Here is a 72,089-nt window from a genome sequence, read left to right as displayed (position 1 = left end):
TACCTCTTACACTCACATCCAAATCATTTATATAAATTACAAAAAGTAGTGGACACAGCGCCGATCCTTGCGGCACTCCACTGGTCACAGGACACAATCTGAAAATCAACCCTCCACCACCACCCTCTGTCTTCAAACTTTGAGCCAGTTATATGTCCTATTGGCTAGTTCTCAGTGTATTTCATCAGATCTAATCTAGCTAACTAGTCTCCCATGGGGAACCTTGTCGAACGCCTTACTGAAGTCCATATACAATTAGTAAGTTTGGAGAAGACACGAAAATTGGAGGTGTAGTAGAATGCGAAGAGCGTAACCTCAGATTACAACAGGATCTTGACCAGATGGGCCCATGGGCTGAGAAGTGGCAGATGGAGTTTAATTCAGATAAATGCGAGGTGCTGAATTTTGCGAAAGCAAATCTTAGCAGGACTTCACACTTAATAGTAATATTCTCGGGAGTGTTGCTGAAAATAGAGACCTTGGAATGCAGATTCATATCTGCTTGAAAGTGGAGGCGCAGGTAGATAGGATAGTGAAAAAGGCATTTGGTATGTTTTTTTATTGGTCAACGTATTGAGTACAGGAGTTGCGATGTCATGTTGCGGCTGTACAGGTCATTGTTGGAATATTGCGTGCAATTATGGTCTTCTTCCTATCAGAAAGAAGTTGTGAAACTTGAAAGAATTCAGGAAAGATTTACAACGATGTTGCCAGAGTTGGAGGAATTGAGCTACAGAAAGAGTCTGAACAGGCTGGGGCTGTTTTCCCTGGAGCGTTGGAGGCTGAGGGGTGATCTTACAGAGGTGTACAAAATTATGACGGGCATGGATAGGGTAAAGAGGCAAAGTCTTTTTCCTGGGTTCGGTGAGTCCAGAACTAGAGGGCATAGGTTTCGGGTGAGAGGGGAAAGGTACAAAAGTCTAGGGTACACTTGATCAGGTCCTGGGGGGATTTATTCACTTTTATATGTTTCAAGACATCCAGCACTTCCTCCTCTGTAATATGGACATTTTTCAAGATGTCATCATCTATTTCCCTACAGTCTATCTTTTCCATATCCTTTTCTACAGTAAATACTGGTGCAAAGTACTCGTTTAGTAACTCCCCCATTTTCTGCAGTTCCACACAAAGGCCACCTTGATGATCTTTGAGGGGCCCTATTCTCTCCTGAGTTATCCTTTTGTCTTTAATGTATTTGTAAAAATCCTTTGGATTCTCCTTAATTCTATTTGCAAAAGCTGTCTCATGTCCCCTTTTTGCCCTCCCGAGTTCCCTCTGAAGTATACTCCTACTGTCTTTATACTCTTCTAAGGATTGACTCTATCGGTTCTGTCTATACCTGACATATGCTTCCTTCTTTTTCTTAACCAAACCCTCAAATGTCCTCAGTCATCCAGCATTCCCTACACCTACCAGCCTTTCCTTTCACCCTAACAGGAATATTCTGGAAGAATTCAAATCCAGAAAAAGTTTGGGGCGTATGGACAAGGTGTAGAGCAACTAAAAAGCAAGGGAACGGAAGAAAGAGACAACGAGAAGAAAATGACTTGCAGACCAACAAGAAATAGGAATAATAGCGAAGGCGGCAGAAGGAGCCAAAGGGAAACTGAGAGGTGAGTGAGATGATTCAGTAAACAGTAAAATATTGCCTGTGTTTGGGATTTGGGCATTTTCTCCAAACCTCACTCCGATTTATTTCACTCTGTCCTTTATTTCGGGGTCAGTTGATGCAATCGATTTCACTCTCAGTGATGTGATCCCGGGAAATCTGGTGATAGTTTCCACACATTGTAATAAAGATCATGGGTATTTGATTGAGACTTATTTCCCACAGCTGCAGAGCACACCCTACACCTGCTGTGTTCTCTCCATTTATTACCAGGCTGTTCCAAGCAAACAGGCTCCGATTTGACCGCAGATTGAGCACAGCCCCCAGCTTACGAAGCTGGTCAGCAAAGGTCTGTTTCACTGACACTCACCGGTGAATAATGCCAATCAAGGCATGGTTATCCAGTACAGCCGCATCTGACATGGGGATTGTGAGCAGCACCAACAGGAACAGGCAGAGCGGCTGCATTTTGAGATTTGTCAGCACCCTTTAACTGTACTATAGCGAAAACACAGAAAAAACTGAGAAGTATGAAAAAAAAGCAACTTGATTAATTCATACGACATTGGCAAAAGAGTGACAGACATCTAGGGACACACACGTCGGCAAACAGAAAATGTCTCTCTACCGTCCTGGGTGGTACTTGCCCATTAATTAAGCAGAAGTTCTGGTTATCTCCGAGGGGCACGATTTACAGGTGAAGATTGGAGTTTCAGCCAGTAGTTATAGGACCGAGCCAAACTTTCAAAATAGTTGCAGTTGGTCCACGGCTCTCTTGGGGGGTAGGTGGAGGAGATGTTTAGGAGAAAGTAAGGATTGCAGATGCTGGATATCAGAGCTGAAAAATGTGTTGCTGGAATAGCGCAGCAGAGGAGGAGTCCAACTTCAGACTCCAAGTACAACAGGACCTTGAAAATGTCCACAATGATGTGTGCTTTAATAGTACCAATAAAGGATTTATATGTCCCACAGGATATTGCACAGGTTCCCAGTATTACGCACTGATCACAAACTGACCCTGGTGTAGGTCCAGTTATTCACAACACAGTTCAACAATTTGGATGGATGTATCAAGCATAAAATATCCAGGTTTGATGACTAGAAGGCACAGTCTTTAGGTGAGAGGAGAGAGATTTAAAAGGGGTCTGAGGGCAACATTATCGCACGGAGGCTGGTTCATGTGTGGATTGAACTTCCAGAGGAAGAGGCAGATGCAGGTACATTTAGACATTTAAAAGACATTTGGATTGAAACATGACTCGGAAATTTTCAGAGGGATACTGGCCAAATGCAGTGAATTAGAACCAGTTTAGTTTGGGAAACCTGCTGGGTATGGACGAGTTTCACAGATGGGTCTGTTTCCGTGCTGTATGAAGCTATGACTCTGTGGATGTCCTTGTCCAGAGGTCACTGAAATCCAAAATGAAGGCGCTGCAGGATAGTAGCATGTTAAAAAGACAAACGACATGTTGGCCTTCATTGTCCGAGGTTGGTGAGCCCACAACTGGAGGATTACGTACATTCTCGAGTGAGCATAAGAGGTATGGAGAGTAAGTTTGCAGATGACACAAAAATTGGAGGTCGAGTGCACAGCGAAGAATGTTACCTCAGATTGCAACAGGATCTTGATCAGATGGGCCAATGGGCTGAGAAGTGGTAGATGGAGTTTAATGTAGATAACTGTGAGGTGCTGCATTTTGGGACAGCAAGTCTTAGCAGGACTCATATACTTAATGGTAAGGTCCAAGGGAGTGTCGCTGAACAAAGAGACCTTGGAATGCAGGTTCGCAGCTCTTTGAAAATGGAGTCGTGGGTAGATAGGACAGTGAAGAAGGCATTTGTTATGCTTTCCTTTATTGGTCAGAGTGTTGAGTACATGAGTTGGGAGGTCATGTTGCAGCTTACATGACATCGGTTAGGCCTCTGTTGGAATATTGCGTGCAGTTCTGGTCTCCTTCCTATCGGGAAGATGTTGTGAAACTTGAAAGGGTTCAGAAAAGGTTTACAATATGTTGCCAGGGTTGAAGGATTTAAGCTATATGGAGAGGTTGAATAGGCTAGGGCTGTTTTCCCTGGAGAGTTGGAGGCTGAAGGGTGACCTTACAGAGATTTACAAAATCATAAGGGGCATGGATAAGGTAAATAGACAAAGTCTAAAAGTGGGCAAGTCCAGAACTAGAGGGCATATGTTTCAGGTGAGCGGGTAAAATAGACTAAAGCGGCAACTTTATCACGCAGAGGGTGGTACATGTATACAATGAGCTGTCAGAGGAAGTGGTGGAGGCTAGTACAATTGCAACATTGAAAAGGCATTTGGATGGGTATATGAATAGGAAGCGTTTGGACGTTTCTGGGCAGGATGCCTGGCAGGTAGGACGAGATTGGGTTGGGATATCTGGTCGGTATGGACGAGTTTCCGAGCTGTACATCTTAACGACTCTGTGACATTTCTTGAAGAGATACAGAACCTCTTAAAGATGCATGTTATCACACATTGATCTATCTGGGTTCCATCTCCACCTATTCACTCAGATCCCCCCTTTCCCCCAAACACATCCAACCCAGTCTTCAATATAAATACCACTTATTCCCTGATGAAGGGTCAACAGACTCGAAGTATTAACTCTGGTTTCTTCCCACAGATACTGCCAGTGATTCGCGGTTCACCGTATTCATTTCACAGACAGTTAGGGATGGATAATGGTGGTTAATTACCCAGTAAATACATCAAAGTGCAAAAGTTGTGGTTTTCCCACTGCTTCCTCGGAGGCTCGAAAACTGCACTCCCCTCCAGAGAGAAAGAGAGAGACAGGCTGAAGGACAGTGAGTGTTAGAGAAAAACAGACAGACACATACAAAAACAGTGAGCGAAAGAGACACAGTGATAATGAGAGAGACAGTTTGTGAGAGCGACAGAAAGAGAGATGGTGAGAGACAGTTAGAGAGAGGGAGAGACAATCAGACATGCAGAGTGGGAAAGAGTGCGAAAGAAGGACAGAGAAAGAGAAGCAGTGAGACAGAGACAGTTAAAGAGAGAAAGTGACACAGAGAGTGTGAGAAGCAGAGAGGGAAAGAGTGAGAAAGAGATGGCGAGACTGAGGCAGACAGGGAGTGAGAGACAGACAGAGACAGAGAATGTGTGTGGGAGAGAGAGGGAGTTAGTGAGCGACTAAGGGGCAGTGAGAGAGAGACAGTGAGAGAGTGCTAGAAGAAGAGAGGCAGAAAAAAGAAGAAGCAAGAGACATAGATGGGGAAAGAACAAGAAAGAAGGACAGAGAGCGCGACAGCAAGAGATCAAAAGTGTCTGGGTGCGGGAGAGAGAGAAGCAGTGTGAGAGAGAGGTAACGTGAAGGACAGAGAGCCTGAGAGATAGAGCGAGTCAGAGACAGAGTAGAAACAGAGAGATACAGAAGGAAGGAAAGATAGAGAGACATGAGAGAGGGGGGTGAAGCAAGAAAGAGAAACAGAAAGAGAGACATGAGAGGGAGAAAGCAAGAAAGAGGAACAGAAATAGACACTGAGAGAGCATGTATGTCAAAAGGAGATACTGTGAGGGAGAAAGCGAAGATAATGTGAGAGAGGGGAAGTGACAGGGACAGTGAGAGACACAGAAAGAGAGAGTGGGAGACAGTAACAGAGAAAGACTCACAGTGTGTGTGAGAGAGGCGGAGTGGGAGAGATTCAGTGAGGGAGAGAGAGACACAGAGAAAATGAAGGAGTGAGAGCCAGTTAGACAGAGAGATGGCGAGTTACTACGACAGAAAGAGCGAGAGGGAGAGACAGTGACGGAGATAAAGAGACAGAAAGCATGAAAGAGAGAGAGAATGAGAGTGACACAGGAAAAGAAGGAGAAAGAGGGACAGAGTGAGATGGATAGTGAGAAAGAGAGACAGGTTAAGAGAGAAACTGTTTAAAAGAGAAAGAGAGAGAGACAAGAGACAGAGATACTGTGAAGGACAGAGAGAGAGGAATTCAGAAACGGAGAGAGGCACAGAGAGAGACACAACGAAAGAGAGACATAGAACATAGAACATAGAACATAGAACAATACAGCACAGAACAGGCCCTTCGGCCCACGATGTTGTGCCGAACTTCTAACCTAGATTAAGTACCCATCCATGTACCTATCCAAATGCCGCTTAAAGGTCGCCAATGATTCCGACTCTACTACTCCCACGGGCAGCGCATTCCATGCCCCCACCACTCTCTGGGTAAAGAACCCACCCCTGACATCTCCCCTATACCTTCCACCCTTCACCTTAAATTTATGTCCCCTTGTAACACTCTGTTGTTCCCGGGGAAAAAGTTTCTGACTGTCTACTCTATCTATTTCTCTGATCATCTTATAAACCTCTATCAAGTCACCCCTCATCCTTCGCCGTTCCAACGAGAAAAGGCCGAGAACTCTCAACCTATCCTCGTACGACTTCCTCTCCATTCCAGGCATGAGAGATAGAGCGGGGGTAAAAACAATGACTGCAGATGATGGACACCAGATTCTGGATTAGTGGTGCTGGAAGAGCACAGCAGTTCAGGCAGCAGCCAAGGAGCTTCGAAATCGACGTTTCGGGCAAAAGCCCTTCATCTGGCCTTCATCCTGGGCTTTTGCCCGAAATGTCGATTTCGAAGCTCCTTGGATGCTGCCTGAACTGCTGTGCTCTTCCAACACCACTAATCCAGATAGAGCAGGGGAACGAGCCAGAAAAAGGAACAGAGAGAGTCAGAGAGATTCATTGAGGGAGACAACAAAACAGTGAGAGTGAAAAGAAGATTGACAAGAAACAGTGAGAAAGAGAGAGACATTGAGAGAGAGAGAGAGAGACAGACAGAGAGAGAGAGTGGGAGAGAGAGAGACATTGGGAGAGGAAGAGAGAGAGACAGTGTCAGAGACAGAGAGACAGACAGAGTGCGAGAGAGAGAGAGAATCAGTGACAGAGAAAGAGACAGACGGAGAGAGACACTGAGACAGAAAGAGTGAGCGAGAGAGAGGGACAATGATAGCGAGAGGGAGGAAGAGTGGGAGACAGTCAGAGAGAGAGAAAGAGAGAGAGAGAGAAGGAGCAATCTTACCAAATGAAGAGAAACAGACAGAGAGAAGCATAAAAAAGAGTCACCAACCTGAACCATCTCTACTCTGAACCAGTTAATGACTCTGCCCTTGAGTCCTCAACTTACGTCACTGTCCCTGTTGGGCCTCTCCTTTTGATACAGTCAGGTAATTACATCTTACAAAACAATCATTGTGGCAAAACGAACCGCAACATGTCCATCCATCTCTTAGGTCAACAGGGATAGAATGCAAAGTGTTAAAACAATTTGATTCCATTTGCATGTTCCTTTGCTTGAAATTAATTTAATGCCAATGCACCAGTGTCTTGTTCCAAACTCTGCTCACGGTGAGACATTTATACAGCAACCATCAACTCAATGTGTGTGTTTAATGAAATAACTTCCACTTGTTTTTTTAACGAGGTAAATAGTTTTGCATGCAATACTTACTGTCACAAGCAGCACTTCATCTGAGGAAATACTTTTATGTTGATCTCTCCACTGACAGCATACCCTTCCATCATAAGCTCCGCGATAATTAGCACTTTACTCAAAGACACAACTCAGCTGACATCTGGCAATTGGACAATCTGGCAGTGAAGCATTGCTTCCCCACTGCTGCTGAAAAAGTGACAGTCTGCATACTCTGTATTCTTTAGATCAGACTGGTGCTGGAAAAGCACAGCAGGTCAGGCAGCATCCAAGGAGCATGAAAATCGACGTTTCGGGCAAAAGCCCTTCATCAGGAATAGAGGCAGGAAGCCTCCAAGGTGGAGCGATAAAGGGGGGGGGGGGGAGGAGGCTGGGGAGAAGGTAAAAAAGAGTACAATAGGTGAATGGGAGTGGGGATGAAGGCGATAGGTCAGAGAGGAAGGTGGGGTAAGGTAGCAAAGAGTGCAATAGGTGAATGGGGTGGGAATGGAGGCGATAGGTCAGAGGGGAGTGTGGAGCAGATAGGTGGGAAGGGAGATTGACAGGTAGGACAGGTCATGAGGACATTGCTGAGCTGGAACTGGGGTAAGGTGGGGGAATCTGTAGTCTGCTTTGTTAGCAACTAATTCAAAGATTGTAACTATTTTATCATTTGAAACAAATTTAAGTTCCAATCATGAGCAAAAGCTCAACAAAATTTAATCATGGAATCCAGGGGAAGATAAAGATTGTTGTTAATTAATGAAAGTAGTGTATAAAGCTGATGTTGGGTGGGATGGGTGTATTGTGGTGCAGTGGGAATGAACAGTTTGGTTTATAAATGCTGCTGTTAAACCCCAGGCCTGGGGATTCAGAACACATTTTTAAATTCAGTACAGTAGGACGAAAAAAATACATTAAGAGAAAAAACAACATGAAATTAAACCAGTGATAGAGATGTAATTGTTTGAAAAAGCGTTCTACAGAAAAAGCAAAAGCTGATCAGAAAAGACAAATATGTACCAGATTGGCAGCGAAAGATCATGATCACTGCAACCAATATTCTGAGGATTCCGAATGTTGATCTTCAGATTCTAGGATTATATTAATTTCCCAGTACTACTTCTGTTCACTAATGACCAATTCATCGATCTGCTCATTTTCACTAAGACATTGCTTCTCTTTATTATTGAGAAGTGGAGTGATTGTTCCTCTCTGAAGACAGACCCAAAATATCATCCTTATTTCTCTGTTATTCATACCGTCACAATTGCAGGTTTCCTTGCCTCTGCCACTTGTTGCTGCATATCTGTCTTTTATGATTACCTTTTAGTTTATCTTGAGAAAGCTGTTAAAACACTTGTTTTTGTCTCTCACTAGCTTACTTTCATGTTGTTATTCTCCTCTTAATGCATTATTTCGATTAAACGTGCTTTACTGAATTCGAAAGTGTTCCGAATCCCCAGAAGCAGGGTTTAACGTCAGCTTTTTATATGGATTTTTAGAAAAACTAACCTTTTTTTCTAATCAACCTCTTCGGAGATGTTAACACACACCTCTGGAGCATGGGTTGGGACACTGCCACTGACCATAATTCTCCCCTCCCACCCAACATCAGCTTTATACACGTCTTCCTTTAATTAACAACATTTTTTACCTTCCCCTGGATTCCATGATCAGATCGTGTTGAGCTATTGCTCATGACTGGAACTTAAATTTGTTACAAATGATGCAACAGTTAAAGTCTTTGATTTAAATGCAAGCGAACCAGACTTCAGAGTATACAGACTGTCACATTATCAGGAGCAGTGGGGAAGAAATGCTTCACTGTCAGGTTGTCCACTTGCAAGATGTCAGCTGTTTTTTGTCTTTGAGTAAAGTGCACCTTATCGCTGATATTGTGTGGGAAGGTAACGCTTCCAGTGGAGTGATCAGCACGAAAGTATTTCCTCAGATGAAGTACATGCTTCTGACAGCAGCATTGCACACAAAATCCTATTTCTGTCATTATAAAAAAGAGTAGACTTTATTTAATGAAACACTCACATTGAATTGTTGGATGCTGCATAAATGTCCCGCCTCGAGAAGAGTCTGGAACCAGCCGCGAGAATGTCGTCCTCAAATGGGTCCGAAGCAAACGAACATGCAAATAGAATCTAATTGCTTTTACACTTTGCATACTATCCCTATTGACTTAAGAGATGGGTGAATGTGCTGTGGTTCATTTGGCCAAGAGCTTGTTTTGCAAGTTGTACTAAGTTGGAGGAAGGCAAATTTTGATGGTATTTGGCAAGAATATTCAATATTTGATTGGTAGCAGTTATTCGCAGGTGAAGGAACAGCTAACAATGGGAAGCTGCCAAACATGAGATAATCAGAATACAGAACCAAGATGAAATACAGGGCTGATAGGTGTTAGGTGGGGTAAAAATTCCCATTAGACACCCTGGACTAAAACCCTCTAGACTTGGACATGGGTTTGTGGAATTTACATTTAAACGAAGAGTCACTGAGTTCTCTGGCTAAGACAGAGTAGGCAATGAGCAAGCCTAGGGGCAGCGGTCTGGAACAGGGGTAAGATAAAGGAAGGCCTCCACAAATGTCTCAGCTAAAAGACAGTGAAGGAGAAAGTGAGGGCTGCAGATGCTTGCGATCAGAGTCGAAACGTTTGGTGCTGGAAAAGCACAGCAGTTCAGGCAATGTCCGAGAAACAGGAGAGTCGACGTTTCGGCCATATGCCCATCATCAGGAATGTGGGACGGGGGGAAAGGAGCTGAAAAATAAACGGGGGGTTTGGTGGCGAGGCTGGGGGTGGTATCTGGGAAGGTGATAGGTAGATGCAGGTGTGGGAGAGGGTGTTAGGTCGGAGTGGAGGGTGCAGTGCATAGTTTGGAAGGAAGATGGACAGATAGGACACCTCAAGAGTACGGTTCCGAGTTGTAGGGTTGGTTCTGGGGTGAGGTTGGGTGGAGAGGAGATGAGGAGACTGGTGAATTCGATGTTGATGCCATGTGGTCGGAGGGTCCTAAGTTGGAAGATGAGGCGTTCTTCTTCCAGACGTTGAGACACTTGGATTTAGTAGTGGAGGAGGCTCAAGACCTGCATGTTCATAGTGGAGTGGGAGCGGGAATTGAAGTGTTCAGTCACAGAGCATTGGGTTTGTTTCGTGCGTGTGTACCAGCGATGTTCCCTGAAATGATCTGCGTGTTAGTGTCCTATCTCCCAATGTCACGGAGACCATATCAGGTGCAACGGACACAGTAGATGAGTTGTTCAGATGCGCAGGAAAATCTCGGCCAGATATGGAAGGATCCTTTCGACCTTGGTCGGAGGTGAGGGGGAGGTGTGGGTGCAGGTTTTACACCTCTTGTGGTCAGAAGGGAACGTGCCGGGAGTACAGTGTGGATTGGTGGGAAGTGTAGACTTAACCAGTGAGTCACAGAGGGAACAATATCTGCTTCCAAATTCACTCTGTGACTCCCTGGTGATATCCACTCCACCACAACCCCCCCCCCCCCACCCCACCATCACCCTGCAGCTTCCCCTGCCACCGCACGAAATGTAAAACATGCACACACACCTCCCTGCTCACCTCTGGCCAAGGCCCCAAAGCAACCTACCACATCTGGCAGAGATGTTTCTGCACATCCAACCACCTAATCTGAAAGGGGTGTTTCAGGGAAAATCTCTGGGACACACGCACCAAACAACCCCACTGCCCTGTGGCCAAGTCCTGGTCCTCCTCCACCGCCAAATCCAAGACCCCGACGTCTGGAAGCAGAACACTTCATCTTCTACCTTGCGACCCTCAAACCACATGGCATCAACATCAACTTCATTAGTTTCCTCATTTGCCCTCCACCCCACCTCATCCCTGATCCAACCCTTCAACTCAGCACCACCCTCATGAACTGTGCTACATGTTCATCTTTCTTCCCACCTTTCACTCCACCCTCTACTCCGACCTATCACCATCATCACCCCGCCATTATCTACCAATCACCTTTCCAGCTACCTTCACACAACCCCACTCTCACGCTCCTATTTATCTTTCAGCACCCTTCCCCAGCCCCCTATTCCTGATGAAGGGATTGTGCCTCAAATATCGACTCTCCTGCTCTTCGGATGCTGCCTGACTTGCTGTGCCCTCCCAGCACCACACTTTAAAAGACAATAAGCACCAGCCTGCAGACCAAACAACATAGACATTCTGCAGCTTGCAAAATTACACAACCATTCAACTTTTAATTATTTGCTTGAATGCAGAGGTACTGAGTATTCCACGCCTTTTTACGACATACAAATCTGTTTGTCTTAAATGGGAAGGCCATCAAACTATCAGCAACATCTTAACCTACACACATCGAAGAGAAATAATGGACATTTAAAACTATGGTTCACCCACTGACTTTAATTGGAGAACCATTCACACTCATCGAATAATCAGGAAGCTCATTCAGCCCCGAGAGGAGGGACAATAGCTCAATGATCCAATCCAGATTTGGCGAGAGATTCTGGAAACCTCCAGCCAGTATAAGTGGGGAACCCTGATCTCTGGGGTTTGTTGAATAAGTGGTCTGGCTCGCATCAAGGAAATCGGCTACAGCCAGTCACAGACTCAGGAAAAGAAGGAGAGTGAGCAATCTTCACATCCACAACCCTCAATGTACTGGTGAGATGTGACTGGAGAGCCGAGAGACCAACTGGGGGTAGTGCCAGGGACATCCACCACTCTCCAAACCAACAGAAGCCACTCTGGGGATTGGAAGAAGGTTATCGAGACCCTCTGTCCCAGCTCAGTATGAGAGGAGAGGAAGGGTGCGTTTCAGGGCTGACGGTGTAGGGCAGGGCCCAGGGAAGCGAAACCCGAGAGGACCCCAGGATTCGTGTTTATTCTCTCTCTCTCTCCTTTCCCCTGTCACCCAGTAATTAACAGCTCTCTGTAAGTCAAAATCCACTGTGCCAAGTTAGAGCCTTAAGGGTGAACTTGGGAGTTAACAGCTGTGAGACAAGTCTCAATTCACTTGATGCCTCGCACTGACTGTTCTGAATATTTATTTTCTTGTCAATGTTTTAATACAAACGGAGTTTCCTCTGCCTCTGAAGCATCTCCCTCCTGTGTTTTTCACCACACCACATCTCACCACATAAGCCCAGTGTCAGAATCAAGGAGCTATTGAATAATAAACTGACCCTCTCTCCCTGCATAGGTGCAGGGAGTGCTGGGGGACTGGAGAAGGTCAAGTTTTAGTCATGTTCAAGAAGGCAACATACGTCAGGAATAGACAGCAGGGATTGAGTGTATGCCTTGAAGAGTATAAAGGCAGTACAAGTATATTTAAGAGGGAATTCTGGAGGGCCAAAAGGGGACATGGGATAACTTTGGCAATAGGGTTTAAGAGAATGCAAAGGAATTTTACAAATACATTGAGAAGATAGAGGTAATGGGAGAGAGAATAGGGCCACTCTAAGATCAGCCTATGTTTAGAATTGCAGGAGATGGGGAGATAATAAATGAATATTTTGCCTCAGTGTTCACTTTGGAAAAGGATATGAAAAACTAGAGATTTGGAAAAATAAATGGCGACATCTTGAATAATGTCCACATGACAGATGGAGACGGTGCTGGATGTTTTAAATCACGGAAACGATGATGAACACCCGGGACGTGATCAGGTGTACCCTAGAACTCTATGGGAAGCTGTGAAGTAATTTCTGGGCCACTTGCTGAGATGTTTGTATTATCGATAGCCATAGGTGAGGTAGCGGAAAACTGGAGGTTGGCTAACGTGGATGGGAAAGACTGAAAGGAAAACCAATGGGGAGCTATAGACCGCTGAGTCCGATATCAGTAGTGTGAAGTTTGTTGGAGTGAATCCTGATGGACAGCACTTACATGCATTGGGTAACGCAAGGACTGGTTCTGGATAGGCAATATGGCGTTGTTCATGGGAATTCGTGTCGCACTGACTTGGTCTTTTGAAGAATTTTTGAAGAGGATTGATGAAAGCAGAGTGGTGGTCGTGAACTATATGGACTTCAATAAGGCACTTGACAAGGTTCCTCATGGTAGACTGTTTAACAAGGTTGGATAACGTGAAATAATGGGTGAACTAGTCACTTCGATGTCGAATTGGCTGAAAGAGAAGAGACAGAGGGTGTTAGTGGATCGGTCTGGAGGTCTATAAACAGCGGTGTCCCACAAGGATCGGTGCTGGGTCCAATGTGTTTTCTCAGTTATATAAATGACTTGGATGTGAACATAGGAGGCACAGTTACTAAGTCGCAGATTTCACCAAAATTGGAGGTGCAGTGGATAGCGAAGAAGCTTCCCTCAGGTTACAACAGAAGCTTGATCAGATGGACCAGTAAACTGAGGAGTGGCAGATGGAGTTTAATTTAGGAAAATGTAAGGTGCTGCACTTTGGGAAGGCAAATCAAAACAGGACTTAGACACTGTAGGGTAAGGTCCTGGGAGGTGTTACTGAGCATAGAGACTTTGGATTGCAGGTTCATAGTTCCTTGATAGTGGCGTTGCAGGTACTCAGGATAGTGAAGAAGCCATTTGGTATGCCTTCCTTTGTTGGCCAGAACATTGAGTAAGGGAGGTGGGCATTGTGCTGCGGCTGTATCGGACATAGGTTAGACTATGTTTGGAATACTGTGTTCATTTCTGGTCTTCCTGCTGTAGGAAGGATATCATGCAACTTGAAAACATTCAGAAAAGATTTCCAAAGACGTTTCCAGGGTTGGAGTGTTTGAGCTATTGGGAGAGGCAGAATAGTCTGGGGCTTTTTTCCCTGGAGTATCGGAGGCTGATGGATGACTTTACAGAAGTTTATAAAATTATGAGGGGCATGGATAGGTTGAAGAGCTAAAGACTTTTCCCCGGTGTTGGGGGAATTCCAGAACTCCTCATTATGGAAGGTTTAACAAGTGTCTGGCCTGAAAATCAACTTCCAGCTGACATGTTTAATGTTTGGATGTTGCTGAGAGAGGCAATCTCTGGGATCTTGCTGTGCCATCTCTAAAAATGTCTTGCTCTGTCTTTTAATTGATCCCATCTCTGTTATCCCAGGGAATTAATATTCACTTGGAAAATCCAAAGATAGAGAGAGTTTGGGGCAAGGTCAACTTGAACAAGAGCTTCCTCCAAGAGGGCACACAGTCCTGAGGCCTATTCCACAGGCCGCACTCCGTGGGGCCCCACCTCAGTCGTGTCTCTTTATTTCCCCAAAGAGTGGATGCCTCTGTTGGACCCTTTTTTTAAACAGGCCTCTGGTTAACTGGGTCCTGTAAGATTGTGGCCCTGTCATTTTAATACAGGTTTGAAGCCTGGGGTTAAAGGGAAAAGGGCTTTGAATTTGACACAAACTTGTTAATACCCCAAGTCCCCACCCCCAGCAAGTGTCTGAGAGACAGGACATCCCAAAGAGGAAATTGAAACACTAAATGTCGACCTGTCTCTGAAAGACTTTTTATAATGTCAGAGTAATAATGTGTGAATGTTCACATTGATATTGGGAGTGAGAGAGAGAGACTTGTAAACGTGAGAGAGGCAGGAGAAAGGGAGGGAGAGGCATTTGAGATTGTGAAATAGCAGTTATGTCAGTGCCTGTAGTTGCAACAAAGATTGAACTTTTAAACAGCTGCCAACAGAAAAATGGAGCTGACCTTGCTGCTGACACGTTGCTGCCTGTGAAATCCTGCTGTGCTCTGACAGCCTGTGGCAATGCTATCGAAGCAACGACTGTTCTGATAAACCCATAGCTTTAAGTCTGCCCGATGGATCTGGGATTGAAATTCCCGAACTTTTTTCACAATTTGATCGCACTTGGGTTTGCTGAGGGATGTTTTGTATGAAGGAATGACCGCTTGCTGTGTAATTTGTTTGAAAATCTCCCCCTGTTTCCAGTTCCAATCATCTCTTTCTCTCCCACTCTCTGCACCCACCCCTTTCAGGAATTGCTGTTTTGAAACTACGACAGGATAAGAAATCCTTCCCTTGGACAAACCTTTCCTCCAGAGGGGATGGGCGGGATCGGCCTGTATGTCCTTGGGAGAGTGGGAGGGGGAGTTGAAGTGTTCAGCTACAGGTCAGTTGGGTTTGTTTGCTGCGTGTGTCCCAGAGACGTTCCCTGAAACAATCTGCAAGACGGTGTCCGTTCTCCGAATGTAGCAGAAACCACATCGGGTGGAACGGACACAATAGATGAGGTGTTTGGATGCGCAGAAAAATCTCTGCCGGATGTGGAACGATCCTTTGAGGCCTTGGTCGGACGTGAGCGGGGAGATGTGGGCGCAGGTTTTAACCTCTTGCGGCGGCAGGGGAAGGTACCAGGAATGGAGTATGTGTTGGAGGGGAGCGTGAACTTAAAATCAGTGAGTCTCGGAGAGAACAGTCTCTGCAGACTGCTTCCACATTCTCTCCATGACTTCCTGGTGAGGTCAACGTCCCCACTAACCCCCTCCTCCACTCCTGGCACCTTGCCCTGTCACCGAACAAAGTGTAAAACCTGCAGCCCCACCTCCCTGTACAAGGCCCCAATGGACCCTTTCCCATCTGGCAGAGATTTTCCTGCACATCCACCCACCTCATCTACTGTCTGTTGCTCTTGCTGGTGTCTCCCCTACATTGTGGACGCAGGACGCTAACTTGAGGAATGTTTCAGTGAACATCTCTTGGACACACGCACCAAACAACCCCAACGCCCTGCAGCTGAGCACATCAATTCCCCCTAACACTCCGCCAAAGACATGCAAGTACTCGGCCACCTCCACAACCAAATCCAAGCCACCCGATGTCTGGAGGAAAAAAAAACATTTTTAGAAGATACTTTTAGAAAATAATGACAAGAAGTGTTGGCGCAGGCTTGGAGGGTGGAAGTGCAAGTTCCTGTGCTGTGTTGTTCTGTTTTCTCGAATCCAAGGCCTGAGCAATCTGCAGCTCCATGAGTTTGATCTATAATTTGTCCACAGAGTGAATGTCAATACCCCTTCCACGGTAGGAGAGAGAGGGAGAGCTATTTGAGTTTGTGAAACAGCAGTAATGTTAGATTCTGGCATTAGAGCAAATAATTAACACTTGATCAGCATTGCAGAGGAGAAAAGAATCAGATGATGTGGCAACTGCTACATGCTTCCATATGGGATCTTGCTGTGCATCAACTGTCACCAGGCTACCTTTCGAGGCAGTGAGTCTTCTCATCAGCTAAAACTTCATAGTGTAAAGGTTTCAAAATTGTCTGGCCTGAAAATTCAACTTTCACCTGACATGTTTAATGTTTGGATGTTACTAGGAGAGGAAATACCTGGAAATCTTGCTGTGCCATCCATCTGAGCGTTTTTTTCTCCGTCTTTTAATTGACCCTGTCTCTTTTATCCCAGGGAATTATTATTCGCTTGGAACATCCAAAGAGAGAGAGAGAGAGTTTTGGACAAGGTGAACTTTGGACAAGAGCATCCTCCAAGATTGGCACACAGTCCTGAGGCCTATTCCACAGGCCGCACTCTGTGGGACCCCACCTCAGTTGTGTCTCTTTATTCCCCAAAGACTGGTTTAATCTGCTGGACCCTGTTTTTTTAACAGGCCTCTGGTTAACTGGGTCCTGTCAGATTGAGGTCCTGTCATTTTAAAACAGGTTTGAAGCCTGGGGTTAAAGTAACCAAGGTCTTCGGATTTGACACAAACTTGTTAACCCCCATGTCCCCACCCGCAGCGGGTGTCTGAGAGACAGAACTTCCCAAAGAGGAAATTAAAACGCTAAATTTCAAACTGACTTTTAAAGACTTTTTCTAAAGTAATGATGTGTGAATATTCAAATTGACAGTGGAAGTGAGAAAGAGACTTCTGAAAGAGAGAGAGGAAGGAGAAAGAGAGAGAGGGAAGGAGGGAGAGGCATTTGAAATTGTGAAATAACAATTATGTCAGTGCGTGTAGTTGCAACAAATATTGAACTTTTAATCAGCCCCTATCAGAAATATCGAGCTAATCTTGCTGCTGACATGTTGCTGCCTGTGAGATCCTGTTGTGCTCTGATACCGTTTTGATAAACTAATCGTTTTAAGGCTGCCCAATGGTTCTTGGATTGAAATCCCCAAACTTTTCTCCCAATTTGATCATACTTGGGTTTTCTGATGGGTGTTTTATGTGAAGGAATGACATCTTGCTGTGTAATTTATTTGAAAATCACCCCCCCCTTTTCCAGTTCCTATAATCTTTTTCTCTCTCACTCTCTCCACGCACCCCTTGCAGGAATTGCTATTTTGAGACTACGACAGGACAAGAAATCCTTCCCTTAGACAGAAGCTTCCTCGAGAGGGGAGGGGCGGACATCAGCCTGAGGCCTATTCGACAGGCTAAACCCCATTGTGCCGTGTGAGTTGTGTCTATTTGTTAGCCCGAGGTTTAATTTCCTCTGGGATACCCTGGATTTTTAAGGGTCTCTGGTTAACTGAGATTGATTGTGGCTCTGCCATTTTAAAGCAAGTTTTAAGCCTGAGGTTAAAATAACCAGGGCCTTGGGATTTGACACAACCATGTTCAGTGTCTGACACACAGGAGGAAATTAAAAGCCTGAATGTGAAATTCTCCTCAAAGGCTTGGTGTAATGTCAGAGTAACATGTGATGTGTCGGCAGGGATGGACGAGATACGGATAAAGACAGAGAGGGAGAGGGATAGAGAGAGAGAGAGTTATATCTGGGAGTCACACTGAACCCAGGAAAATCCCAAGAGGTCCGGCCAGTTTTGTGTTTGGTGTAGATTTAGGGACAGAGAATCTTCGAGGCTCCTGAGGGGTCAATGTTTAATATTTTCAAACTGCACTGATATACATTACAAAGTTTTAAAAAGCCTTAAAAGCAAACAGGGAATGATCAAGCTTTCCTGTGCTAGAATTAACATGACAATGTTGAGGGAGATCCAACGAAGTTCATGTCCTGACACTGACATCTCAATGGGACAGACAGCTTTCTGGGAGGGGACTGAGAGACATTGCAATGTATCCTGCTCACTGGGGTGGAGACAGTGAACCCCTCAAGGAGAATAAATCTTCAGTAGAATATGACAATGTAATTCTCAACGCATGTAATTTCTCTCTCTGTCGTAAGAGACAGCAGCTCCCTCTGGTTGAGATTGTCTGTGTGGGGGGAGACAGAGAGAGAGATACAGACAGAGCTAAATAGAACTATACGTGCGTTGAGAGAGAGAGGGTTAAACGCACCAAATAGAGTCACAGAGTCATGGAGCCGTTCAGTACAGAAACAGACCCTTCAGTCCCACTCGTCTATTAAGACCAAATATCATCAATTAATCCAGTTCCATTTGCTCACATTTCGCGAATTTGCTCCCAAACTCTTCCTATTGAAATACCCATCCAGGTGTCTTTTAAGTGTTACAGTACACACATCCACCACTTTCTCTGGCAGCGCATTTCAGACACACACCACCATCTTCGTGAATAGTTTGCCCCTTAAATCTCTTCCAATTCTTTCCCCTCTCCTTAAACCTATACCCTCCAGTTCTGGAATCACCTGCACAGGGGAAAAGTCTTTACTTCTTCATCCTATCCATGCCCCTCATAATTTTATAAATTTCTGTAAGGTTACCCCTCAGCCTCCGATGCTCCAAGGGAAATAGCCCCACTCGATTCAGCTTCTATCGAAAGCTGAAACTCTCCAACACTGGCAACATATTTATAAATCTTGTCAGAACCCCTTCAAATCTCACAGCATCATTCCTACAGCAGGAAGACCAGAAGTGAAAACAGCATTCTAAACGTGGCCAAACCCATGTCCTGTGCAGCCAAAACATGACCTTCTGATCAATACAGGAAAGTATACCAAATGCCTTCTTCACTATCCTGCCTCCCTGCAATTCCATTATCAAGGACTATGAACCTGTACTCCAAAGTCTCTTTGTTCAGCAATATCCACGGGACCATTCCATAAAGTGTACAAGTCCTGCCCTAATTTGCCTTCCCAAAATGCAGCACTTTACATTTATCTAAATTAAAATCCGTCTGCCACTCCTCAGCCCAGTGGCCCATCTGATCAAGATCCTGTTGTACTCTGAGGTTAGCTTCTTCGCTGTCGACTGCACCTCCAACTTTATTACCATCTTCCAGTTAAGAACTATGCCTCTTATATACACATCCAAGTCATTTATGTAACTGACAGAACACAGTGGGCCCAGCACCGATCCTTGTGCGAAACCGCTGGTCATGGGCCTCCAGTCTGAAAAATAACCATCCACCCTCTTTGAGCCAATTCTACAGTGAAATGGCTAGTCCTCCCGATATTCCACATGATCTTAATTTGCTAAACAGTTTACCATGAGGAACCTTGTCAAGTGCCTCACTGAAGTCCATATAGATCACGTCCACTGCTCTGCTTTCATAGATTCATAGAGATGTACAGCATGGAAACAGACTCTTCGGCCCAACCCGTCCCTGCCGACCAGATATCCCAACCCAATCTAGTCCCCCCTGCCAGCACCCGGCCCATATCCCTCCAAACCCCCTCTCCTATTCATGTACCCATCCAGATGCCTTTTAAATGCTGTAATTTTAACAGCATCCACCACTTACTCTGGCCGCTCATTCCATACACACACCACCCTCTGTGAGAAAACGTTGCCCCTTCGGTCACTTTTATATCTTTCACCTCTCACCCTAAACCTTTCCCCTCTAGTTCTGGGCTCCCCTACACAAAGGAAAATACCTTGTCTATTTCTCCTATCCATTCTCCTCATGATTTTATAAAATTCTACGCGGTCACCCCTCAGCCTCTGACACTCCAGGGAAAACAGCCCCAGCCTATTCAGCCTCTCCCTGTCGCTCAAATCTTCCAATCCTGGCAACATCCTTGTAATGTTTCTGATCCCTTTCAGGTTTCTGAACATCCTTCCAATAGAAGGGAGACCAGAATTGCACAAAGTATTCCAAGAGTGGCCTAACCAATGTCCTGTACAGCTGCAATATGATCACCCACTCCTATACTTAATACTCTGTCCAATGAAGGAAAGCATACCAAACGCCTTCTCATCAAACCTCTTCAAAACATCAAGTCAGTCAGACACGAAATCGCATACACAAAGCCAAATTGTCTGTCCCGAATCGGTTGTCGTCCTGTCTCGCCAATGTGCAGGAGACACCACCAAGAGCAAAAGACACAGTAGATGAGGTGTTTGGATGCACAAAACAATCGTTGCCAGATGTGGAAGGATCCTTTGGTGCCTTGGACAGGGGTGAGCAGGAAGGTGTGGGTGCAAGTTTTACACTTCATGCGGTGGCAGATGAAGGTGCAGGGAGTGACGGGTCGGTTGGTGGGGGGGCGTGGACCTCACCAGGGAGTCACGGAGTGAATGTGGAAGCCGTCCACAGAGATTATTCCAAAAGTAATTGCCTGGTTAGTTCCACAAACCTCATCAACCCACCTTCCACTTCGACATCTTCCCTTATCGCTGCAAGCTGTGTAAAACCTGCATCCACACCTCCCCCCTTACCTCTGACAAAGGCCCCAAAGGATCATTCCACATCTGGCAGAGATATTTCTGTGCATCCGAACAACTCATCTATTGTGTCCGTTGCACCCGAAGTGGTCTCTTCTACATTTGGAGACAGGACACCGTCTTGTGGATTGTTTCAGGAAACATCTCTGTGACACCAAACAAACCCGACTACCCTGTGGCTGAACACTTCAACTCCCACTCTGACAGTCCCAAGGGCATGCAAGGGCTGGGACGCCACCACTACCAAATCCAAGCCACACAATGCCTGGAGGAGGAACGCCTCATCTTCCACCTTAGGACCCTCCGACCACGCGAAATTAACATCGACTTCACCAGTTTCCTCATCTCTCCCATCTGCACTTCATCCCAGAACAAACCTCCAACTCAGCAACGGCCACTTGACGTGTCCTAACTGTCCATCTTCCTTCCCAACAATCCGCTCTACACTCCCCTCCGACCTATCACCCTCTCCCCACCTGCATTTACCCATCACCTTCCCAGCTACCTTCCCCAGCCCCACCACCAACCCCCCAGTTTATCTTTCAGCTCCCTTTCCCCCGCCCCACATTCCTGATGATGGACTGTTGGCCGAAATGCTGAGTTTCCTGCTTCTCGGATGTTGCCTGACCTGCTGTGCTTTTCCAGCGCCACACTTTTCCACTCTGATTGCCAGCATCCACAGCCCTCACTTGCTCCTTCACTGTCTTTTAGCTGAGGCATTTGTGGGGCCTCCCTTTATCTTACCCCTGTTCCAGACTACTGCCCCTGAACTTGCATATTGCCTTGTCTGTCTCAGCCAGAGAGCTCACTGACTCTTAGTTTAAATGTGAATTCCCCATCTCATGTCCCAATTTCAGAGGGTTTTAGTCCAGGGTGTCTAATGGAATGTTTAATCCACCTTACACCTACCCGCCCTGTATTCCACCTTACTTCTGTACTCTGATTATCTCATTTTTGACGGCTTCCCATTTTTTAGCTGTTCATTTACCTGCGGGTATCTGCTGCCAATCAGCTATTAAATGTTCTTGGCAAGTACCATCAAAATTTGCCATCCTCCAATTTAGTACAACTTGCAAAACAATCTCATGGCCAAACGAACCACAGCACATTCACCCATCTCTAAGGTCAACAGTGGTAAATGCAAAGTGCAAATACAATTTGATTCCATTTGCATGTCCTTTGCTTCGGACCTATTTGATGACTACATTCTCGTGGCTGGTTCCAGACGCTCCTCTTGGCGAGACATTTATTCAGCATCCAACAATTCAATGTGCGTATGTTTAATTAAATAAACTCTGCTCTTTTTTTAAATGAGGTAAACAGGGTTTTGTGTCCAATGCTACTGTCAGAAGCGAGTACTTCATCTGAAGAAATACTTTTATGTTGATCTCTCCACTGGAAGCATATCCTTCCCTCATAAGATCAGCGATAATGTCCACTTTACTCAAAGACACAACCCAGCTGACATTGTTCCCAGCCCAGCACTACAGCAGCAGCTGGCCCGGGAATCTAATTCCTTACTCCTGTGTGAAGCTGTTTCAGTGTCAATTGTTGCTGCAGATACCAAATAATCTCTCTCTGTCTATCCCTCTCTCTCTACACACACATGTACATCAATCTGTCTGTCCCTCTCTCTCCCACCCACACCCCGGCACACACCCCCACCACAGACAATCTCTACCAGACAGAGAGAGCTGCTCTCTCTCTCGACAGAGAGAGAAATAACATGAGAATTAATTTGACATATTCTTCTGCAGATTTATTCTCGATGAGGGGTTTACTGTCTCCACCCCAGAGTGTCAGACACATTGCAATGTCTCTCAATCCCCTCCCAGGGAGCTGCCTGTCCTGTTGAGATGTTAATGTCAGGATTAAACTTCGTTGGATCTCCGTGAACATTGTCATGTTAACTCTAGCACAGGAAAGCTTGATCATTCCTTCTTTCCTTTTAAACATTTAAACATTTTTATGCTTTCTAATGGTTAGCTGTGCAGTTTGAAAACAGTAAACAATGACACCTCAGTAGCCTCGAAGAACTGGTCAGACCGTGGGGATATTTGCTGAGGTTCCCTCTTGGGATTTTCCTGATGTCAGTGTGACTGCCAACTATAACTCTCTCTCTCTACCCCTCTCTCTCTCTGTCTTTATCCTGTCTCGTCCATCCTGCCCACACACCACACATTACTCTGACATTATACCAAGTTTTTAAGGAGAGTTTCACATTCAGGGTTTTAATTTCTTCTTTTTGGAGTCCAGTGTGTCAGATACTTAACATGCTTGTGTCAAATCCCAAGGTCCTGGTTATTTAACCACAGGCTTCAAACTAGCATTAAAATGACAGAGCCACAATCAATCTCAGTTAACAAGAGACCTTTAAAAATCGAGGGCATCCCAGAGGAAATCAAACCTCAGGCTAACAAATAGACACAACTTACACGGACCCCATGGGATGCGGCCTGTTGAATAGGCCTCAGGCTGATGTCCGACATTCCCCTCTGGAGGAAGCTTCTATCCAAGGGAATGATTTCTAGTCCTGTCATAGTTTCAAAATAGCAATTCCTGCAAGGGTTGGGTGGAGTGAGAGGGAGAGAAAAAGGTTATTGGAACTGGAAGGCGGCTTGGTTTTCAAACAAATTTCACAGCAAGAGGTTATTCCTTCACACAAAACATTCCTCAGCAAACCCAAGCACGATCAAATTGGGAAAAAAGTTCAGAGATTTCAATTACAGACCCACCGGGCAGCATTAAAGCTATTGGTTTATTGAAACGCTCGTTGCTTCGATGGCATTGCCGCAGGCTGTCAGAGCACAGCAAGATCTCACAGGCAGAAACCTGTCAGCAGCAAGATCAGCTCGATATTTCTGATGGGGGCTGCTTGAATGTTCATTATTTGTTTCAACTACAGGCACTGACAAAACTGCTACTTCACAATCTCAAATGTCTCTCCATCACACCCACCCTGTCTGTCTTTCTCCTGCCTCTCTCCCATTTACAAGTCTCTCTCTCACTCTCAATGTGAAGATTCACACATTATTACTCTGACATTATAACAAGTCTTTAAGAGACAGTTTGACATTTAGGATTTTACTTTCCTCTTTGGGAAGTTCTGTCAGTCAGACACTCGCTGTGGGTGGGGACGTGGGGATTAAAAGCGTTGTGTCAAATCTGAAGACCTTGGTTACTTTAACCCCAGGCTTCAAACCTGTTTTAAAATGAAAGGCCCATAATCTGACAGGACCCGGTTAACCAGAGGACTGTTAAAAAAACTGGGGTCCAACAGATGAAACCAGTCTTTGGGAAAATAAAGGGACACAACTGAAGTGGGGCCCCACGGAGTGCGGCCTGTGGAATAGGCCTCAGGATTGTGTTCTCCTCTTGGAGGATGCTCTTTTCAAATTTCACCTTGCCCAAACTCTCTCTCTCTCTCTTTGGATTTCCCAAGCGAATAATAATTCCCTGGGATAAAAGAAATGGGATCAATTAAAAGACAGGGATTTCTTTTTTAGAGATGGCACAGCAAGATCCCAGGGATTGTCTCTCTCACCAACATCAAACATTAAACATGTCAGCCGGAAGTTGATTTTCAGGCCAGACGTTTTTGAAACCTTTCCAAAACGAGGAGTTGGCTGATGAGAAATCTCACTGCGTGCAAAGATGGCATGATGACAATTGATGCACAGCAAGATCCCATATTGAGCAATGTAGCAGTAGCGAAATCATGATTCCTTTCTACTCTGCAATGCTGGTCAAGTCTTGATTATTTGCTGTAATGCCAGAAACTAAAATTACTGATGTTTCACAATCTCAAATAGCTCTCATGGAGCTGCGGCTGGCTCAGGTCTTAGATCGGAGAACACAGAGAAGAAGAGAACTAAGAACAACGCAGCACAGCGACAGGCCCTTCGGCCCTCCAAGCCTGTGACAAGTCATTTTGTACTTACTTTCTACAACTGTCTTCACTTACAGGATTCATGTTCCTCTCTTCCCTTCCTATTCATGTATTCGTCCAGGTATTGCTTGAAAGCTGCTGTCGTGTCTGTTTCCACCACTTCCTCTGGCAGCACATTGCAGGCACTCAGCAGCCTTTCTGTGAAAAACCTGTCACTCAGAGCTCTTTTAAACTTCTCCCTTCCTCCGTCAATCGCACCTTGAATCTGTGGCCCCTGTACCCCTTCAACCCTGGGAAAAAGCCTCATATTGTCCACTCTGTCCACGCCAGTAACAATCTTATAAACCTCGATCAGCTCCCTCAACCTCCTGCATTCTATTGAGAAAAGCACCAGTCTATCCAACCTTTCTTCACAGCTAAACTTCCCAATACAAGACAACATCCGGGTAAACATTTTCTGTACCCTCTCCAAAGCATCCCCATCCTTCTGGTGACCAGAACTGCACACAGTATCACAAGTGTGGCCTTGTTAAAGTTCTATGATGCTCCAGCGTAACTCATCTATCCATATCCTCAATGCCCCTTCCAGTGAAGGCAAGCATGCCATAGGCCTTTTTCACTCCCTTAAAAGCCTGAGCTGCCACCTTCAATGATCTGTAAACCTGCACACCCACAGCGCTCTGCATGTTAATACTCCTAAGGGTTCTACCATTAACTATTAAATCTACACTTGACCTTTGAAAATGGATCACCTCCCTTTTGTTGGGCGGCACGATGGCACATGGTTAGCACTGCTGCCTCACAGCGCCAGAGACCTGGGTTCAATTCTCGCCTCAGACGACTGACTGTGTGGAGTTTGCACATTCTCCCCGTGCTAAATTGCCCGTAGTGTTAGCTCAGGGGTAAATGTAGGGGTATTGGTGGGTCGCGCTTCGGCGTGGTGGTGTGGACTTGTTGGGCCAAATGGTCTGTTTCCACACTGTAAGTAATCTCAACTCCAACTGCTGTATCCTCTGACAATCTTCCTCACTATCTGCAATTCCACCAATATTTGTATAATATGCAAACCTATTAAATAACCACCCACGTTTTCCTCCAAGCCGACCATAAACAGCAGAGCTCCCAGCACTGATCCCTGCAGAACACCAATAATCACAAGTCTCCATTCCTTAAACCATTCATTCACTGATCCCTCTGTCTTCCTACTACTCCAGTTCTGTATACATCTTGCCATCCCATCCCTGATAACAAGCTTTTGTACCAGTCTGTCATGAGGAGGACTGAAGTCAATATCGTCCACTTTTGTCTCACTAACCATCTTTGCCATGTCCTCAATAAACTGAATTCATCAGCCTGGGCCAGGAGAAGGCTTTTGACAGAATATCACACACACCTCCATGTGGGACCTACTCTCCAAAATTGGCTTTGGGGAGGGAGTCTGCAATTGGATCCGACTGCACCACAACAACATCGTTCGCGCAGTCTCAATAAACGGGTGGGATCTGGAAGCTTCCCCGTCAGATCCAGGGTTAGGCAGGGCTGCCCACTTTCACCGGCCTTGTTTGTGTGTTGTATAGAACCCTTTGCTGAGACCATCAGGATGGATGTGACCCTGACAAGGGAGACTATTCCAGGCAGTATAGGCCTGCAGGTCAACGCCTCCCTGTACACGGATTTTGACGCCGTTTTCTGCTGGGACCCGCTGTCAGTGCACAGACTCATGAGCATCTGGGATCAGTTCCAACTGGCTTTGGGAACCAAGGGAAATTGAGGCAAGAGTGAGGCCATGTTCTGTGGGAACTAGGCTGACTGATCCTTCATTCCCTAAACTGTCAGGACAGATTACCTGAAGGTGCTGGCAAAATAGCTCAGAGGGGTTGGGGTGTGCATAAAACCTAGGGAGGAGTGCACGGCCAAAGTGAAGCAGACACTGGTCTTTTAGGAGTACCACTCCCGCCCCATTTATGAGTAAAAACCTGGTTACCAGGTTTGATGCACTCTCTGTTCTTGGACATGGCGCTGATCTGGCCCATCCCCAAAATTGCACTGTTTCAGTCACCCGAGGCAACTTCCACTTCATCCGGCAGCCTAAGACAGACTGTGTCTGCAGGGAGTCCAAGTACAAAACCGTAGGTAAGGGGGGATGAACATACCCAACACCGCCCTCACCCTGATGGCCACCCTTTGTGTGCGGCTGCATCAAGCTGTGTGCACACAAATACCAAGTGTCACTCCGTAGTGATGGTTCTACCTGTCCCCGATTCTGGGAAGGATGGGATTGGCCTCGTAGCCTTGCAACGCTCCAAATAGAGTCACAGAATCATGGAGTTGCTCAGTGCAGAAACAGACCCTTCGGTCCAACTCACCATTAAGACCAAGTATCCTCAATTAATACAGTCCCATTTGCTTGCATTTCACCCATATCCCCCCTATCTCTAGGGAAGCTTCTTCTCTATCCACTGCACCTCCAATTTTAGTGAAATCTGCAGCTAAGGTACTGTGCCTCCTATGTTCACATCCAAATAATTTATGTAGCTGAGAAAACACAGTAGACCCAGCACCGATCCTTGTGGGACACCACTGTTTATAAGCCTCCAGAACGATCCACTAACACCCACTAAAGAGAGAGTCGGGGGGTGAGGGTCAGGGAAAGAGAAACAGAGACAGGAACAGAGAGACAGATACAATGCCACACAAAGGTGGCGGTAACAGTGTCTCAAACACGAGAGCCCCTGGTTTCTAACTGCAGGATAAGTTTAAATTATCATTCCAACGGTAGTCCTCTTGTTGGGGGTGGGGTGGGGGTGGAGTGGTTCGAATTGGGGAAAGTTTTCAGGAGCGTGTGAGGGCAGCTGCGTGTGAATTGGTGCAGAATCAAGTTTTGGGTTTTCGGAAGTGGTCACAACGTGGCGACGGCACAATGGATGGGGCAGGCGCCAAGCGAATGTAGTATGCGAACATACCCAACATCGCCCTCAACATGATGTCCCCCCCCCTCCTTTGTGTGGGGTTGATCAAGCTGTGCATAGCCCCTCGGTACACAAACACCAAGTGTCACTCCGTACTGAGATTCTACCAGTTCCCGGTGTTGTGAAGGATGGGACTGGCCTCGTTGCCATGCAACGCTCCAAGTAGAATCAAGGAGTCATGGAGCTGATCAGTACCCTTCGGTCCCACTCCTCTATTAAGACCAAATATCCTCAATTAATCCAGTTCCATTTGCTCGCATTTCGTCCATTTCCTTCCAAACGCTTCCTATTGAAATATCCATCCTGGTGCCTTTTAAATGTAACAGTACACACATCCACCACCTCCTCTGGCAGCGCATTTCATACACACACCACCATCTGCATGAACAGTTTCCCCCTTAGATCACTCCCTAATCTTTTCCCTCTCCTTAAACCTATGCCTCCAGTTCTGGAATCCCCCACACAGGGGAAAAGTCTATAGCTCTTCACCCTCTCCGTGCCCCTCTTAATTTTAAAAATTTCTGTAACGTCACCCCTCAGCCTCCGATGCTCCAGGGGAAATAGCCCCAATCGATTCAGTCTTTCCCAACAGCTCAAACCCTCCAACACTGGCAACATCCTCATAAATCTTTTCAGAACCCTTTCAAATTTCACAGCATCGTTCCTTCATCAGGAAGACCAGGAGTGAACACAGCATTCTAAACGTGGCCTAACCAATGTCCTGTGCAGCCATAACATGACCTTCCAACTCCTATACTCAATGTTCTGACCAACACAGTAAAGTATACCAAATGCCTTCTTCACTATCCTTTCTACCTCCAACTCCACTATCAAGGAACTATGAACCTGTACTCCAAAGTCCCTTTGTTCAGCAAGACTCCACAGCTCCATTCCATAAAGTGTACAAGTCCTGCCCTAATTTGCCTTCCCAAAATGCAGCACTTCACATTTATCGAAATTAAAATCCATCTGCCCCTCCTTAGCCCAGAGGCCCATCTGATCAAGATCCTGTTGTACTCTGAGGTAAGCATCTTCGCTGTCGACTGCACCTCCAACTTTAACCATCTTCCAGTTCGGAACTATGCCTCTTATCTTCGCATCCAAGTCATTTATGTAACTGATTGAACACTGTGGACCCAGCACCGATCCTTGTGCGACACCACTGGTCATAGGCCTCCAGACAGAAAAATAACCATCCACCAACACCCTCTGTCTCCTCCCTTTGAGCCAATTCTACAGTGAAATGGCTAGTTCTCCCGATATTCCACATGATCTTACTTTGCTAAACAGTTTACCATGAGGAACCTTTTCAAGTGCCTCACTGAATTCCATGTAGATAACGTCCACTGCTCTTCTTTCATAGATTCATGTAGATGTATAGCATGGAAACAGACCCTTCGGTCCAACCCATCCAGGCCGACCAGATATCCCAACTCAATCTAGTCCCAGCTGCCAGCACCCGGCCCATATCCCTCCAAACCCTTCCTAGTCATGTACCCATCCAGATGCCTTTTAAATGCTGTAATTGTACCAGCATCCACCACTTACTCTGGACTCTCATTCCATACACACACCACCCTCTGCGAGAAAAAGTTGTCCCTTCGGTCACTTTTAGATCATTCTCCTCGCATCCTCCTATCCCCTCTAGTTCTGGTCTCTCCCACCCCAGGGAAAAGACCTTGTCTATTTATCCTATCCATTCTCTTCATGATTATATAAAGTTCGACAAGGTCACCCCCCAGCCTCTGACACTTCAGGGAAAACCGCCCCAGCCGATTCAGCCTCTCCCTGTAGCTCAAATCCTCCAACCCTGGCAACATCCTTTTAAATCTTTTCTGAATGCTTTCAAGTTTCAGAACATCCTTCCAATAGGAGGGAGACCAGAATTGCACATAATATTCCAAAAGCGGCCTAACCAAAGTCCTGAACAGCCGCAATATGTTCTCGCAACTCCTATACTACATGCTTTGGCCAATGAAGGAAAGCATACCAAATGCCTTCCTATCAATCATCTTCAAAAAATTTTCAAAACATCAAGTCAATGTTGACACGAATTCCCATGCACAAAACCATATTGCCTATCCCGAATCATTCCTTGCTTTTCCAAATACATGGAAGTTCTTTCCATCAGGATTCACTCCAACAACCTTCCCACCCCTGATGTCAGACTCACCGGTCTATAGTGCCCTGGGTTTTCCTTCCCATCTTTCCCATCCATGTTAACCAAACCCCAGTCATCCGGCACCTCACCTGTTGCTATCGATGATACGAATATCTCAGCAACTGGCCTAGAAATTACTTCCCTAGCTTCCCACGTGTGTCCGTGTCTATGTGTGCGTATATAGGAGTGTGTGTGTGTGTGTGTATAGTGCAATGGTGGACATCTGTAGTGTGCCATGAACACAAGTTCCCGGTTGAGGCCCTCACTATGGGTACCGAACTAAGCTATCAGCCTCTGCTCGGCCACTATTCGCTGCTGCCTGTCCCGAAGTCCGGCTTGGAGGATGGTTATCCAAATGTCTGAGGTTGAATGTCCTGGACCGCTGACGTATTCCCCATTGGGAGGGAACACTCCTGTCTGTGTAATTAATGAGGAAAATAGGGTCCAATTCTACTGTCGGAATCGAGTACTTCATCTGAAGTAATACTTTTATACTGATCTCTCCACTGGAAGCATAACCTTCCCTCACAAAATCAGCGATAATGTGCACTTTACTCAAAGACACAACCCAGCTGACATCTGTCAAGTGGACAACCTGACAGTTAAGCCTTGCCTCCCCACTGCTCCTGATAATGTGATAGTCTGTAGTTTGGTTCACTTGCATTTAAATCAAAGGTTTTAACGGTTTCATCATTTGTAAAAAATTTGAGTTTCAATCATGAGCAAATGCGCAACAGGATCTGATCATGGAATCCATGGGAAGGTAAAGATTGTTGTTAATTAAATGAAGACGAGTGTAAAGCTGATGTTGGGTGGAAGAGGTATCTTGTAGTACAGTGGTAGTGTCCCTACACATGCTCCAGAGCTGTGCATTAACATCTCAGAACAGGTTGATTTTTTCAAAAAAAAGTTATTTTTTAAAAGAATATATATATATGTAAAGCAGACGTTAAGCCCTGCGCCTGGTGCTTAGGAACACTATTGTATTCAGTAATTCAGGATTAACAAAATAATGCAGTAAGCGAAAACAATATGAAATTAAACTGGCGTGAGACCTAAACAAGTGTTTGAAATAGGTTTCTAGGGATAAAGCAAAAGGTAATCAGAAAAGACAGTTATGCACCGACAACTGGCAGAGGCAGGAAATCTTGCAGTTGGGACGCTGTGAAAAACTGAGAAAAAAGATGATTTTTGGGTCTATCTTCTGAGAGGAACATTCACTCCACTTCTCAATAATACAACAAAAGCAATGTCCTAGTGAAAATGAGCAGATCCATGAATTGGTCATTAGTGAACAGAAGTCGTACTGAAAATTAATACAATCCCAACATCTGAAGATCAACTTTTGAAATACTCAGAATATTGGTTGCAGTGATCATGATCGTTCGCTGCCACTCTGGTACATATTTGTCTTTTCTAATCAGCTTTCGCTTTATCTGTAGAAAGCTTTTTCAAACACTTTCATCTCTCTCACTGGTTTAATTTCATGTTGTTTTCTCTCTTAATTCATTTTTTTTTAGTCCTACTGTCCTGAATTCAAAAAGTTGTTCTGAATCAGTTTAACATCAGCATGTTTTAAAGAAACCTGTTCATTCCCACTGAACTACATGATGCCCCTCCCACCCAACGTCAGCTTTACGCACCGTTTCCTTTAATTGACAACAATCTTTTCCTTCCCCTGGATTCAATGATGAAATCGTGTTGAGCTTTTGCTCATGATTGGAACTCAAATTTGTTACAAACGATGAAATATTTAAAATCTTTGATTTAAATGGATGCAAACTAAACTACAGAGTATACAGACTGACGCATTATCAGGAGCAGAGGTGAGGCAATGCTTCACTGTAAGGTTGTCCACTTGCCAGATGTCAGCTTGTTTAAGTAAATTGCACATTGCCGCTGATCTTATGAGGGAAGGGTAAGTTTCAGTGTAGAGTTCAATATAAAAGTATTTCTTCAGATGAAGTACTTGCTTCTGACAGTAAGTATTGCATGCAATACTTTTGTAGAGTGTATTTAATTAAACACACACATTGAATTGTTGGTTGCTGAATAAATGTCTCACCTTGAGGAGAGTTTGAAAACAGCCACCGGAGTATTGGCATTAAATTGGTTTGAAGCAAAGGAACATGCAAATGACATCAAATTGTTTTTACACTTTACATTCTATCCCTGTTAACCTGGATGGACGGGCTGTGGTTCGTTTGGCCAAGAGAATGTTTTGCAAGATGTAAATGTCTGAATGAAAAGAAGGAGTGGCCCAACAGGGACAGTGACATAAATTGACGGCTGAAGGGCAGACTCTTTAACTGGTTCAGAGAAGAGGTGATTCAGGTTGGTGATTCTTTTTTATGCCTCTCTCTGTTTGTCTTCATTTGGTTCAATCTCTCTCTCTCTCTCACTCTGTAACTCACTGTCTCCCACTTTCTCATCTCAGTGTCTCTCTCCTTCTGTCTCTTTCTTTCTCCCTGATTCTCCCTCTATCGCACTCTCTCTTTTTCTCTTCCACTGTCTGTGTCATTATTCTTTTCTTTCTCACTGTCTTGTTGTCTCCCTCAACAACTCTCTCGCTCAATGACTCTCCCTGTTCCTTTTTCTTGCTCGTTCCCCCCACTCATGTCTATCTCTCTCTCTCTCCCACCCCCTCTTTGTATCACTGTGTGTCTCCTCTGTTTCTGAATTCCTCTCTCTCTGACTTTTTCTCTCTCTATCCGTGACAGTGTCTTTGTATCTCGTCTCACTCTCTCAAACTGGCCCTCTCTCACTATCGATCTCTCTCTGTCCATCTTTCTCAATCTTTCCCTATGTCTCTCTTATAATCTCTCTCTCTCTCTCTTTCGTTCTTTCTGTCTCTCTCTCTCTCTCTCTCTGTCACTGTCTCTCCCTCTCTCCCTTTCTGTCACAGTACCTCTCCCTCTCTCGGTCTAACTGACTCACACTCTCACTCTGTCTGTCCTTCTTTCTCCACACCCCACTGTATCTCTCTCTCCCACTATCTCTCTCCGTCTCCCACTTTCTCTCTTTCTGTACATCTCACTGTATCTGTCAACCCCCTCTGCCTTGCTTTCTCACTCACAGTATCTCTCTTTCACAGACATGTTGCCTCTCTTTCTCTCACTGACTTGTTCTGTTCCTCTTTCTTGCTCCCCATGTCTTTCTCACTATCTCTCTCTCTCCTCGTGCATCTCTCTGTTTCTGTTCTGTCTCTGACTTGCTCTTTCTCTCACTCTATCTCTCTCGATCACTGTCCTTAATGGTATCTCTCTTTCTCCCTCTCACGTGCACACAAATTCTCTGTCACTCTGTCTTTCTTTCTCTGTAACTCTCCCTTTCTCTCTCAATGTCTCCTCTATTCCTGTTTCCCATTGTCTGTCTCATTCTCCCTCTATCCCAGTCTCCTTTCTTTATACATCTCCCTACCTCTCTCACTGTCTTTCCCTCTCACTATTTCTGTCTCAGCACCTCTGTCCCTTTGAGCCTTCCTCTTCCACTGTCTCCCACTCTCTCTCTTTCAGTGTATCTCACTGTTTTCCTCACTCCCTCGCAATGTCTCTTGTTCACACACAGTAACTTTCTTTCTCACTGACTGTTTCGTTTCCTCTTTTTGATCTTCCCCCCTCCATGTCTCTGTCTCCATCGATCTCTCTCTGTTTGTGTATCTCTCTGTTTCTACTGTCTCTGACTCTCCCTCATTCACTGTCTGTCCGTGTCCTTCACAGTGTCTTTCTCTCGCACCATCTCTCTGTCACTTTCGATCTCTCACTGCCGTTCTCTCTCTGTCCTTCTTTCTTGTTCTTCCCCATGTATGTCTCTCTGTCTCCCTGCTGCCTCACTCTCCATCTCTTTCTCGTTCTTTCCCTCTCTGCCTCTCACTCTCTGTCGTTTTCTCTCTGTCACTGTCACCTCTGTCTGTCCTCCTTTCTCACTCTATCCCACTCTGCACGTCTGATTGTCTCTCTCTGTCTCTTACTCTCTGTGTTACCCCTTGCCTCTGTCTCTCCATCTCTCTCTCTCTCACACCCACAAACTGTCTTTCTGTCTCATTTTCTCTGCGTCTCCTTCTCTCACTGTTTCTCTATGCGTCTGTTTTTCTCTCACACACTGTTTTTTTGTCAGCTTGTCTCTCTCTGTCTGAAACATGTAGTTAAAGTCAGAACGGTATATGTACAAATACCAGATTTCACAAGGTAATGATTGGACTAGGTTCCCTACAGTGTGGAAACAAGCACTTCGGCCCAACAAGTCCACACCGACCCTTTGAAGAGTAACACACTCACATACATTTCCCACATTTACTCTGACTAATGTATCTAACACTATGGGCAATTTAGTATGGCCAATTCACAATACCTGCATATCTTTGAATTGTGAGAGGAAACCGGAGCACCCGGAGGAACGTGCAAACTCCACACAGACAGTCGCCCGAGGCTCGAATGGAATTTGGGTCCCTGGCGCTGAGGCAGCAGTGCTAACCACTGAAACACTGTGCCACCCCCGGTCCTGCTTAATGCGATGAATTCTAATTCTTCAATAACAATATTATTTGGATGGATGGTAAATGATATTTTCCAGCTATACTGTGGGTAGGTTGGTACATACCTGCGTGAGCCATACCAACATCACACAGATAAATGCCTGCAGGTCAAGGAACAACAGCTCAGTGCTAATGTAATGGAGCCTGAAATTTGTTCATTCTTATGTATCATTGAGGGGGTGATTATCTGAAAATTGTGTTCCAGGAGGCATAAACCTAAGTTTGATTTGCAGTTTGGAAGTATCTGTGCTCAGAGACAGTACGGTGTCTGCAGGGGAGTGCAGTTTTCGAACCTCCGAGTTCGCAGTGGAAAAACCTCAGCTTTCACACGCTGGTGTATTCACTGGCTAGAACAACCACCATTATCCATCCCTAACTGTCTTTGAAATGAATATGGTGAACCGCGAATCACTGGCAGCAACTGTGGGAAGAAACCAGATTTAATGCTTTGAGTCTGTTTCCCCTTCATCACAACTGATAGCAGCAGAGAATAAGGAGTATTTAGAGTGTGGTGTGGGGGAAGGTTAGAGTTGAGCGGATAGGTGGAGATGGAACAGAGAGAAAGAGAGAGAGAGCTGTGTGTGATAACATGCGCCTTTAAGAGGGATTGGTTCTGTTCTGTTTCTCTTCAAAGAGATGTGTTCTCAAGAAGAAGCAGATTATGTAGCTTTTTTTTTTGTTATGGTCTGGGCCAGAACCCCTCAAAATGTTTTAAGAAGGTAGCCGAGACTCTAACTTCTTCCTATTTTAAAGGCAGATGTAAAGTGGATATTCCCGGTTTAATGCAATTGATCAAACCATGCGGCTTTAAGTAGAACAGAAGTTAATTAAACACTACAATTGAAACACGAACTAAAGAAAGCGAAATTTAAAATAAACTAACTATGGAACACATTAACAGATCCGATACAGGAACTACTAATAAGTAACTGTTCCAATACAACCTTGATTGTTTACCGTGTTTTCTAACTGCGGGGTAAGAATGAAGTGTCTTTTGCTTAAATCCGAGTAGATTGACCAGTCGAACCACATCTGCAATGCAACACCCAACACTCAGGTTAGGGTCGAGGCTATGTTCTTGATAGTTTTCAGAGAGTTTGGACTGTTCCATAGTATATGAAATGGGCAGGCAGATCAGAAGCTGAATATGTGATAATAAATGCTAAGAATGGGAGAGAATGGGCGATGGGAGAAAGGGTGACCTTCCCATCAGTGCTGCTCCACCTTCCGATATGATCCTGGCTGACCCTTTATCACGAAGTCCCATACCTGTTTTTTTTTTTTTCTCAGACCCACTGACACTTTTAGATTCTGGAAATCTACATGTTTCTTTCTTTAAAAAAAAAACACAATGACTTTGCCTCCAGAGCCCTTTGTGGAGAACGTCTCCAGGTGGTCACCATTGCCTGAGTGAAGACATTTCTCAGCATCCCAGTCGGAAATGGTGTCCCGTGTGTATCCTGAGACCCTGCCCCCTATCTGTGGACTCCCAGGCCAGAGGAAACATCATCATTGCATTCTGAGTCCTTTTAAAATTCTATACACATCAGCGAGGCATTTCACCTTCATGCATTATCCAGTGAATGCAGGCGGGCATAAATCTACCAAGTTAGAAAACCACCCAACGCAACAGAACGATCCTTCCTGCAGCTAATCGCAGCACCACCCGCCCCATCCCTAACACTGACAGAACGCCTCCCTGTGAGGCAACTGACCCCTGAAGTCACAATCCTAAACCCTCAATAACCACCAAATGCTGCAGTTCCCAGCTTTTCTCGTCATTTTCAGACTGACTTTCGACCCTTGACACTCTTTACTCTTAGCCATCCCCACCGATCTCTAACCCATCAGCGAGCCAATTCCTCAAACCCAGCTTCCACCTGACGTCCCTCTCTAGCCCCGCATCATATGCCACCAGAACACTTCACGCACACATTGCATATACCCCTGCTCTCTGTGTCTCTGAAAATACGAGGAAGCAGAAAAAGTGAGACAGAATGGGGCATGACGAAGACTTCCACCACAGTCTTGTACAGTGATAATAAGCTCTGATTGAAAATATATTCTGCAGAATGATTGATTCAGAGATCTGTGCCTGAAATGAAGAGCTTCTTCAGGACATACGAATTAAAGTTATTGCCATTACACTCAAGTTTTGGTTTAACAGATTGTACTTTGGAATTAAAAGCACAACTTCGAAATTTGAGGACAGCTTCGAAGAATGCAACAGTAAATTATGTGAACTTTTTAAACAAAATGTGGAAAATGGACAAACAATTATCAAATTAAGTTCAATACACATAATTCTGTGACTGCATGTTTTGTTGCATGGCATGGAGATCCTGCCCTTTTCAGTTCTGAAAATGTCAAACCAGACACAAAACATTAACTCTGTTTCTCACTCCATAGATTCTGTCAGACTTTTTGAGTTTCTGCACAATTTATTTGGGGCTGTCCTACATCGCTTAGTCCAACTACATTCTACTCTCCATTTAATAACATTCTGCTTTCCTGCTTACCCAACGAAATGGAGAATCAACCACTTTGGCATATTTTATTCCACCTGCTAAATATCTGCCTCCCGCGAAATTCTCTCCGTGCCTTTGAAAGCAGTTTGTGTCCTCTTCCCAATTTATATTGCAAACAATATTGTGGGTGGCACGGTGGCACAGTGGTTAGCACTGCTTCCTCAAAGCGCTGGAGACCAGGGTTCAATTCCCGCTTCAGGCAGTTTACTGTGTGGAGTTTGCACGTTCTCCCCGTGTCTGTGTGGGTTTTCTCCGGGTGCTCCGGTTTCCTCCCACAGTCACAAAGATGTGCAGATCAGGTGAATTGGCAATGTTAGGTAAGGGGTAAATGTAGGGGTATGGGTGAGTTGCGCTTCGGCGGGTTCGTTATGAACTTGTTGGGCTGAAGGGCCTGTTTCCACACTGTAATGTAATCTAATAATCAATATATCCGTAGATTTGACTGAAAAAGGCTCTCTTCATTCATTATGTCACCGCTATAGCTGATAGACAGATAATGTTCCATGTTCAATTGCTGCGGCATTCCACGCATTGCAACTTGCCAACTTAGAAGTTATCTGTTCATACCAACTCCCTATTTCCTATTAGTTCGCTAGCTCTCTATTTCCGTTGATATGCAACTCCATCAGTGTGAGCTCTTGTGTCTTTCATCTCTCACAATTTTGAACATTTTTAGATACCTAAACACAATACTATCCTGCTTCCTACGAGTTCTAATCTGTAGTTATATCCTCAAAATCGTTTGAACTAATGCAATTTCCTTTCAGAAAACGATGTTGATCGACCTTGCTTATCGTGTAATATTTAAAGGTGCTGTTATTCTTTATTTTCCATATCGCATACGGTTACCTTGAAAGTCCGACATTCTCGACCACTGCCTGTTCCTGAGGTATGGTGACCCCTATGGTTAACCATGACATACCGTCTGTGTCCACTGAGAGAGAGGAAACCCATGGGCCTCAGGGATTTTGTGACCTTACTTAATATTTGTGCTGTAATGGATTCCACCAGGGGAAGCCACAGGTGAGGATCTAACGGAGTTGAGAGTAGCCATTGTTATCCCATTGTATAAGGAAGGGCACAGTGATTTGTATAGAAAGTACAGGCCTGTGAGCCTCACACTGGTTGTAGAGAAACGATGGGAAAAGATTCTCAGAGACAATGTCTGTAGGCATTTAGAAGCAAATGGACTTCTGAGGGATAGACTCAATATATTTATGTGGGGAAGGTCACACTTCACGAAATTGAGCGTTTTTTTTTTCGGGGGTGAGAAAGATAATAGACAAGGGAATAAAAGTTGATGCTGCGACATGGACTTCAGTAAAAGCTTTGATAAGGTCCCTCAAGGCAGATTGGTACAAAAGGTAAAGTCACACTGTCTCAGGGGTGAACTGGTAAGATAGAAATAGACCTTGCTTCGTTGTAGAAGAACGAGGGTTTTTGTGGATGATTCACAATTTATTTCAAAATGGTGGGTTCTGACAAGTAGAATTCTACAGGATTCAGTGGTTTGACATCTGTCGTTTGTGATCTACATAACTGATTTGCAGGAAAACATGGCTGGGCAAATTAGTAAGTTTATGGACGACAAGAATTGGTGGTTTTGTGGACAGTGAGGATGACCTTCGGAGAAGATAGCAGGATATAAATGAGTCACTGCATGGGCAGAAAAATGGCAGGTGGAGTTGAGCTCGAAAGAAAGTCAGTTGATGCATTAAGGAAGGTCAAGTACAGATGAAAATTATATCGTGAATGGAAGAATCATTAGGAGAGTTAGTATGGAGAGAGATCTGGGTTTCTGGATCCGCAGATCATGGAAGGCAGCAGCATAGGTAGATAGGTAATTAAAGAAATGCGTTTCGCATGCTTGGCTTCATTGAAATGCAGAAAATGTAAGGGTGGAGAGACTATGCTTCAGCTTTACCGAACTCTATTTAAGGCCTTACTCAGCATATTGTTCACAGTTCTGTTCGCCACACTACCAGAAGGATGTCAATGCCATAGAGAGTGTACAGAAAAAGGCTTACCATATGTTGCCTGGTATAGGGGACATTTTGGCTATGGCGAAAGACTGTTGAGAATACTGAAATGCAAGTTAAGAGACTAGACAGGACTGAGGTTCAACGTAGGAGATGGAGCAATTCTGGAAAGTCTGAAAATAAATACGTTCCCTGGACTGGATGGGATTTCTCTTCGGATTTCCTGGGAAACAAGGAGATTTCAGACACTTTGGCTTTTTTCGTTATGTTGACATTGGCGACGGGAATAGTGCCAGAAGACTGAAGGATAGCAAATGTTCTCGCCTTGTTCAAAAGGTGAGTAGAGACAACTTTGATAATTATAGACCGGTGAACCTTACCTTGGTTGTGAGTGAAGTGTTGGGACAGGTTATAAGCGACAGGATTTATGATCATCTGGAGAATAATCCGTTGATTAGGGATAGTCAACACGGTTTTGCACAGGGGAGGCCCATTCCGCACAATCGTTAATGAGTTCTATAAGATGGTGACCAACGAGTTGGATGAGGGTAAAAGAGATTATGCGGTGTACATGGATTTCAGTAAGGCTTTTGATAAGGTTCCCCATGGTTGGTTATTCCACAAAGTAAGAAGGCAAGGGATTCAGGATGATTTCGTGGTTTAGATCAGAGATTGGCTCGCTAAAAGAAGACAGAGGAGGCGGTTGACGGGAAATGTGTATAGTGGGATTCATTTAGTAATGCTGTAATGCAAGGCTCTGTTTTAGGGCCACTGCTGTTTGTTACTTTTATGCATAATATCGATGAGGGCGGACAAGCATATGATAGCAAATTTGCGGGTGACATTATGGTCGGTGGAGTTGTGGATAGTGTTCATGCATGTTACAAGGTACACAGGGAGAAAGATAATCTGCAGAGCTGGGCTGCGGTGCCAAGTGTAGGTTAACGCGTAAAAGTAACGCGCACTTTGGAGGGGGCAACAGGAATAAAGGTTCCTCGGCAAATGGTAAGATTCTTGCTAGTGTGGATGAGCAGAGAGATCTCAGTGTCCATGTGCAGAGATCCGTGAAAATAGCTATCCAGGTTAAGAAATTTCTTTATAAGGCATACGGCTGTGTTATCTTTTATTGGCAGATGGATTGAGTTTCGGAGCCACGCGGTAATAATGGTGTGGCCATATTTCGAATATTGCGTACAGTTCTGCTCACAGAATTGGAAGAAAAATGTTTAAGCTTTGGAGAGGGTTCAGTCATGATTTACGTGAATGTTGCCTGGTTTTTAGATTAGATTAGATTACATTATGGATGGAAGGTATTATGAGGAAAGGTTTAGGCACTTGAGGCTGTTTTGGTCAGAGAGAAGAAGGTTGAGAGGTGACTTAATTGAGACATAAGAGATAATCAGAGAGGTAGACAGGGTGGAGACTGACAGCATTTATTCCTCAACTGGCTAGCACGACGGGACATCTTTAAATTGTGGGGCTGTAGATATAGGACGAATGATGGAGGTAGTTTTTTTTTTTCCTGAGAGAGTAGAAAGGCTGTGGAACGCTCTAATTGCAACAGCAGCTGACCTGCCGGGGAAAAGGGCATTTAAATGGTCATTTGGGAAACGTACAGATGAATTTGTTATTGTATAATTGTAGATGTGCTTTACGTTTGTTCCAGAGGTCGTTGCAACGAGGGCCGAAGGGTCCGTGCTGTGCTGTAATTTTCTATGTGTTCTGTTCATTATCACGGAGACTGGGTTTGCTTTTTGGGGTGACCTGTCAGATAATAGGACATGAATGGCATGGATCGATTAGTGAGTAGGAGACCTTTTTCCCAGGGTGGAGGAGTCAGTTATTTTGGGAAACATGCATAGCGGGAGTGCATTTTAAAAGAGGCAAGAATTTCACACGAAGTGATGAGTGCCGAGAGCGCTCTCTGAAAGAGTTGGTGGAAGCAGACACAATGGCAGTATTCAAGACGTACCTGATCGAAAACAAGAATAGGAATGGAGGTTGAGGGTCATGGTTCCTCTAAGTGAAGGCAATTCATTGGTGTTGGGCAATATGTGTCAACACCGATAGGCCTGTTGCTGTGCAATAACAGTCGTTACTCTTTGTTGTATTTTAGGCAATGACATCCATATTTCCAAAATTGCATAAATCTTCCAATTTTCTATTCTTCTCCTTTTTGTGAATTGCCCTATTTGCAGATTTCCATCAGCGAAAACAATTCCTGATCCGCAATGATATTGCCACTATTGTACCCATTATCACTGCAGTAACTACATTTAAAACGTTCAGATCGAATCAGTCAGATCCAAGTGAATGTCAGACTTTAATCTCATTTGCTTTCTGAGTAATTGTTCCTTCAGTGATCAAGGTAATTCCCTCCCTTTACTTCTTGATTCTGAATCTTTTTGTTTTGTTGTTTTTAACATGAAACTGGATATTTGTTCAAACTCCCTGCTACTTTCGTCTTTTCCATTATTCATGGTCAAATCTCACCATCGAAATAATCAATATTTCAGCTAGCTTCTTCCTTTAAACAAGTATTAAAGTCCTTGCTTTCACTTTCTTTTTTATTTGTCACTAACATTCATATTCTTGTTGTCTTCATCAATATTTGTCATTTGTCAGTTCCTATTTTTTAATCTCCTAATCGATGTTTGCACAGACGATGATTAATTTCTTTTGACTAGACGTGAATTTGATATTTAGCCATAAATGGTACATTCTTCTTTTACAATCTACACCATTGAATAGTCCCTTGATAAGAATACCTAAATATTACCTTAACTGTATCCCACTGTTTATCCAGACTCTTACCTCACCTTTTTTTCCATCTCCCACTGAGGTAAACGCTGTCATCATCTTCTTGTGCTTGATCTTATTTCAGTTTCAGGCACTAGCTTGATATCCAAGATTTTCTATTTTACATTGCATATGAAATTCCAGAAAGCTGTGACCACTTTTGTTGAACGAATCATTTACTGGATTATTATTGATGATCCTGTCTCGTTTCATACATACCAGGACGAAAATAGCTTGTTCTCCAGTTGATCCTATAACGTATTCTTCGAAAAACTCTTATAATTACACCCCATGAATTCAACCACAAGGTTGTATGTGTCAATTTGATTCATCCAATCAACGTGAAATTTAAAATTGTAATGACTTATTCGATACCTTTCCTACAAAATCCCACTATTCCTTGGTTTGTGCTCTCCATCTACGCTCTTAAGAAACGCAGGAATAAGACCCTCCAAAGACTCATTTTCCTTTCTCATCACCACACATAGTCATCCAGAAAACCATTTCTAACTATTTCACTGATATCCGATGGTTTTAAACATGAAACAATGCAGCAAATAAACTAGCCCTTCAGACCACCATGGTTGCGCCGACCATGATGCTATTCTAATTTAATCTCATCTGATTTCACATGTTCTGTGACCCTCCATATCCTGCCTGTTCATGTGTCTGTCTACATTTCTCTTAACTTCGACATTGCATCTACTTCGAGGACCTCAACTGGCAGCATTTTCCAGGCATGTACAAGCCTCTCTGTAAAAAAAAACACAAATGCTTGCCTCTCGTTTCAACTTTCCCTTTTCACATTGAAGCTTATCAAACGAGCTGGCCAAATTCCTTCCGCCTTGTTCGTTTACTTCTTAAACATGAAGGATTCTTGAATAATCAGTGGGATGGTCCCTTCCGTGACCATTTTGGAAACACTCGTCTGAAACAACTTTCATGTCATACCCATTGTTCTGTGACTTTTTACATCAACATTTTAAAAATGCTGCACACATTCAAATTCGGAATTCTATCACTAAGTCTATCTTTTTACTGAGCACATACGAGTTTTTTCAGTTTGATTTTTTTCCCCTGTATCTTTCCATTTTGATTGCATTGGGTCAATTTCTTCCTTCCCTTTCAACTCGCGATTTGCATGTCGTCTTCAGATTTTTTTGGCATTCTCTAAAGTGACAGAAGATAACAATATAATATGTCCACCTGTTCTTTATTTCCTGTTGCTAAACGTACAGTCATGCCTTCTAAGGATTCATTGCTCAATGTAAGGTTGAATGCAATGTAATAATTATGACATGAGCTGTTGACTGATTAAACCTATGGACCGTGAGTCAAATAACTTTCATCACAAGAAGGCAATTTATGGAAAAGTATAATTTCATTTTACCGTGTTCTTTCCAATAATTGGTTTTAAATTTGAAACGTCATTAATTTGATCAATCTCGTGCTGGAAGATTCCAATCCACTGATGATGCCTCATGAAGGTGAATTACATTAAACTTTCAGCATTGGATGAATTGTTGTAATTTTATTGTTTGTATTATTTGTACAATTTATATTGTTCCTTCTCAGAATAAGGAAACAGCTAACTTGAAAATTACCCACTCCCTGTCGAAAGCCCACTGGTTTTGCCTATTATGTTGTCTGTCATGAACGTCTGGCTCTTTCTGGGGAGTGTGGTGGTATGTATTCTGGCTGCAGCCTCAACAGGCACATTTGATTCGAAATTGGATGAAGACTGGAAAAATTGGAAATCACAACATGGGAACCAGTACACCAAGATAAATGGAGAGTCTGTAATGTTAAGCTCACTCAGAATAGGAATGGTCTGCACACAATTGGCAGAGATTGAGAATATGTAGTTGCAGTCAATGAGAGGTATCTGTTGAGTGAAGTGACATTGAGAAAATATTGATCTTGAAATTCAATGGGTATTCTCCAAGTTTCTAACTTCATTGGAGAACTGACCAAACACAAAGTGTTTGGTCAGTAGCGACTTGGTGTATCTTAATTTACTCGGATTCCGCTGCAGTTCTGTTGGATTTACTACAAAGACCACAAACCTGCCTCTGGAAGATTAAGATCCATTCATGGTGTTGAAGAGGCAATTGTAAGTGGGCAACTTGGAGACAGAGGGATGGGGAAGCCGTCTGATCATCCCAAGCAGCCCATTCAATGAAGCGTCTCTTTGCCAACACCGACTTTACTATGCTGGCAGCTTAAGGCAGGTCTCTCACACAACAGATTAAGAAGGTATGTACATGCACAGTAATTGCCCATGTATTGGCCTCGGTTTCTTCGCAAGGATGTGGCTTATTGAATTCCCTGCCTGCCACTGGCGTAACCTTACTTCAGACAGGGACACGTGGTAGTAGAGAGAACGTATCTATTGTCAACGTCATTCATGACGTTCGATTAAACCATCCTCTTGTTCAGCTATTTTATTCTTAATTCACTTTCAGCATGCATCTCTCAGACTGGCAGCTCGACAGGTTTTGCTAGGGGTGCGTTATTTTGAGTCAGGTGAGGGGAACCTGATTAATCATTTTCAGATCTGGATGGGAGGATGGACCCTGACAGCAAAATGTTATTTCAGGTTTCACAAGAGGATTTTTAATGCTCCTGTATAATTTTATGAATGAAAGATGCTGCAGCCTGATTATATTCATCTCTTTATTCAGGATGAGGAGAGCTACAGGAGAATGATATGGGAGGACAATATGAGATACATCGAACAACACAACATCGAACACTCATTGGGAAAACGTACATCTAAAGTGGGAATGAACAAATTTGCAGCTCTGGTATGTACAGGATGTATCATCTGGGATCTATTTGACGCTGGTCATTGTGAAATTGTGAAGCTATATAATTATGAAGTTATATTCAGCTACAGGAGCAGCACTTGGACATTTGGTCCTCCACGCTGACTCACTCATTCAGTACACTCAATGACTGATCTCACTTTACTCCAAATTGTTGGTTCCTTCCTTCTCATTCTCGGTTTCCTTAACCCGTAACTCCTCTGGAAATCAAAAACATCTCTCTCAAATTTGGATATATTCAATGACTCAAGTCTCCATTTCTCTCTGCGGAAGAGAACTCTAATGACTAACAATCCCCTGATTCGATAATTTCTGCTCACTTGCACGATCAGATTCTGTACAACTAAATTGCATTAAACAACACTGGCTGGCTTGAGCTCCCTCTATGGACGGCAGTCACACAATGGATACACCTCTATGTTGTTGAGTCTTCACAGACGGTGTCCATTATGACGTCTGGAAGCAGGAGTTGCATTCTGTACTGTGGTAGCTGCTCTCTTCGGCAACAATATTCTTCTTGAGTCTGCTGGATCTCTGGCTCCGCCCTACCTGTCGCTGACTGAACTTTATCTCACAGCAGTTAAACTAACCTGCATTCCAAACAAATTGAAGTACATGATCCTGCCCTCTATTTTTGCTCCTCAGGACAGTTGGTCATTTCCCCTATTCTTGGCATGTCAAAGAAATGTGACTAATGACATCAGCATTACACCAGCATTCCATGAATTGAAAATAAATTAATTGAATTGAATTGGATTGAATTGAACTGAGCTGAACTGAACTGAACTGAACTGAATTGAATTGAAGCGAATTGAAATTAATGTGACGTGTACTGAGGCACAGTGAAAAGCTTTGTCTTGCGAACAATACAGGCAGATCACAGAGTTAAGTCGCATAGATAAGTAAATAATACCTACACTGTCTACGTCAGGCCTTGGTTCTGTACTCATCTTTCCCATCAAGAAAATCATCCTCTCATCATTAGCCCTGTCAATCTCCCTCGAATCTTATTTGTTTCAGTATGATCAGCACTCATTCTCCTCAACTTTATTGTGGAGTGGGCCCAGTCTGTCAAAATGTTTCTCTTGTGATAACCCTCTTCTTCGTAGGAATAGTTTTGATTAACCTGCTTCAAATTTCCTTCCAAATATTCCTCCGTAACGAGTGAAATTAATGCTCATCACAGTGCCTTCTGTGTTTGTCCAATCGCAACAAGACTTCCCCACTTTGATACTGTCTTTGCTCTGCATTAAAGACAAATATTTGTTTTGCCTCTTTAATAACTTGCTGGACCGATGTGCACACAAATGTTAATAAGTGAACAAAGAGACAAAACTTTTTTTTTACCACAGGAAAGCCGATATATTGTGTGCACTTGGAATTTTAAAAGACATGTCATGCAGTGCCACATCAGCTGTTGCTAAACAAAATAACAGCTTATGGTTTAGTGCGTAATATATTGGCATTGGTAGAGGATATGTTCGCTAAAAAAGAAACAGAGAATGGGTTGGTAGAAAGTGAAGACAGAAATAATCCTATTTTTCTTCTGGGATGGAGGGGAACAACTGCACCAAAGATTGTCTAGCGAGTAAAGACTAATCAGGTTGGGACTTTACTGAATGGGGATGGAAATGTGTTGCTGGAGAAGCGCAGCAGGTCAGGCAGCATCTAGGGAACAGGAGAATCGACGTTTCGGGCATTAGCCCTTCTTCAGGAATGAGGAAAGTTTGTCCAGCAGGCTAAGATAAAAGATAGGGAGGAGGGACTTGGGGGAGGGGCGTCAGAAATGTGATAGGTGGAAAAAGGTCAAGGTGAGGGTGATAGGACAGATTGGGGTGGGGGCGGAGAGGTCGGGAAGAAGATTGCAGGTTAGGGAGGCGGTGCTGAATTTGATGGATTTGACTGAGACAGGCTGGGGGAAGGGGAAATGAGGAAACTGGTGAAAATCCGAGTTCATCCCTTGTGGTTGGAGGGTTCCTAGCCGGAAGATGAGGCGTTCTTCCTCCAACCGTCGTTTCGCTGTGGTCTGACGATGGAGGAGTCCAAAGACCTGCATATCCTTGGTGGAGTGGGAGGGGGAATTGAAATGTTGAGCTACAGGGTGGTTGGGTTGGTTGGTCCGGGTGTCCCAGAGGTGTTCCCTGAAACGCTCCGCAAGTAGGCGGCCTGTCTCCCCAATATAGAGGAGGCCACATCGGGTACAGAGGATGCAATAGATGATATGTGTGGAGGTACAGGTGAATCTGTGGCGGATATGGAAGTTTCCTTTGGAACTTCCATATCCCTCCCCTCTCACCTCCCTCCAAGGCCCCAAAGGAAACTTCCATATCCGCCACAGATTCACCTGTACCTCGACACATATCATCTATTGCATCCTCTGTACCCGATGTGGCCTCCTCTATATTGGGGAGACAGGCCGCCTACTTGCTGAGCGTTTCAGAGAACACCTCTGGGACACCCGGACCAACCAACCCAACCACCCTGTAGCTCAACATTTCAATTCCCCCTCCCACTCCACCAAGGATATGCAGGTCCTTGGACTCCTCCATCGTCAGACCACAGCGAAACGACGGTTGGAGGAAGAACGCCTCATCTTCCGGCTAGGAACCCTCCAACCACAAGGGATGAACTCGGATTTCACCAGTTTCCTCATTTCCCCTCCCCCCAGCCTGTCTCAGTCAAATCCATCAAATTCAGCACCGCCTCCCTAACCTGCAATCTTCTTCCCGACCTCTCCGCCCCCACCCCAATCTGTCCTATCACCCTCACCTTGACCTTTTTCCACCTATCACATTTCCGACGCCCCTCCCACAAGTCCCTCCTCCCTATCTTTTATCTTAGCCTGCTGGACAAACTTTCCTCATTCCTGAAGAAGGGCTAATGCCCGAAACGTCGAATCTCCTGTTCCCTAGATGCTGCCTGACCTGCTGCGCTTCTCCAGCAACACATTTCCATCTCTGATCTCCAGCATCTGCAGACCTCATTTTCTCTTCAAAGACTTTACTGAATGGGGTTTATAAGAATGACAGGTGATCCCTTTGAAATTTATATGTTCTTACTGGGTTTGACAGAGTGAGTGCACAGATGATGTTGACGCGAATGAGAGAGGCTCGGAATTGACATAATCGAATCACAATAACAGCGTTTTGAAATCGAGATGTGGAGGAAATCCTTCTGTCTGAGGCCTGAATGTCTTTGCAGGAAGATAGGATAGTGAAGAAAGCGTTTGTTATGCCCCCTATATTTGTCATGTTATTGAATACAGGTGTTGGGATGTCATGTTGCTGTTGTGAGGACATTGGTTCGGCCACTGTTGGTATATTGCGTGCAAGTCTGGTCTCAATCCACTCGGAAAGATGTTGTGAAACTTGAAAGGGTTCAGAAAAGATTTATCAGTATTTTGGCAGGACTGAGGATTTGAGCGATAGGGAGAGGCTGAACAAGTTGAGGTTGTGTGCTCTGCAGCATAAGACGTTATGCAGGTTTACAAAATTATGAGGTGCATGTATCGGATAATTAGACAAAGAAGTTCTTTTCCCTGGGATCGGGAATCCAGAACTAGAGGGCATAGGTTGAGGGTGAGAGGGAAATGATATAAAAGAGACCTAAGTGGCAACTTTTTCACACAGTGGGTGGTACGTGGATGGATCAAGCTTCCAGACCATATGGTGGAGGCTGGCACAATTGCAACATTTGAAGGGCATTTGCAATGGGTATATGAATAGGAAGGGTTTGGAGTGATACGGGTTGGGTGCTGGCAGGTGTGACTTGATTGGGTTGGGATATCTGGTCAGCATGGACAGGTTGGACCGAAGGTTTTGTTTCCATACTGTACATCTCTATGACACTAGGCCTCTCTGTATGACTAATCTGAGATAGATTCTTAAGCGGTAGGGGAATCAAGTGTTACAATGAAAATGAAGGAACGGGAACATGGGCAATTTTGGGTCAATCATAATGGAATGATGGAGCAAGGTGGAGGGGCCACTAGTCTACTCATGTTGCTATTTCCTATGTTCTTATGGGTGAGGAAACAATTGCGCAAACTGAGTAAGACAGCCTGTCAACGGCATTGAGAGGAGTCCTTAGGTAAGGATAAACACCCCAGTGGGTGGTGACACCAATGAACATGCAGTACAGGTGGAGAGCCTGGAAAATGGAATGGAATCTTTGCAGATAGCATGGTGTGAGGAGACGTAGTTCAACGTAACTGTGGGAGACAGTAGATAGTCTAGCCCTTAAATGGAAACATTAACATCAAGAAAGGAAATGAAGATTTTCAGAGATTCCAGGTGAAGTTGGGACAAGGGTGGAAATTCGAAGTAAAATTGATTACTATTTCTAATTCTGGGTGAGAGTAGGAAGCAACAATCAATGGATCAGAGACAGAACTTTGGCAGGGGTCAGAGTAGGACTGGAACAAGGCATGCTCCATATAGCCTGCAAAAATGCAGGCGCAACTCTGACTTTTGCATGTACCTAGGGCCCAGCTTATTACTCAGAGAATGGGACATATTCAATCCCCTTTCAAACCGACATATACCCCTCCCTACCCATCAAAAAGAGACACCAGATGATTCAATACCAGTCTGCAATCTCAGTTTGATATGTAGACATCCACTGTTCCGGATGATAAGTTCTGTGATGAAGGATAGCATCAAATCTGGTCCTTTTCTAACCATTCCAATCCAGTATCTTCATGAAAATGAACAATCTGAGTTTCGCATCTAAATCTAATGGTCCAAGGGCCATGAGGCCAACCCAAGGCCAACGTGTTATCCGGAAATCAGGTCAGGCCGGTGATGGAATTCGTAATCCTCCTGATTGGGAAGGTTCATCTCAAACACCAATAAACCACTCCAATCTGAGGTGACGTAACCTATCCTTCCATGATGAAATTGACCTGTCAGGTTTTAATGATCAGAGACGACAATCGAACTGATTCTTGCGAAATGAAACACACGTATAAAGCTCCTGCCATTTTGGTAATTGAACAATCGAACAGAGATATTTGAGCTGCTCGAGGTTTCTCACACAGCTTTATATTGGATTCGGACGAAATGGATGGTCACTTCTTTGCCTGCTGCTCATTTATTCAGTCAAAGATTAAACACGAGGAGCGAGTGCCCTCATTGCTTTCCCCCGCACTTCATGCTAAAGTCAGTGAATATGTAGAATGTAGCTCTCTTACGTTATTGACATAATCACCACTAAAAGTCAATCATTTCACCAATGTGTTTGAATTTTCAGACCAATGAAGAGTTCAATAAGCTCATGAATGGACTTCTCCGAATCGAAGCTGTTAACATGACTGAAATTGAAACTGATGAAAGAGATGAAAGTAGTGAATCTGAAGAAAGTCACATTGAATTGAGAACTGCAACTGTTGACTGGCGGAGAGAAGGATTAGTTACTCCAGTGAAAAACCAGGTAAAAATCAGAAAAAGCTCTCAAGATTATTAAGTGCAGACATTAATTTCTCAATAGGATTGGACATTATGATCAGCTTGTAGGAATTGTTAGGAAAGGCTCCGTTTCAGTAGATCATTTTTAACCTAAATTGCTTCTCCTGCTTTCTTGCTGCAGTTGTTTCCTGGTATTGGTTATGGTCAGGCAAGGGAGCATGGTATATGTATCAATGGTAACGTTCGTGCTTTTACTCATAATATCTATAGAAAGTTTACTTCAAAAACAAATTCAATGGTTAGATTAAATTGTAAAATTGAAGTCTACCAGTACAATTCCGATATAATAAATATAAGTTTAAATGTAAATTGGCACAACTCAACAATGGTAATGTTGTAAACTGCAATGCCAAGCTTCCTTGTGATACCATGTCCAGTCTTATTCAAAGAATATTCGATCAGAAGCTCGACACCCCAACTTTTAAAACCACGTCCACAGTTCACTTCTGTTGCGCCTTGTACCTCTCTCAATCATTCTCTCCAACCGGACAAGGCTGATCGACAGGAAGGCAGAGCCTGCTGGTAAGTACATGAAGTTTTGTGTACAAATGGGAGTTGTAAAAGATCGGATTAGACTGTAATTCTCTAAGTGTCAGTTGCATTGTATGTTTGGGAGGGATAACACCACGAGGCTCAGTGAGATTTCTCACTATCGTTGTAAAAACCATCTCGTTAGCTACGTCAATGCAGCTATAACATCCCGCATATCCGATTCGAGCCTAATCTTCCCACACATTATTCCCGGAAAAATTCAATAGATTCCTGATTAGTGCCCGATATCCTGGGAGCTGAGCCATCACAAAGAAGCTGCTGTGCACCCACATGAGCACGAGCATGGCAACGTTGCCCTGCTCAGATAGGAATGCTTTCGAACATGCCAGAGAATGGTACAGAAAAACTACCAACAGTGCCGTAAGAATGCTATGTGTCAGAATCTCTGTGACCACTCACCTTCTCCCTCCGACTCACTCTATCCCAGCCCCAGCACCCCCTCATACCCCGATTCATGCTGTCACTGACGTCTTCCTCATCTTAGATGGAAATGTGTTGCTGGAAAAGCGCAGCAGGTCAGGCAGCATCTAGGGAACAGGAGAATCGACGTTTCGGACATTAGCCCTTCTTCAGGAATGAGGAAAGTTGGTCCAGCAGGCTAAGATAAAAGATAGGGAGGAGGGACTTGGGGGAGGGGTGTCGGAAATGTGATAGGTAGAAAGAGGTCAAGGTGAGGGTGATAGGTCAGACTGGGGTGGGGGCGGAGAGGTCGGGAAGAAGATTGCAGGTTAGGAAAGCGGTGCTGAATTTGATGGATTTGACTGAGACAGGCTGGGGGGAGGGGAAATGAGGAAACTGGTGAAATCCGAGTTCATCCCTTGTGGTTGGAGGGTTCCTAGCCGGAAGATGAGGCGTTCTTCCTCCAACCGTCGTTTCGCTGTGGTCTGACGATGGAGGAGTCCAAAGACCTGCATATTCTTGGTGGAGTGGGAGGGGGAATTGAAATGTTGAGCTACAGGGTGGTTGGGTTGGTTGGGTCCGGTTGTCCCAGAGATGTTCCCTGAAACGCTCCGCAAGTAGGCGGCCAGTCTCCCCAATATAGAGGAGGCCACATCGGGTGCAAAGGATGCAATAGATGATATGTGTGGAGGTACAGGTGAATCTGTGGCGAATATGGAAGTTTCCTTTGGGGCCTTGGAGGGAGGTGAGGGGGGAGGTGTGGGCACAAGTCTTGCACCTCCTCCGGTTGCAGGGGAAGGTGCCGGGAGTGGAGGTTGGGTTGGTGGGGGGTGTGGATCTGACGAGGGAGTATCGGAGGGAGTGGTCTTTACGGAATGCTGATAGGGGAGGGGAGGGAAATATATCCTTGGTGGTGGGGTCCGTTTGGAGGTGGCGGAAATGGCGGCGGATGATGCTCTGTACATGGAGGTTAGTGGGGTGGTAGGTGAGGACCAGTGGGGTTCTGTCCTGGTGGCGGTTGGAGGGGCGGGGTTCAAGGGCGGAGGATCGGGAAGTGGAAGAGATGCGGTGGAGGGCATCGTCGACCACGTCGGGGGGGGGGGGGGGGGGGGGGAAATTGCGGTCCTTGAAGAAGGAGGCCATCTGGGATGTGCGTTTTTGGAACTGGTCCTCCTGGGAGCAGATGCGGCGGAGTCGAAGGAATTGGGAGAATGGGATGGCGTTTTTACAGGGGGCAGGATGGGAGGAGGTGTAGTCCAGGTAGCTGTGGGAGTCGGTTGGTTTGTAGTAGATGTCCGTGTTGATTCGGTCGCCTGAGATAGAAATAGAAAGGTCGAGGAAGGGGAGGGAGGAATCTGAGACTGTCCAGGTGAATTTGAGGTCGGGGTGGAAGGTGTTGGTAAAGTGGATGAACTGTTCAACCTCCTCGTGGGAGCACGAGGCGGCGCCGATACAGTCATCGATGTAGCGGAGGAAAAGGTGGGGGGTGGGGCCTGTGTAGTTGCGGAAGATCCGCGACCTCAAATTCACCTGGACAGTCTCAGATTCCTCCCTCCCCTTCCTCGACCTTTCTATTTCTATCTCAGGCGTCCACCCCGACCTCAAATTCACCTGGACAGTCTCAGATTCCTCCCTCCCCTTCCTCGACCTTTCTATTTCTATCTCAGCCACCTCCCGCTTCTACCTCCATTCCAAAATCCACAAATCTGACTGCCCCGGCCGACCCATTGTCTCCGCCTGCTCCTGCCCCACCGAACTCATCTCCGCATACCTTGACACCGTCCTGTCCCCCTTAGTCCAAGAACTCCCCACCTACGTTCGGGACACCACCCATGCCCTCCACCTGCTCCATGATTTTCGCTTCCCCGGTCCCCAACGCCTTATTTTCACCATGGACATCCAGTCCCTGTACACCTTCATCCCCCATCACGAAGGACTCAAAGCCCTCCGCTTCTTTCTTTCCGCCGTACCGACCAGTACCCTTCCACAGACACCCTCCTTCGACTGACTGAACTGGTCCTCACCCTGAACAACTTCTCTTTCCAATCCTCCCACTTCCTCCAAACGAAAGGAGTAACCATGGGCACCCGCATGGGCCCCAGCTATGCCTGCCTCTTCGTTGGATATGTGGAACAATCCATCTTCCGCAACTACACTGGCCCCACCCCCCACCTTTTCCTCCGCTACATCGATGACTGTATCGGCGCCGCCTCGTGCTCCCACGAGGAGGTTGAACAGTTCATCCACTTCACCAACACCTTCCACCCCGACCTCAAATTCACCTGGACAGTCTCAGATTCCTCCCTCCCCTTCCTCGACCTTTCTATTTCTATCTCAGGGGACCGAATCCACACGGACATCTACTACAAACCAACCGACTCCCACAGCTACCTGGACTACACCTCCTCCCATCCTGCCCCCTGTAAAAACGCCATCCCATTCTCCCAATTCCTTCGACTCCGCCGCACCTGCTCCGAGGAGGACCAGTTCCAAAAACGCACATCCCAGATGGCCTCCTTCTTCAAGGACCGCAATTTTCCCCCCTGACGTGTTCGACGATGCCCTCCACTGCATCTCTTCCACTTCCCGATCCTCCGCCCTTGAACCCCGCCCCTCCAACCGCCACCAGGACAGAACCCCACTGGTCCTCACCTACCACCCCACTAACCTCCATGTACAGCGCATCATCCGCCGCCATTTCCGCCACCTCCAAACGGACCCCACCACCAAGGATATATTTCCCTCCCCTCCCCTATCAGCATTCCGTAAAGACCACTCCCTCCGTGACACCCTCGTCAGATCCACACCCCCCACCAACCCAACCTCCACTCCCGGCACCTTCCCCTGCAACCGGAGGAGGTGCAAGACTTGCGCCCACACCTCCCCCCTCACCTCCCTCCAAGGCCCCAAAGGAAACTTCCATATCCGCCACAGATTCACCTGTACCTCCACACATATCATCTATTGCATCCTTTGCACCCGATGTGGCCTCCTCTATATTGGGGAGACTGGCCGCCTACTTGCGGAGCGTTTCAGGGAACACCTCTGGGACACCCGGACCAACCAACCCAACCACCCTGTAGCTCAACATTTCAATTCCCCCTCCCACTCCACCAAGGATATGCAGGTCTTTGGACTCCTGCATCGTCAGACCACAGCGAAACGACGGTTGGAGGAAGAACGCCTCATCTTCCGGCTAGGAACCCTCCAACCACAAGGGATGAACTCGGATTTCACCAGTTTCCTCATTTCCCCTCCCCCCAGCCTGTCTCAGTCAAATCCATCAAATTCAGCACCGCCTTCCTAACCTGCAATCTTCTTCCCGACCTCTCCGCCCCCACCCCAGTCTGACCTATCACCCTCACCTTGACCTCTTTCCACCTATCACATTTCTGACGCCCCTCCCCCAAGTCCCTCCTCCCTATCTTTTATCTTAGCCTGCTGGACCAACTTTCCTCATTCCTGAAGAAGGGCTAATGCCCGAAACGTCGATTCTCCTGTTCCCTAGATGCTGCCTGACCTGCTGCGCTTTTCCAGCAACACATTTCCATCTCTGATCTCCAGCATCTGCAGACCTCACTTTCTCCTCTTCCTCATCTTCCAAACCAACATCGCATCGGCATTTCCACTTCACTACCTTGGAATACCTCCCGCCATGTACCAACACCAAGAACCATGCAAAACTTAAATCTCTCACTCAATCCTTCCCTTTCTGTCATTCCAGGAGAAGAGAGAACACTGGAGGACAGAAACCTCTTGGATTGGTGGAGAGGTGTCTGACACCAGATTCCTCAACCTGTGAGGAGTAACTCTTGTTTCTAACAAGAAAACATGATACACCCACATTCCACTAAGCGAGAAAATACCATTCTTCACTCCTTTGTTAGCACTCTGTCAGTCTCATTAATTCTTCAGTGTATCTTTGCATTGGTCCCAGAAACTTCTGTCTCTCGTGTTCTGCCGGTTCTGTCACCATCTACTGTAGCTCCGCAGGGTAAGAAGACACCTCCTCGTTCTCTGAGCATGAAAGTATTGCGGCCTCAGATGAAATATCAGTAAGGCTGCGTCCAGCACACACCACCAGCTTCCTGGGAATGTGAGCTATTGAGGGTGTGGGAGCACAGTCTGGTAAGCATCTCACTGTGTCATTTGTCACAGAACTCAGAGGGCTGCCAGCGACCCGGGACGGGCAGAAGAGACCCTATGGTGTCGGCAAATATCTACATGTACCAGGGAGCAGCAGATGCAGCAGACAGGGATATACACTTGAAAGACGACAGGGATGCAGATACATTATGGGGACCCAGATATCCCAATCAATGAATCATCTAACCTCCAAGAACAGTTTCGCAGTGGCCATGGAGAAGCAGGCCCAGCAACCTCAGCCTCTGCTGGCCATGGGCACAAAGCTGTAACCCATCGACCACTGCTCCACGGGCGTGTAGTCGAGGTGCCACTTTGTAATCACAAGTAATAGGGACAGTGCCTTGCTGGAGGAGGAAGCACACACAGGTCACACCGAAGACCCAGACTCAAGATGTCATAGAAGTGGCTGAGCCTCCACCTGCAAACTGCTGCCCAGTTCTGCTCAGCATTGTCAGAGCTCCCTCACCCCCGCCAGACAGAAATGCTGCGAGGCTGACTGAACAAACCACTGCAGGGCTTACAGGCAGCAACAATGAGTCCGATCCTTCCTGCCCAACACAGTAACCGGTATTCATTAAATCTGAGACAACGAAGGAAAGGGAGGTTTAGTGGCAAGCGTGACAAACCTCGTACGTTATTTGATCCTTTTCGATAAGTGGTATCAGCTTGACCTTCCACTTGGCTGTTTCCCTCTCGGTGGAGAGAAGGCTTAATATAACTGCAGCACCATGATGCCTAACGACATGGTCACATAGGATCAATGTGTGTACTGAGAGCCTGGTGTCATATGTGGAAGGAAGAGGAACAAGGTTTGCCGAGGTAAGGCTGAGCTGCAAATACCGTCATACCTCATCCAACAAATTTATGGAATCCCTTCCCATCCAAGATTCATTTTATTCACCATTGCATATAGTGTTATCACCCATCCTCGCTCACAACTGCAATCTCCCAGACCTCTCAACGCACAGCCCTCAGAGATGAAGAATTGCAAAATCTTCTTCCTGTGACAACAGTCCCCAATCCCCGAACTGGTCACTTTGTAGCCAAAGGACTGTTGAAACCAAGTCTCTGGATTGCATATGCAAAGACAACTACCCACCGCACCCCCCCCCCCTCACCCCCCCGCCCCCGCACCAGACTATGGTCGATCCCTGGACTGGGGACCAGCAAATGCCAGATGGCAAAGTTCATGGGCAAGGCCCATACAACAGGAGCCTGTGCATCTTGCCCTGAGATGCTATTTGGTCTGATCGAACACCATAGTCGTTTGTAACCAATCGGAAACAGCGTTCATCCTGTCCCTCTCTGACAGCCATGCCATGTTCCCTTGATAGCCAATGCATTTTGTGAATTTGTCAAGAGAGGAAATTGAATAATGAGACAAGTTTTGCTATTAAGAAGACTTTTCATAATAAAATAGTCCTCTTTCATGTCAATGCTTCAAGTTGTTGGTCACTGCTGTAGAAATCAGATCAGTCCTCCTGGGAATAACCCTAAGGACGCTGCTTGGCCCAAACACTGTCCCTGCCAGGCACTCAGCTCCAGTGTGGACCAGCTAGCGGAAAATTCTCTGACATCTTCAAACTCTCTCTTCTACACGCTGAAGTCCCAACCTGCTTCAAGAAGACCACCATCATCTTCGTAAGCGAGGAAACAAAACTCATGCATTGTTCCTTCATGACGACCGACCAGTGGCCTGAGCACAATAATCATGAAGTGCTTCGAGAAGCTGGTGAGGGTCCACATCAACTCCATTCTCCAAGACTGCCTCGGTCACTTAAAATTTGCCTTTTAAAATAACAGGTCCACAGTGGGTGAAATATCTCTCGCCCTGCATACCTGGAACTTCTGGACAAGGACACTTTTGTCAGACTCCTGCTCATTGACTACCCCTCTGCCTTCAACACTCTTATCCTCTCCACATTGAACTCAAAACCCTGTGACATTTGTTATGATTTTATCCTCTGCAACTGGATCCGCAGCTGTCTGACCCACAGATACCAGTCATTGAAGATAGGCAACTGCACCTTCTCCCGAATAACCTTCACCACTTGCGTCCCCCAAATAATGAGTGCTCAACCAGTTACTGTACTCCCTTTTCACCCACGAATCCCGAACGAACACCATCTATACGTTCACTGACGACAGCACTGTAACAGGAGGGAAATTTGACAACGATGAATGAAAAGACAGAAGGGAGATAGAGAGATCATTGACGTGGTGCAATGAGAATAGCTTCTCTCTCTCTCTCAATTTTGGTAAAATTAAATAGCATATAATTGACTTCAGAAGGAAAGGAGAACAACACGCTTCCATCTACATCAATGGGAATGAGGTTGAGAGAATGGAAAATGTCAAATTTCCTCGACTGACCATAATGGACAATATACAACAACGCCTCTTCTTCCTCAGAGAGCTCAGGAATTTTGGCATGTGCACAAGGACCCTCACTAACTTCGACAGTTGCACCTTTGAGCGCATACTGTCTGGGTCCAGAAGGCCATGTATGGCAACTGCGAAGCTCAGTATCATAACAAACTACTAAAGGTTGTGTGCGCAGCCCAGGCCATTATGGAATCGAATACTCTATCAATGAACTCCACTTACACATCCCGCTGCCACGAAACGGCAGGCAACATCACCAAGGACCTAACTCACCCCGGTAATGTACTCCTTACATGCATTCCGTCAGGTAGAAGACACTGAAGCTTGAACACATCCACCAGCAGGTGCAGGAACAGCTTTTCCCCAGCTGTTCTTAGACGGATATGAGACTCTCTTGTTCAAATCATACTGATCTTGCTGACATTGAATTTGCCTTGTGCCCACTCTCTGCAATGTAACATTTTTCCAAGTCTTTTTTGATCTCTTCATCCTCGCATACTATCATGTGCCTATATTGCTCATAAACAAAGGGTTTCACTGTTGTTCGCGACACGTGACAATACATAAATCAAATCAAATCCGAACCTAGGCACACCGATATTCACAGATTCCGTGTAATTGTGAGAAAGTTGAACAAACATTTAGACTAAGAACATTAGTGTGAGACTATGTTCCATATGAATGTAGATGCAAACTGGATATCGTTTTTAGATCAATATGATTAAATGTGGTTATATTTCTGTCAACACTAGGGTCAATGTCATTCTGACTGGGCTTTCAGTGCAACTGGTGGTATAGAAGGACAGTGGGCAAAAAGGCATGGAAAACTGGTTTCTCTCAGTGAACAGAATCTGATTGATTGTAGAATAGGACCTATTGGATGCTCTGGTTTAACCGTATTGAGCGCCTTTGATCTCGTGATTGAACTTCAAGGCATCAACTCTGCTGAAACTTACCCTTACATAGGAAAGGTAAATCCCCAAGACTTTAAGTAAGATTGTGGTGGAGTCGGGATTCATTCTCATTTCGTTTTATTTTATTCCTTCTCTCCTGTCTGCGTTCGCTTGTAAGTTTTCTTGGAGTTTATTTTAATTACCTCTTGGTGAAGAGCAGCGAAACCTGTGAGTGCGTCGAGCAGCATGGACTCACAACGGAGATAGCCGAGAGAGTTTGGGTTCCTGATGGCTCCTGTCCTGACGCTAATTCATGGCTGCTCAGGCGGTGATGAGTCTCGGTCCCTGGCAGTGCCCATATCCAGTACAGTTTCGTGCAGGCAACAGATGAGATCTGTTTTTGTTCATGGCAATATCTGTATCTATCATAGATTCACAAAATTAGCTGTGCAGGTGAGTCTGGGATTTTGGCAGCATGAGCATCCAGCACAGAGTCATGGAGGTAGGGTGCCAGTGGGTCAGTTTTCTGTCAGTGTCTGTATCCAGCAGAGGTTCATGGAGGCAAAGCGGAGGTGAGTTTTGTTTCCGATGAGTATATGTATCCAGCTCAGATTCATGGAGGCAGAAAAGGTGAGTTTGGTTTACTGTCATTACTGCATCCATCATAGATTAATTGAGGCAGAGCGAAGATTAGTTTGGGTTCTGTCAGTAGCGCTATCCAGCGCAGATTCATGGAGAGAGGGGAAAGGTTTATTCGGGTTCCTGTCATGATCTGTATCAAGCACAGATTCATGGAGATTGGGAGAAGGTGAGTTTGGGTTCCTGTCAGTGCAGGTCACCATCACAGATTCATGGAGGCAGCAATGGAGGTTAGGCCCAGTACAAGATCCGGCAGCAACTGCAGTGACATTAGTTAGCGATATCTAAAGCAGCCTCGTGGTAACAACAGAATCGTGTTTGGACCAATGTCATGCCCAGCAGCATCAGTGGCATCTACTTTGCTGAGGTACATCAAGACCTCTTTGTGACCAAGGCATCAGCGGAGTCAAGATGCTGCCAAAGATTGGGCGATTTTCATTCCGACGGTGATAGAGAGGGGACACATGCCTGACCAGCATGTCCATGATGGAGCACTTAGCAAGGACTATATAATCTTTCAGCACGCCCAGTCATCTCAACCTTATCTTGGAATGCTCTCCTACATCTTGACACAACACCTCGTACCCTCAGACAATCTGTCTGAGGAGTTAAGAGTGCTTCCATTTCTGTGAATTAATGCTCACCATTCCCACAGTTCAAAGATGTGGAGGTTAGGGGATTGTCTATGTTAAGCTAACCATAGTGCGCAGGGAATTATAGGTTAGGTGTGTAAGCCATGGGAGACGCAGGGTTACAGGGATAAGGTAGGGCCGAATGGGCACTTTCTACACTCTGGGGATTCTCTGATACTGTGAGTTAGCATGTGGATGTGACGTTCAGCTGAATCAATGGAACATTCAGCAAGTTCTGTCCTTCAGACAGGTAGGTACGCCATCCACTATAACAGTTAACGTTAACACTATAACACAGCGAAGGACAGATCTGAAGAGTCAGGAATAAAGGTAATTATTTTAGTCTGTCTGATTCTCCCATTTGCCCCATCGGGCTGGTCAGTCACTCTAATATAAGCTGCAATTTTACATGAAAAGGAACAACTTACGTTTGGAGTATGAGCTATAAGAAGTTATAAACGTTTGATGAGAAATCTTCAAATTATGTGCTCATGTCGTTGGTAGGTCTGTGTGTAAATATGGTCCTTTGTTAAGAGAGGTGTTTACTCTTTAGAAATATCATTTACCGTGCAACGTGCTGGGTTGACATTTGGCATATTGTGTGTAATTGAGAAACTTGGCTTGAATCTATACTCAGGAGACGTTTTTGCGTAAGTTGCTTTACGGTTGATGTTGTTACTCCAGAAGCTGTTGTTGTCTTTCTACATGTAACAATTGCCCCGAGTATTGGATTTGATTGGGATCAGACTCTTGCGTGCAAATCCCAGCTCTTTGTCTCAGTGTCACACAGTTTCAGCTTGTTCTTCAGTTCATTCTTCAAGTCCTTACCCCAGCTCTTCCACACTCTCATGCCTGATCTTATTGTAGATGACTTGTGCGTTATTATCCAGGACAGCTGTTGCTTTTGTTTTGGGTTTGTGACAACACTGTTTAATTGTTCCTGTGGTAATCTGAGGCCATGCAGAGTTTAAGTTCATTGTCTGCCCATCCACTCTGCTCTCCAAAATCCAGCGTTTCATTGGCCAAATAAACAACTGAATGAAAGAAACACTCTCTTCATATGACAGGCGTACGTGATCTGGTGACTGGGCATCACTCTAAACTAAACCTATTCTCTGGCTATGTTTTATGGAGGTGATGGCCTCTCACTCACTGGCTGGTGAGTCAACATTAACAGAGTCTCCTCTTTTCATGAAGCCCTAGTGTACGTATTGTCACTCGGGCACTGAGCTCGACAAGAGAAGGGCTTTGCACAAATGACAGCGCCAAGGAGTGGTCATTACCAGCCAGAGGCCAGTGGCCCTGCTTAACAGGAAGGCAGTAACATTTAGTACAACAACAACCTGAAGGCTGTTATTGATCTTGGGTAACAGACCAACAGTAAGTGATTGAGTGAGAGGAGGGGAGGTAACGATCACAACACAGCTTTGTGTAGGGGTGTGTTTGGCTGGGGTGGGGTGTGGTGCAGTAAGGTCACATATCAGCAGGTGTCCCCTTCCTCAACTGGTACTTGATATTTCCCGACCCCTAAATCTACAAGCAATGCTGAACACATTTGCATGTCGTTGTCCTCTCATGTTGAGCACCTCATTCACCCCTGAATGAATTATATTGGCATTGGGATCAGAACTGCTCAGTATTATAAATTGCCAATTTGGCAGCCTCAGTTTGGACTCCAGCACGAATACTCGGCTTGTGATTCATTACATTTTTAGTCCCTAATTTACACTCCACATTTGGGGAAACGACATGATCTCAAGAGTTAAAGTGAGAATGACACCCCTTTCCATCAAGGCCTGACGTGACATCAAGGAGCCCAAGAAAATATGGAGTGAATGGGAATTGGAAGAAAAGGTTCCTTTAGTTGTAATTATATCGAACACACTGGAAGGTGTTTGCAGTTATTTGATATCTTTCTGCTCAGGACATGTCGATCGGCGTTCCTGAGTGTAGCCTTTTTGGTACAGCCATCTTCAGCTGCTTCGTCACTGGCCTTCTATCCAAAAGGAACGCAGAGGGAATATCTACACGATTGTCAGCACTATTTGAATTTATCACATTTTGAAGAAATCTGTGTCCAATGCGGCAAAGTGTGGACAATATCTCCACTTGCGAAGAGAAATGACAAATAACATTCTCACCAGACAAGTGCCAGACAATGACATAATCCAACATGGGAGAGAATTTAACCATTACTGAATCGCACACTATCAACATCTCTTTTTCTATTGTACTCATGAGAGAGAGGGATCTTGATGTTAGAGAGAATACTGGGGAAGAGCTTAATAGGCTTGAGCAGATTGATGTTAAGAATGTGGATATGGTGGAAATTCTGGAAAGCATGTGTATCATTCAATCTCGAGGGTCGGATCAGATGTATTCACATTTCCTACAAGAAGTGAGGAATGAGATTGCTGCACCTCTGGCAATGATCTTTGAATCCAACCTCTCCATAGTAGTTCTTCATGTTTGGAGGGAGGCATTTATTGTACTTCTCTTCAGGGAAGTAAATAGAGAAAAAACCTGGAAATTATTGTCTCGGTAGGTTTACGTCTGTGGTCAGCTAGGCACTGAATAATGTTCGCAGATATAGGATTTTGGATTGTTTGGAGAAAGATTTTTGATTAAGGATTGTTGTTTTTTTATAAATGGCTTGGATAAAGAAGTGGAAGGTAACCAGAGACGTTTACCCAGGAAAAAGGCTGTCAGGAGAGGTCATACGTTTATGTTCCCTGGAGAAAGTAAAGGGAAGATATCAGAGGTAGGTTATTTCCGCAAAGAGTTTTTGATGCGTCGACTGCACTGCTAGCTTTGGTAGTAAAGTTAGAGACATTAAGAACATTTAAGCGATTGCTGGTCAAGCACATGCACGGCAGCAATTTCAGAGGTGTGTATTTAGGTTGATCTTAGATTAAGATAAATGTTTGGCACAACATTGGGGTCCGAAGGGCCTGCACTGTGCTGCACTGATCTATGTTTTGACACTGAGTAGGTTTGACACCATCCAGGACATTCACTCCATTTGTCTGGCATCAAATCCACAAATATTAATTCCCTCCAATATCATCACAAAGTGATAGCAGTATATACAATCCACAAGCTACAGCTGTGAAGTTGACCAATGGACTGTAGACAGAAACTTCCAAACCGAAGACCACTTCTGCCAAGGACCGTAGTAGATACAGTTAACACCACTCCCTGCAACATCCCCTCTAATCACTCACCATTCCTGCTCAGAAATTTATTGTCATTCCGTCACCGACTTTGGGTCAAAAGCCTTGAACTCCCTCTCGAACAGAATAGTACCGATCAAAAATTCTGCAAATGTTCTGGAAGGCAGCTCATCACACCTTCTCCAAGCCAAGTTTGAATGAACGCTGACACAGAATGCCACAACTACATTTTAATCCAGTTTGGAATTAAATCTCGGTGTATGTGGCAATTCCTCCTGCTACACACACCCACCCATTTCGATATCACTCCCAGTATCAATCTCACCCCAGAGTTGGCATCATGTTCTGCCCTGTGTCCTGAAACTAAAGTAACTGCAACATTGGTAAGAAGTAATTGAAAATCATTGACCAGAATCTTCACTCCATCAGAGAGTAGCAAAGTCACCACATTTATAATTTTCCAATTTTCGTTTAAACACGGGCATCGAGACCATACTTAAGACAATCAATATACTCCATCATTTCCAACATGCAAGAAGTTCCAGAGAAGCCGAGGGCTGCAGGTGTATAATTCCTTGGAAGTAGAGCCGAGGATAGATAGGATGGTGAAGGAGGCAATTGGCACAGTTACCTTTATTGTTCAAAACATTGGTACAGGTATTGGGACGTCATATAGCAGCTGTACAGGACATTGGCGAGGCCACTTTTGTAAAACTGTACACACGTTTGGTTGCTCTGTTAAAGGGAGGATGTTGTTAACTTTCACAGGGTGCAGAAAATATTGACAAGGATGTTGCTGGGATTGGGTTTCAGTTATCGGGAGAGACTGAATAGTCTGGGGCTTTTCTCCAATCGGAGGAACAGAGGCTGAGGGGTGACATTATCAAGGTTTATAAAATCATGAAATACATGAATCGGGTGAAGAACAGAATGTTTTAGCCATGGGATCGGAGTCCAAACCTAGAGAGCAGAGCCTTAAGATGCAAGGGGAAATATTTGAATAGGTTCTGGGACTAATACATCTAATGATGTAATTATTGACGGTTTGGGAAACGTTTATCTGCATGTGAAGAATTTAATGCACTACTGTATGATCACAAGTTTCAGATGAGTCGACCGAAAACTGTGAAGAGGCTCAACTCTTTCTAATGTAGTTTCGGTATGAGCTAACTAGGTGGTGAGCCTGATTGGGATATTGAGTTGTCAAGGCAAAGTACTTTTTTTTTTAATTTTCTCACGTTTCAAGTCATTTGTAATACCATTGCTTGGCCTCACTGTAGAATTTTTCAAATACATTGAGCAATAAATATTAAGTTTGACTCAAGAAAACCCTATAAATGATCTGAGTTGTAACTGTCTCGCGCCGAGGATCATGTATGTATGGAATGACCTGCCTGAAGAAGTGGCGGAGGCTGGTACAATTACAAAATTAAAAAGGTACGGAGATGGGTATATGGATTGGAAGTGTTCAGGGCCAAGTGGTCGCAAATGGGACTACAATACGTCAGGATATGTGACCGGCGTGGACGAGTTGGAATAAACGGTTTGTTTTCATGCTAAGTCGCGCAAAATGTGCCTTTTTCTATACAAATAGTGAACAAATATCGCACAGGTTTGGGAAAATAATTTGGCTTTCAAAGTCGGAATGCAGAAAAGTGTCAAGCAAAGAAAAAATAGTTTTGTTATGATCTTAATGAGTATTCATTTTGAACATTTTATTTAAAATATAGCATGGACGCTGCTGCAAATTTCAGCCAGATAAAATTGCTGCTAAAATCACTGACTACAAATGGGTTTGGGGAGGCGAGGCAGCATTGGAACAAGCAGTGAGAGAGATAGGACCGATGTCTGTTGTGATTAATGCAAGTCTGAAATCCTTTCAACATTATAAAGGAGGTAAGTCGCAGAGCACTGGATGATGTCTTTGAACCAGATTATCGACTGTTCAAGAAAAGGTATTAGAAATCATACATCTGCAGACACATTTACTGTCACTATTTTGGTATTAATATTACTGCAAAGTTCACCATGGACCATGACCCTTACCCTTGTTCCTGCCTACACTCCCCCCGTGTTACATGCCGTCCAGTTCTGTCAGATATCATCGAGTTCAAGCTAGACCATGCTACAAGTTGAGCTCATGAATGGTAATGAGAAATGGACCTGCTCCCATTCAGAGTAATGCAAATAGCTCAAAATGTTGTGCTATAGCTAAGAGAACTGATAGTGAGGTGTAACTGTCCTGATGTGCACAAGTCAGCGTTTTATTAATTGTAAACTGAAGACGCTACACTCACTGTATCTGGATTAAGAGGAAGGGCGAGACCTTCGACTTGAAATCTCTTGGCGTCCTGCTGAGAGTCCTTCACTCTCTGCTCCACCTCTTCTCTCAGCAGCTGTTTCTATTCTGGTCTTGATCTCCTCTCGCGTGGCAACTCGAGATGACTTGCAAAGACGGTGTTCTGAACAGGGAGGTGGACGCCTGCACAGCTTCCTTTTGATGATGACACAGGTCGTCTCCATGTGCAGGACTATTCCCTATTGACTTCATCAACATTTCAAATCACAAAGCACTTCTACTGTACAACCCACAATTGGAGACAAACTGGAAAATACTGAATGCAGAGTGGAGCTCCTTCATCACTCCAGGTGTAGGATTTTGTAAGTTAACAGAATGTGTTAACACACATGGCAGAAACCCGATGTTTCACACGGTCAGACACCATGGTCAGTGTGTTCTGCAAATGTCTGGTAAATTATTTCGACATCGAAAGTAATCTCAGCAAGATACTATATCAATCATCGATATAAAAACAACAGCAAAAATTATAAAAAATGGAAGATTGTAATCAAGGTCGGACCTTCAATTGGAAAACAGAGAGTCTGTGATTGGGTGGAACAAGGAAATTAAATAAGAAAAGGGATGGTGGTCCAGTGCCAGCAGGAATGGAATGGAGACAATTAAAGAAAGTAAAGAAATGTATGCAGTAAGTTTCAGGGCCTGAGGGAGTGTTATTTTAAAAAAAGACCTCGGGGCCCACGTGCATAGTTCCATGATTTTGGAGTCACACGGAGACAGGGTAGTGAAAGCAGCATTCGTCAGTGCATTGAGTATATGCTTTGGGATGTCATGTTCCAGCTGCACAGAACATTGGTAAGGCCAGTTTTAGAAATTTATGTTAAAGTCTGAACTTTCTGCGATAAGAAACATTTTGTTAAATTTGAAAGGATCCAGAAAATATTTACAAGGACTTAGCAAGGGTTGAAGTATTTGAGGGTTTGAGTGACGCTGAATTGAGTCCAGCTTAGAGTTTTGCTGGAGAAGCACAGCAGGTCAGGCAGCATTTGAAGAGGACGAAAATTAAGTTTTGGGCAAAAGTCCTTCCTGATGAAGTCGATTTTCCTGCTCCTCAGATGCTGCCTGACCTGCTGTGCATTTCCAGCATAAGTCTAATCTGGACTCTGACCTCCAGCATCTGCAGTCCTCACTTTCGCCCGAGGCTGAGAAGGCTGCAGCCTTGTTCGCTGGTACGACAGAGACTGAAGGGTGAGCTTGTGGAGGTTCATAAACAATAATGGGTATGGGACGAATAAAGAGAAGGAGAGTCCAAAACTAGAGACCATACGTTTAAGGTGAGAAGGGAAAGATTTAAAAGTTATCTGAGGAGCAATGTTTTCACACAGAACATGGTACGTGTCTGGAATGAAATACCAGAGAAAGTGTGGAGAGTGATACAAATACAACATTAGAAAAGGCATCTGGATGGGTACATGAACAGGAATGGTTCACAGGGATATTGGCCAAGTGCTGGAAAATAGGACTAGATTGGTTGAGGATATGAGCTCAGCATGGACGATTTCGATCGAAGGATCGAAGCATTTCTCCGCTATAAAACTCTATGACTCTGAAGGATGTGCCGAGAGGCAGTGAGAATGGCAGAGGCGATGTCATTGGGAAACATTGATTAAAGTCAACAGATGTAATGGTGCGGAGTGAGGACGATCAATTTGAAGACAATTAGTAAAAACAGACATGTCAGTGTTCATTAATCAAAGCTAAATTAACACGAATTAAATATTTCACAGATAAACCATTTAATATGTGTCTCCTTACAGGAGTTTACTATGATGAAAATTGCAATGGATATGTAACCGATGAAGTGCTGGTGGTTGGTTTTGGAATTGAGGATGGAATGAACTATTGGCTGGTTAAAAACAGGTCCGCACTTTATGAAATAATAAACACCTGATCATAGACGGAGAAGGGACAGTGACATGGAATGAATTTCCTGTCTCTGTGCTGCAAACTGTGTATCTGTTCAGCGAGCACGTAACACTGTGTTTATCTGGAAGTGAAGGCTTAATGGTTGTGCTGTCTGAGATGATATCTAAAAAACCTGAGGCAGGTATTCCATCACCAAGTAACGCTGCACTTACAAGTGAACAGTTCGTGACTGAAGGATTGCTTCATACAGAGGAAGGCATCAGAGTGTCATTATCCCTGAATCACAACCATTTTTTAAACTTACCAGTACAAATTACAAACATACGGTTAAAATTAACAGCTATACACAACAAAAGACAATTTACTGGGGAAATAGGCGGCAAAGTCAGATCCCAAACCCAACTGTACAACCTGTTCACAGGGAAACAAGGACAAAGCTCGAATCACTTGTCACTAGAGCACTGATGGGATCAGATTAACAGCCTCAATTTTGGAACGTAGAACATAGAACTTTAAAGCCCAGTACATGCCTTTTAACACTCGATATTGTGCCGACCTGTGGAACCAATCTGAAGCCCATGTAACAAACACTATTCCATTCTCGTCCATATGCCTGACCAATGACCATTTAAATACTCTGAAATGTGGCAATACCTCTACTGTTGCAGGCAGAGTTCCAAGCCCCTATAACAATCTGAGGAAAGAAACTACCACTGACATTTGTCCAATATCTATCACTGTTGATTTTAAAGCCCTCCTGCCAGCCATCGCCATTCAAGGAAAAAAGCCACTCACTATTCAACCTATCAAATATTTTAATTGACTTTTGTGTCTCAATTAATTCACCTCTCAAACATTTTTCTAACGAAAACAGCCTTAACTCCCTCAGCTTTTCCTTTTAATATCTTCCTCCATAACTGGCGATTTCCTAGTAAATCTCATCTGAACCCGTTCCAAAGCATGCACATTCTTCCTGTAATATGGTGACCAGAACTGTGCACATTTCCCAGAATGTGGTTGCAACAGAGTTTAATCCGGCTTGAAGCATGATCTCCTATTTCCGAAACTTAATCCCCCTATCAATCAAAGCTAACACAGCATATGCCATCTCAATAACCCTATCAACCTGGGAGGCAACATTCAAACATCGATGTACCTCGACACCGAGATCTCTGTGCTCATCTACACAAGCACAAATCTGACTATTCGCCCATTACATTGGATTCCTACCAAACCGAATCATCTCACACTTTTCCGCGTTAAACTGCATTCGCCACCTTTCGTCATAGCTCTTCAGCTTATCTACTTATCTCTGCAATCCATACATACTCAGTAACTGTCCACAACTCCAACGAACTTAATGTCATCCGCATATTAATCGACCATCCTTCTGTGCTCTCATTCATTTATATAAAAATCGACTAAAAAAAGTGGATCCAAAACTGATCCTTGTAGTACTTAATTAGTAAGTGAACTCTAGAATGAATATTTTCCATCAACTACCACCGTCTGTCTCGTTTCAGCGATTTATTCCATGAGGCGTCGCTGGCTGCCGTTATTACAATCACGGCAGTCAGGCTTGGAAGAAGCAGTCACATCTTCAGGGCGAGATTGCATACAAAATGTTTGATGAAATAAGTCCTGTGGTTCGGGTGAATATACACACACAGAGACACACACACACACAGACACAGACACACACATACTGACACATACACACATTTCTACATGATTTCCCAGAGGAAAAAGTATGTGGGTGGCTTAAAAAAACATAGACATTGTTGTTTAATAAGGTAGATAGTATTACAGTGTAATGGGTGCTGGAATAGTTTGGTAAAGCTGGAAATGTGATTTGGGCAGGGTAACCGGATATGGAAGAAATTTTAAGGCCGAGGTATTGTTGCAGTTCAGGAGACACTGTGCCCAAATCAACTCATACTCTGCACAGATTATATCCTGTAGCAGGCAATCTCAGAACGATGATAGTAAAAAAAAACTCTGAGAAAATCTCCTCCTCCATACGGCAAGAAGGAAATCTCCAGGAGGCCATCTATAAAGCTCTCACTCGTCCCTATTCACTTTCCCCTTCATATCTACTCCAGCTGCAGACCTATCCCTGATAAGGATCTCACCTCATGCCATTTTAAATGTTGTAGTAAGTCCATACGTACTGTACAGATCAGCAATTGATTTAAAAGAAAACAATTGACTCTTTCCAGCCTGATGCAACTTATTCTTTACAACTCATTATCTAGCTCAGTAATTCCAGAATTCAGTCCCTAAAATAATTCCAATTGTATACCAGAGTTAAAACAGATGCTTCTCCAAACATGTCTCTTTTATTAGCGTTTTGATTCCAACACCAATGGATTTTCTTATTTTCCAGCTGGGGAATAGACTGGGGTGAAGACGGGTACATCAAAATTGCTAAGGATAGAGGGAATCACTGTGGAATTGCCAGTTTTGTGCGGTACCCTGTCGTGTAACGAGCCAACTGATAAGACAGAGCTTCATCAATCCCAGCTGAATGAAAATCCGGACTATTTCTGTTAATGCTGACTCATTCAAGGACATTGTTTAATTGTCTGCTGCAAATTTAAAAAGTGAAATAATAACGATTTTTGCACATTTCTATCGCTTCATATAAAACCAATGGCATTGTCTGATTGATACATATAGCCACTGTAAATGATAGAGTGAATACATTCTCCAGCTTGTCGAAGACAATAATCTGCATGTACTGCTGATGTCCAACAATATAATAAAGGCTGCCAGCAATCATTTGCAGAGTTTGTTTGTTCCAAAGGAACGTTTTTGTCTTTGTGCTGAATGAATTGTCTTGTCTGCTATGAAATCTATTGTCAAACCACGTTGTAGACAAATGCACAGAAAAAATGAAGAGTCTGTGTTTTTTGACACCAGCACAGTTACTGAATAAATTCAATGGGGTTGTTGAGGACAATAAGGCTTAATTGAACAGAGTCTAAGCAGAAACCCTCCTGGAAACAGGATAAGCTGGCCAGACTGTAGACTGAGAGTGTCCCGATGAGATTCAGTTCAGACAAATGCGAATATGTAATTTCATCTATTGATTAACACTGAACAGAAAAACTGGTAAACGGAGTATTTTATGTATGGAAAAGCAATACTTGTGGAGAACCGTCAATGACAAAAATAGGTCACACACAGATCTGTGAAATAGACAAATACTGGTTTATTTCTGACGATATCATGGGCAAGAGAAATTGATAGGAATGGTACAGCATGGACACACTGCACAGATAATTCCAGGTTTCTCTATCCCGTGTTGTAGATACAAGTAGTGTGCATAGTGTTACATCCGTGTTCCAGTCGTGCATTGTTAATTCCAAGACAATATGAATTGAATTATATTGAATGGAAAAAAGAATGTAATTGTAACAGGGGTGTCCGTTCCTCGTCTGGTGCAGGTGCTCATCTCCAGTATCCTCGTTTCAATGCTTATGCAGGGTGGTGTGCAATCTTCCGTCGAATCAGGTGTCACTCAGTCTAGGTAGGCTTTGTGTGGTTCAGTACTTGAGGCGACTGGGGATATCCTTGCATCACTTCGGTAGAGATGATCCTATTGTGAGCTAGGAATACTGTTGTCAGATCATCTAAGAAGTGTATTCATTGAGTCTGGAAGCTGTTTAGAAAATGGCTTGTTTTGCTGTTTTGTTACTTAGCTGATTGTGGTCAAGTTGAGGCATTTTGCGTATGTTGTGTTTAGTTAATAATCGACATGGCTTCTGCAAACAAGTAGTGGGCAGGCAGAGTAGGTTTTTTTTCTCTGACAATTCCTCCTTTATTTGTTTTTGTCTGATAACTGGGTTTGAGGTGAAGGGGGTGTGTCGCAAGAACCAGGGGGTTTTCTGACGCGGTCGGGCCAGCATCAGTTGGGTAGTATTTGGAGTCCGAGTCCAAAGCTGCCTATTCCGTGTCGGTTGCAAAGTTATTGTTCGAGTGGGCCTTCATTGATGCATGGTAAGGGGACGGGGGTAGCACCTTGAAGCACAAACGCTGGCGATTTAAACACATTTTAATAGCCATGCAAGAAGTGCGATATCGACCATGATAGTAATGACGAATATGAATCCCTGTAGCAAGGCTGTGCCCCAGGCTGTCACAGTTCTTGCCCAGTTCCATAGGTCCCATTTCGGTTTTTGGTTGAGCAGTACTGCGGTAGCGCATTGGATATGCCAGGCTGGGTTACTGATGTCCTCACTGGGTTTGGGTATGTAAGTGCAGCAATCGGAAACGATGAGGGTGCATGCGCTCACTTTCTCGAACAACAGATAATCCTGGATCATCCAGTTTTGCAGGGTCACATTGGGGATGCCAACAGTTTTGGCATTCAGCTGGTCATTGGCTACCTCCTGCAAGGTGGGGGCCAGCTTATAAGTCTTTATTTTGAATCGAGTGGTTGCATATTGGGTGAAAGGACAGAGAGAACAATTCAAGATTGGTGAGGATCCGCTTCCTGTGATATTGTGGCCTCGTAAAGGGAAATACTGGGAATGATATGCAAATGGGACTGCACCGCATATGCAACATAACAGCTCCTGGGAGAGGATAATGAAAGGTAGAGTTTGTGGCCACAAATAGCATAGGGACAACTATAGATTCTCAAGTGGTCGGTCTGGAACTCTCTCTAGGTTTTGGTGAAGGGTGTTTTGGCTGGTAACGTTGAGGATGTGAAGGATCAGTAAACTGTCTTCTGCTGTGGACCAAATTGCTGCGGGGATGAGGAGCAACGAGTTCATGCACTGGCGCCAGCCTGCATTCCATCTGATTGGATGGCTGTTTATGAGGCTGATAGATTACAGGGGTTTGCGCTATCCAGTCCAGTCTGTGAGGGGTAGTGCCGGGGGATCGTTGGAAAGATTGCATAAGCGGAGAACCATCCCGAAACTTTTTTAATGGGTACCCTGCGGGTTTCCAGTGGGCCAAACATTTACACCCGTAACTTCCCATTCCCGGTGACAAGCTGAGAGAGTTTACTTCGGGGACTTGTCGCGTTCCAGCCGCCATTGATTCCTTGAAGGGGATGGGTTTCAGGGGAATTCACTCTTGGGAGTGCATGGAGGCATAAGCGCAAACACAACATCTAAGCGGCTTGACCCACGTAAAATTTCTCACTACATGACCCGCTTCCAATCATCCCGTGGCAGGATGATCAGGGTGAGGAGAGAAATTATTAGGATTGCGGCGGTCAGCTAGAAATTTCCTCTGGGAGCGGAGCTGACTTTTGCTGTGTTTCCTGTTTGTTGTCGTTTGCGGTGGAGCTCGCTTGC

General features: G+C 44.7%; 1 protein-coding gene and 1 pseudogene across 1 annotated transcript; one reads left to right on the top strand and one right to left on the bottom strand.

Annotated features, from left to right (window-relative positions):
* LOC148134732 (uncharacterized) overlaps positions 1-23,070 on the bottom strand; it is a 26,536-nt pseudogene extending 3,466 nt beyond the window's left edge.
* Positions 23,071-44,128: 21,058 nt separating this feature from the next.
* LOC122546481 (procathepsin L-like) lies at positions 44,129-69,552 on the top strand. The gene is made up of 6 exons (XM_087985413.1): positions 44,129-44,247; positions 49,519-49,698; positions 57,968-58,186; positions 64,283-64,448; positions 66,669-66,771; positions 69,164-69,552. Exons 1-6 carry the CDS (start codon positions 44,146-44,148, stop codon positions 69,261-69,263), a joined length of 870 nt encoding a protein of 289 aa, XP_087841539.1. The 5' UTR covers positions 44,129-44,145; the 3' UTR covers positions 69,264-69,552.
* The last annotated feature ends 2,537 nt before the right edge of the window (positions 69,553-72,089 follow it).

The sequence above is a fragment of the Chiloscyllium plagiosum genome, unplaced genomic scaffold (genome assembly GCF_037043375.1).
Source record: "Chiloscyllium plagiosum isolate Xiang-an unplaced genomic scaffold, Cpla_swu_hap1 HiC_scaffold_52, whole genome shotgun sequence".
In the NCBI taxonomy this organism is placed as follows: Eukaryota; Metazoa; Chordata; class Chondrichthyes; order Orectolobiformes; family Hemiscylliidae; genus Chiloscyllium; species Chiloscyllium plagiosum.
The sequence above is the reverse complement of the archived record's forward strand: the minus strand, read 5'-3'. Positions and strand labels throughout refer to the sequence as shown.

What these genes read in the sequence shown, in the direction of transcription:
- LOC122546481 (XM_087985413.1), top strand. Translation starts at nt 44,146, where the DNA reads ATGATATGGGAGGACAATATGAGATACATCGAACAACACAACATCGAA. An exon ending in TGAACAAATTTGCAGCTCTG is followed by an intron (nt 44,248 to 49,518) that starts GTATGTACAGGA and finishes TTGAATTTTCAG; the next exon opens with ACCAATGAAGAGTTCAATAA. An exon ending in TTACTCCAGTGAAAAACCAG is followed by an intron (nt 49,699 to 57,967) that starts GTAAAAATCAGA and finishes TGTCAACACTAG; the next exon opens with GGTCAATGTCATTCTGACTG.